General features: G+C 38.4%; 1 pseudogene; it reads right to left on the minus strand.

Annotated features, from left to right (window-relative positions):
- Window positions 1–24,892: 24,892 nt before the first annotated feature.
- Window positions 24,893–25,665, minus strand: LOC119530635 (annotated as a pseudogene).
- Between the last annotated feature and the right edge of the window lie 46,424 nt (window positions 25,666–72,089).

Raw genomic sequence — 72,089 nt, forward strand, 5'->3', positions numbered from 1 at the left:
TTAGTCCAAAGTCTCCATTGTGAAAGCCTCTGTTTTCAATATTAAAACTATGGGTCTATCTTTGTCTTGAAAAGGTGAGTGTGTTTAGGGGAGTGTGCTTTCAACAAAAGAGCTAGCACTTGACCCTGTGAAGTTTTCTAAATGAAAAATGCCAAGCACCTAGTACTGAGATCTAACTTCATGTGAGATCTCCCAGGAGATGCTTTGTCTCACCCCTCACTCTCAGCATGGCTACATTCCAGAACCTCTGTCAAAATACAGCTTATGGATGGCTTCTCTGGTTTGGTGAAGAGATAGAGATTCCAAGACTTCCTATCAAGACTTATTTTCCTTGCCCTCCAAGAACTTATTATATCAGTAGATTTTCATCACTGGAGTGACCTCAAACAGATTGAAAGACAGTTGTTAAAAAATACTTTCTTTCCTGGATCATGCACATGAGTCTAGAGAAAGTTCCCATTGGTATCTGAGATAAGAGAAAAAAACAGTAACAGTCCATTCTTTTAGTGGAGGCAGGGGACTAGTTAAAAATGTCCTCTGATTTTGCTAAGACTTTGCAAATAATCAAATTTGTTTTGATATTTCTTAAGGTGATGAAGATAATGGGAAGCTGCAGTCAGTAAAAGTAGAAATCAAATGTTTTTAAAAAGTAATTTCTTCTCCCTTTTCAGAGCATTGTACAGCTTTATATTCCCTTTGACTTTGAACACATACAGTTCTGAGAGAAGCAGTATTGAGGATAAAGAGCTCTGTCCACATCTGAAGGCTGAGTTGTTTGCGGCAATTAAATTGTTCAAGTGTGGGGTGTGCCGCTAGGCAGTAGCCTGGTTCCAATTAAGACTCCAGCACTTATTATTTTTTTGGATTCAGTTAAATCACTTAATTTCTCTATGGCACGGTTTCCTAGCCTCTAAGTCTCTTCAGCCTGTAAACTGAGAATAAGCTTGGCCTTAAACCACAAACAGACAGATACCCACAGTTTTATAAAGGACTGCTAATCCTTCTATATTGTATTATTTTTCCTCTTGCATCAGATTTTGACTCTAAGTGGCTAACCCCAAAAGCTCTACACAGTTGCTCAAAGAGAGTGCTTCTCCTACTGCCCCAATTATAACCTCATTCCCCTCTCTTTGAGAACCAGATGTCAACTTTCAGGAGAAAGGCCATCTCCCTCTTCAAAGTTTATCCCTTTGTCTATTTATTGTTTTGGCAAAGTCATTTCTTAGCAGCAGAAACACCCCCTATCTCTAGGTAAGGTGTATTTTTCCAATAAAATGTTTTTTTTTTGTTCAAAATCGTGTAGACAAATATTGTTCTATAATTTTGTGATTTGTCTCAGAAGCTATGGGATTTGTGTCAGATATTATGTTTAGAACATTTATAATTCTATAAAACATAGAGGTAAAATCTTTCCTTCACAAAAGAGGTGAAAATCTTGACCCATCGTAGGAGGTGAATGAGGAATGGAGGCTCTGTGTGTGTGTAAAATACCATATTCCACTAATATTTAATTTCAAACCAAGTAGGAGGCAGGTTCAATACAACCAAAATATAGTATGTTGAAAATGAATGGGAATTTTTATCAGGGTGTAAAGGCAGTCTTCTGCATACTTACGGCATATGACATCCAAGATGTTGCTATACAGGAGGGAAGATAATTTGCATGCTAAAACTCACCTGGTGCTAGACCAACTGGGAACAGTACTCTCTTTAAAAATATTAGTGTGCACACAATCCATGTCCACCATGGATGAGAAGATTAATTACCTTGAGTTTCAAAGAAGAAGCTTCTAAGAATGGTCAAAGCCACTTAGGTATATTCAAGAAATTGTGGCCATCAAAGATTTAATAGATGCTAAATATGCCCTACAAGTTAATTCAGAAGTTGAGGGAAACATGGCAACTGATAGAGATACAACACTGATGGGGGGATTCAATAATCAACTAGTTAAAACACGACTACATGTCTTGTTAATGTTAAAAACCACCACTATTCAATTTTTTTTAAATGCAATTTTAAATTTATGACATATATTCATACACTGTATAATCCAGCCAAGGAATACAATCAATGGCTCACAGTATCACCACATAGCTGTGCATTCATCACCATAATCAATTTTAGAACATTTTCATTATTCTAAAAAAAGAAAAAAAGAATAAAAATAAAAATGAACACCAAACCCTGCCGTACCCCTCCCCCCAGTACTAATTTTTTTTTGTCTTTATTTTATTACTCATCTGCCTATACATTGGATAAAGGGAGTATCAGTCACAAGGTTCTCACAATCAAACGGTCACTCCATAAAAGCCATATAGTTATACCATCACCATCAAGAATCAAGGCTACTGGATTACAGTTCAACGGTTTTAGGTATTTCCTTCTAGCTATTTTAATACACTAAAATCTAAAAAGGGATATCTGTATAATGCATAAGAATAACCTCCAGAATGACTTCTCAACTCCATATGAAATCTCTCAGTCACTGAAACTCTATTTTGTTTCATTTCTCTTCCCCCTTTTGGTCAAGAAGGCATTTTCAATCCCACAATGTCAGGGCCTGGCTCATCCCCAGGAGTCATGTCCCACGTTGCCAGGGAGATTTACCCTCCTGGGAGTCATGTCCTATATAGGGGAGAGGGTAGCAGTGCTCAGTTTTAGCACTTGCATTCTTAAAAGACAAAGTTAAATAAAATGTTCCCCAAACAGAACAAATTGCAACTGTTAACAGTCTGTCAACTTATATCCTATGTGCCGGTTTGAATGTATTGTGTCCCCCAAATACCATTGTCTTTGATGTAATCTTGTGTAGGCAGACCTATCATGTTGATTAGATTGTAATTTTTTGAGTGTTTCCATGGAATGTGCCCCACCCAACTGTGAGTGATAGCTCTGATGAGATAATTTCCATGGAGGTGTGGCCCCACCCATTCGGGGTGGGCCTTATTCAGTGGAGCCATATAAATGGGCAGAAAAACAGAAGGAACTCAGTGAAGCTGAGAGTGAACTTTTAAAGAGGAGCTACAGTCAAGAGGGATGCTTTGAGGAAGGCACAGGAGCTGCAGATGAGAGACAGTTTGAAGACGGCCATTGAAAGCAGACTCTTGCTCCAGAGAAGCTGAGAGAGGACAAATACCCCAAGAGCAACTAAGAGTGACATTTTTGAGGAACTGCAGCCTAGAGAGGAACGTCCTGGGAGAAAGCCATTTTGAAACCAGAGCTCTGGAGCAGACGCCAGCCATGTGCCTTCCCAGCTAACAGGTTTTCCGGACACCATTGGCCATCCTCCAGTGAAGGTACCCGATTGCTGATGTGTTACTTTGGACACTTTATGGCCTTAAGACTGTAACTGTGTAACCAAATAAATCCCCTTTTATAAAAGCCAATCCGTCTCTGGTGTTTTGCATTCTGGCAGCATTAGCAAATAGGACATCCCAGTAGAGAATAATTGGAAATAAATCCACCAAACAGCTTATAGTCTCACTTCAGTCAAAACAGCTACTTGGTTCTGGATATGCAAATGAACTGCTAACTCTGGGTCATGACCCACCCCTCAGAGCCAGGGTTCACTCCTCCTCTCATGCCTTCCAGGACAACCAATAGTTCACTCATGGAACAAGCTGGAATCCCAAGTCAGCACAAGACCCCATGGGGTTTTGAAGCCCACCAGATAAGACTTTTGAAAACTGCAATACACTAAAGACATAGATGATCCATCACAGGTGTGTCTGCCCCATGAGCAGGAGCCTCGTGGTGTGCTGAGGAGCTGGTGGGGACGGAGGTCATCCCCAGAACTGTGGCTTCTACCAGTGATACCGAAGTCCAGTTTATAATGGACAGAATGAGCTCCTTGTCCCACCCCTTGGGGACCAGAAGTACAGTTGTTTAACATTTGATGGATAAAATTCAAGTAAAATTGGTCCTAATCTTGTAATTTCAATTAGGGGGTAGTGATTTACACATCAGTTATTTCCAATCTGGCTACAAGGGTGGTGAATGAAATGAAGAATAGTTTCTAGCTTTCCCTTCGGAAATGTTACAGACCACACTGAGTTCGTCAGTCTAATAAAGTTAACAGAAACAGGAAGAAAAAAAACGGAGGTGAAATACCACATTTACAATCTGTAATTTATGCCCAGGTGATACCACCTTAAATTCACATTGAGCTGATGGATCGGTGTTTTGCCGCAGGATTGTTGTTGTGTCTTCAGCTTGGTTCCATAACGAAACTCTAAAATTCTATGCTCGGAAGATTTAATGAGGAATATTCTGCTTTTAGAGAACCACTGGGGGCAACTATAAAGGCATATCATGAGGAATGGTGCTTTAGTTCACTAAAGCTGATGAAATGCAATATACCAGAAACGGGTTGGCTCTTATGATGGGGATTTATTAACTTACTAGTTTACTGTTCTGAGGCCATGAAAATGTCCTAATGAAGGCATCAATTGACGATACTTTCTCCCCGAAGTCCATCTACCGGCCATCCTCAGCTCCTCTGTCACATGGCCAGGCACACTGTGACGTCTGCTGGGCTCTCCCTTCTCTCCCAGGTTTCGTTACTTCCAGCTTCTGGCGTCAGTGGCTTCCTCTCTGTTTCTGGGGTTTCTCTTTGTTTTCTGTGTGTCCTCTCTCAGCTTCTCTGGCTCTCCTCTCTGAGCTTCTGTGTCTTTTCTCTCTCAACTTCTCTCTGTGTGTTTCTCCAATTCCATCTCTTATAAAGGACTCCAGTAAGAAGATTAAGACCTACCTGGGGCAGGCCTCAATGGAAATAACCTAATCAAAAGCCCCACCCACGATAGATCTACACCCACAGGAATGGATTAGCTTTAAGAACATGATCTTTTCTGGGGTACATACAGCTTCAAACCATCACAAATGGGAAGTTTTACTGCTAGCGGTGACTATTACTCCAAAATTGTTTTCATGTTATTACATGGTGACAAAAATGCAAAGGGGCTTGGGGGTTATTACTTGCATATATGAATACTATCATGCTATTTAAGGCAAAGATAGATTGTGGCTGTATATGTTCTTTTCTTTCACTGAAAATTACCAGCTTGCAAAATGCCCCTGTTTCAAAAATACCTGTGATTCAGATAACTATTTGACTCAGGACAAGGAAGGAATCTGAAAATTAGAGAGCAAGGAAGAAAATGGTGTTACAATTGTCAAAGATGTCTCTTTTTGAAGACCCAAACGTGATGGTTTGTGGTGAGACATGTCGGGAATGAATCCCCAAAGATCGTAGGCATTTCTAGACACAGTGCAAAGCCACAGAGAAATAAACTGATTATGACTTTGAATGTATACAAGAAACTGGTTCTAGAGCACACAAATTACACTGATGCTAGATACTTAATCATATATGAACTTGCAATTAACTATAAGGGCCTGGAGCATATTTCCATTTATCCAGAATTTCAGAACTTCAGCTTTATAAAACTTTTTATAGTTCTCTATAATTTAAAGTTTTATAAGTTGGCTGTGAGACTGCTTTTTCATGTCTCAGGGACTGTTACATATAGATATCAAAACTTTAAATGTCTACTTTATTGATTCCTTAAATTTCCTTCAAATGAAAATAAGTACCAGAAATGTAAGGCATACATCCTATATTTAAACATATAACACAGGATTAATATTTTGGGACACCTTGCTGCTTCTGAACACAAAGTCCCTGACCCCTTGATGCCTGGGTAGAGGAAAAACTCAGCCAAAAGGTTTAAGGAGAACACACAGAATGACTTTCCTCTCCAGGGAGAGTTGTAGCATTACTCTAAGCAGGACCAGAATACTCTGCAGCAGGATTACACTTTGAAATCCTCAGAGGTAATGATGGTGATCTCAAAAGCTATTTTCAAAGTAGAGGAGGGTGACAGCTTCTAGTTCACAGATCAAACTTGAAGCATTCCTGCATCTTACACTGGCTTGCATCTGCTGGCTATATTTAGGTTCAAATTTTTATCAAAGGTCAGCTGGCACACTTAGCAGCCAGGGAATTCTTTCATCTCCAGACGCCTTATCCCACCCCTTTCTTCCAGTGGTTGAGATGTGCAGCTGACCATGAGCAGATATCTCTACAACACCTCTGCCAAGTGAGCAAAGGCTGCTGGCCCCTATTTTGGGATTTGCCCTACCATGATTTACAGTAACAAGACCACTTTCAAGTTTATTTTTATTTTTTCCATGGATGCCCCATGAGCTACTGTGAGAAGGAACAGAACCCTGTTTCAGAGACAACCTGTCAGTAGCTTTACAGTTAAACCAAGTTAGAATTATACTATCTCCAGAAGTATACGTTATCTAGAAGAGGAATGAACCAGGCAGCTACAGTTACACTTAGCTCCTGTCTTCCTATAGATCAAGGACCTACCAACATTTGACACTCTGGAGATGCCCTTTTTGGGCAACTGTGCTAGTACTACATCTGCGTGAGATTTCTCAGCCTGGAAAAAAAGTAATTCTTCTGTGATTTGACAAGCCTATATCTCTTAACCAGCATAAGCTCTCTCCTATGGACTATCGGGAGATGGTTTATGATACATTTGTATATATGTAAATGTGTCTCTGGCTGGAAAAAGGAAAGTCTTACCAACTAAGGGGGTGTTTTTTCCCGTTCTGCCATTCAGGTTTGACAGCAAGTTGAAGTCCTTCTTCAGTGAGTCCTGCTGAGAAACTACCAGTGGACTCCCAATGGCACATGCAAGAACATGGATCTAGCCTTGAAGCAACCCAGAGTTCTGGACAGAAAGTAAGGGAGTGCCAAGACATATTGTTGGGGATTGAATCATGCCCCTCACAAAAGGCATGTTCATATCCCAACCCCTGGTCCTGTGGTATGAACCCATTTGTAAATAGGACCTTTTAATATGTTTAATGCAATTTTATTGAAATACATTCTCATACCATATAATCATCCAAAGTGTACAGCAGTTGTTCACAGTATCATCATATAGTTGTACACTCATCACCACAATCAATTTTTGAACATTTTCATTACTCCAAAAAATAAAAACAAAAAGAATAAAAATAAAAGTGAGAAAAAACACCCAAAACATCCCATACCCCTCTTCCCCCTCATTATTCATTTACTTTTTGTCCCCATTTTTCTACTCATTTATCCATACACTGGGTAAAGGAAGTGCGAGCCATAAGGTTTTCGCAATCACACAGTCACACCATATAAGCTATATGGTTATACAATTGTCTTCCAGAATCAGGGATACTGGATTATAGTTCAACAGTTTCAGGTATTTCCTTCTAGCTATTCTAGTACACTAAAAACTAAAAAGGGATATCTATATAATGCATAAGAGTTACCTCCACAGTGACCTCTCAACTCCATTAGAAATCTCTCAGCCACTGAAACTTTATTTTGTTTCATTTCTCTTCCCCTTTTGATCCAAAAAGCTTTCTCAATCCTACAATGCTGGGTCTAGGCTCATCCCTTTGAGTCACATCCCACATTGCCAGGGAGATTTACATCCCTGTGGGTCATGTCCATGTAGAAGGAGAGCAGTAAATTCACCTGCAGAGTTGGCTTAGAGAGAGAGAGGCCACATCTGAGCAACAAAAGAGGTTCTCTGAGGGTGACTCTCAGGCACAATTATAAGTAGGCTTAGCCTCTCCTTTGCGGTAACAAGCTTCATAAGGGCAAGCCTCAAGATCAAGGGCTCAGCCTACTAAACTGGTACTTGTGAGAATATCAGGAATTCCTCTAGGGAAGTTTAATATTTCCACATTTTCCCACAGTCCCTCAAGGGGGCTCTGAAAATACTTTTTATTCTCTGTCCAAATTACTCTAGGATGTATTGGGGCTTCATGCTAACCTGTACAACCAACCAGATCTCACTCCCTATCCAAGGTTCCATGTAATTATGGTGTTTGAGTAAACTGACCATACAAATTAAATTATTAAGTGTTCTAAAGACAATATAGATTTTGCACCAAATAAACAACTCTTCCTTTGGTCCCACACAGAAGCCAAAATTTTAAAACACAGTTAATATCATCCTCTACCCTTGAGTCTGATCTACCCCATTATCAACCAAGTCTATTTCCTTCACATCTCCAAACAAAGTCTGATCTCTTTTTCAGCTTCTTTAACATTTGCTGTATGGGGTAATACTGACATTCATAGCTGCTGAACTCTGGCTTTGAGTCTCAGGTGTCACCCAGACACCTGAAGTTCCAGGGACTGACCAGATAATACATGAACAGCTCATCATCTCAGAATTTAGAAATAACTGTTACAACTCATGAATAGATGTGACTGATACAAGAGCTTACAATCTAGGAACCCTTACATAAGCCTTCCCCGATAACCCATGCTCCCAAATTCAATTCTCAGAGTTTGCACATTAATGTGCATCCATATTAGTGAGGTATTATAATGTTTGTCTTTTCATTTCTGGCTTATTTCACTCAACCTACTGGCCTCAGGGTCCATTCACCTAGTTGCATACCTCATAACTTCATTCCTTCTTCTTGCTGCTCAATATTCCACTGTATGTATACACCACATTTCACCATTCCATTTATCAGTCAATGTACCATTAGGCCACATCTATCCATTGCAAATTGTGAATACTGCCACCACAAACACCAGTGTGCAAATGTCCACTAGTGTCCCTGCTCTCAGTTCCTCCAAGTATACAACCCAATAACAGGGTTTCAGGAACATATGGCAACCCCATACTTAGCTTCCTGTGGAACCACCACACAGCCTTCCAGATGCGATGCACCATTCTATTTCCCCTATACCGTAGTGAATAGGTACATCCCTCTCTCACATTTTCTCTGGCACTTGTATCTCTTTGTTTATTTTTTTAAACGGTTTTACTCACACACCATACAATCCATTCTAAATAAACAACCAATGATTTCTGGTATAATCACATAGTTATGCATTTACCACCACAAACTATATGAGGACACTTCCATTTCTTCTGCAATAAAAGAGGAAGAGGAGAAAAAATGAAGAATAAAAAAAGAAGAAAAATAAAGTGAAATAAAATAAAATGGAAAGGTCATACAACAACAACAACAAAAACACCAAGAATCCCATACCACTCTCTTATATGCCCCTCTTATAGATACTCAGCTTTGGGAAATTGCCTTTGTTACAATTAATAGAAACATATTACAATGTTACTTCAACTACAGACACTAGTTTGCATTGATTATATTTTTTCCCCTATACCATCCAGCTTTCAACACCTTGCAATGTTGACTTTCATTTGTTCTCTCTCATGCAAAAACATTCTTATATTAGTACACTTAATCACCATCATTGACCACTCTAGGCTTCACTAAGGTATACAGTCCCAGTCTTTATCCACTATTTTTCTTTCTGGTATCATACATGCCCCTAGCCTTCCTCTTTCACCCATATAAACACTCATCTTTTTTCAGAGTATGCGGGACACTGATTACGTGCTTCGACTTGGCGGGCCTGGGCCAGGGGATCGGCCACCCCTGGGGAGGGTAGTGGGTACGGGTGAACAGCGCCCTTCACAGCCCCCCGGGCCTGGGAAAGTGAGGCCGGAGGCAGGCCCCATTTCCTCACCCAAAATACCACCGTTAGGGGAGGCTTGCCGGAGGGAACCGCCTTTTCCCCACCCCCTTATCTTGCCCGGACACTCCCCGTTGCCAGTGCAACTCCCATCACCACCGGTGCGCATACATTGTTGCCAGACACCGTTGCCAGAGCAACTCCCGCCCCTTTTCAAACAACCTCCGTGCTCTCTTAGAACCAATCCTAACCTCCGCACCCTCTCAGAACCAATCCTAGCCTTTATCCCCTCAGCATTGACTTGTAACAACCCCCGCCCTCTATGCCAGCCTATATAACCTGTGTTCACCCCTAATAAACTCTCTTGGCTTCTTCACCCTCAAAGAACTGTGTCCTGCCTGTTCCTTCTCGCCGCCCTCCACACCTTGCACGCCTCCGCCGGGGACCGGGCCCAGTCCCCCGCCTCGCCCTCGCCTCCGGGAAAGAGCCCCCGCCGCCGGTACCCTCCGAGCAACGCCGAGAGCCGAGGGTTCAGCAACCGGCCGCCCCCCCCCCCAGACAATTCAACTGCGACCGCAAGAGTACTTACAATATTGTGCTACCATCACACAGTATTGTGTTATCTATTTCTGGATCTAAACAATCAATCCTGTTGAACATTATGTACTCCTTCAGCATCAGATGCCTGATTTCTACCCTCTATCTCCTGGTAACCTATATTCTCAACTTAACTTTCAAGGTTCACTCATTAATGTTAGTTCAGATTAGTGAGTACACTAGTTTGGATGTATTATGTCCCCCAAAATGCCATGTTCTTTAATGCAATCTTGTAGGGGCAGATGCATTAGTGTTGATTAGGTGGGAACCTATCGAGTATTTCCATGGAGATGTGACTCAAGCAACTGTGGGCAGGACTTTTGGTTGAATAATTTCCATGGAGATGTTATCCCACCCATTCAAGGGGGGTCTTAATTAAATCACTGGAGCCATATAAATGAACTGACAAACACAAGGAACTCAGAGCAGCTTAGAGAGCATTTTGAAGATGGCTGTTGAAAGCTGATGCTGACATTTTGGAGAATGCCATTTTGTAACACAACCTGGCCAGCCACGTGCCTTCCCAGCTAACAAAGGTTTTCCAGATGCCAATCACCTTTCTCCAGTGAAGGTACCCTATTGCTGATTCCTTACCTTGGACACTTTATGATCTTAAGGTGGTAAATTTGTAACCAAATAAACCCCCTTATAAAAGCCAATCCATTTCTGGTATTTTGCATAATGGCAACATTAGCAAACCAAAAAAGTGAGATCATACGGTATTTGTCCTTTTGTTTCTGGCTAATTTCACTCAATATAATGTCTACTGTCTACCATTTTGTCTCCTGGATTTTATGTGTCATATTTTATTTTATTTTTATTTTTTTCTCTCTCTCTTTTTACCTGTACTGATAGTCTTCATTTCTATACTCTTCTCCAAACCTTTCTCTCCTGTCTTTTCCTATCTTCCCATAGTGCTTCCTTTAGTATTTCTTATAGAGCAAGTATCTTGTTTACAAACTCTCTCACTGTCTGTTTGTCTGAAAAAAACTCTCATTTTTGAAGGACAGTTTTGCAGATATAGAATTCTTAGTTGGCAGTTTTTCTCTTTCATTATCTTAAATATATCATACCACTGCCTTCTTGCCTCCATAGTTTCTACTAAGAAATCCACACATAGTCTTATTGAGCTTTCTTCCTATGTGATGGATCACTTATCTCTTACTGTCTTTAGAATTCTGTCTTTGACATTTGATAATCTGGGTATTAAGTGTCTTGGAGTAGGTCTATTTGGATCTATTCTGTTTGGGGTATGCTAAGCTTCTTGGATCCGCAATTTTATGTCTTTCATAAGAGATGGGAAATTTTCATTGATTATTGCCTCCATTCTCTTTCTGCCCCTTTTCCCTTCTCTTCTTCTGAGGCACCCATGACATATATATTCATGTGCTCCATGTTGTCACTCAATTCCCTGAGATACTGCTCATATTTTTCCATTCTTTTCCCTATCTGTTCTTTTGTGTGTAGGATTTCAGATGTTCTGTCCTTCAGTTCATGAATCCTCTCTTCTGCTTCTTCAAATCTGCTATTGTATGTCACTGTGTTTTCCATCTCTTTCATTGTGACTTTCATTCCCATAAGTTCTGCAGTTTGTTTTTTCAAGCTTACAAATTCTTCTTTATGGTCACCCAGTGTCTGCTTTATATCCTTCATCTCTTTTGCCACATTTTCCTTCAGCTCACTGATTTGGTTTAAAAGATTTGTTTGAACATCTTTAATGAGTTGTTTTAACTCCTGTATCTCATTTGAAGTGTAAGTTTGTCTCTTTGGCTGGGCCATGTCTTTGTATTTGCTAAAGTGACTCATAATTTTTTCTCATCTAGGCATCTGGTTTCCTTTATTAGCCCAGTAAGATTTTTCCAGATCAGACAGGCCCAAGTCTCAGAAAGAGGGAGTAGTAAGTATCAAGTTTCCTGAGTATGAGACCCAGAAGATTGTCAGACTTCCCTGTGAGGTCTCTAGACTCTGTGCTTTTCCTATCCTGCCAAGCAGGTAGTGGTTGTCAGCCCACAGTTCCCCACTGGTGTAAAGTGATGCAGTGCCTATATTTCTCAATGGAACCTCTCTGGGTGTGCTGGTTTGCATATATTATGTCCCCCAGAAAAAGCCATGTTCTTTGATGCAATCTTGTGGGGGCAGATGTACTAATGTTGATTAAATTGGAATCATTGGATTAAAGCATTTCCATAGAGATATGACCCACCCAACTGCTGTAGGTGATAAATCTTATTAGATAATTTCCATGGAGGTGTGGCCCCACCCATTCATCATGGACATTGGATAGTTTACTGGAGCCCTATGTAAGAGCTCAGACAGAAGGAGCTTGCTGCTGCAGCTGAAACAAATATTTTGAAGATGGCCATTGGAAGCTGATGCAGATATTTTGGAGAACCCCATTTTGAAATGCAACCTGGGAGCAAGCAGATGCCAGCCACGTGCCTTCCCAGCTAACAGAGGTTTTCCAGACACCATTGGCCATCCTCCAGTGAAGGTACCCAATTGTTGATGTGTTATCTTGGACACTTTATGGCCTTAAGACTGTAGCTTTGTAACCAAATAACCCCCCTTATAAAAGCCAATCCATTTCTGGTGTTTTGCAAAATGGTATCATTAGCAAACACTGGGCCAGGAGCTGAGGGTGTCAGAAGCCAAGCTTAAGTTGTTTCAGTATGTTTTTTCCCCAGGCCCTGGGGTCTGAATTCTTTGAGGGAGGGCTGCCATTTGAGCTGGGCCCTGCTCCCCTTTTTCTTAGGGGATATATGCCCTTTAGGGAATTATCTCCTACACTTGACTTCTTCCTTTGTCTCTTTGATTCTCTTAATTCCACCCTTGCCTGAGTCAGCACTGACAATTAAAAATGCCTGAAGTTTCTCTAATGAGCTACTTAGAATGAGAGAAAAAAAAAGAAAGAAGAAAGAAATTTCTTTTTCAGAGCCAGTCCCAGCCTCCCAGTTTCACTGTTCAACTGGAGTTGGTACCAGGTTCTATATGCCTCTTTTCTTGGGACATAGCCATTTTCCAGTATTCTGAGCTCAGCTGTCTTCAAATGCCTCTGTTTTTATTTATTTATTATTATTGCTGTTTTTCCTTCAGTCCCACCTCCTCTCTGCCAGGAGAGATCTCAGGGTTCCCTTCCTACTTGCTCTGGGTTTATCTGTGCTCACAGTTTGTTTTCAGCAGTCCAAACGTGCTAATTAGAACCAAAATTGGAGCTTGGTTGAGTTACTTTCCCTTGCTGCTAGTAGACTGCTTCTTTTTACCACAGGTGAGTCTTCCAACTCAGACTGCCATGCCAGTGGGGGAAGGGTGCCAGCTTTGCAGTTTGGAGAGATTTACTTACAGTTCTATGCTGTGATCTTAGCTGTTCCACCCACTTCAGACTGGTTTATGATGTGTGTCTGGTCACAGATGTCCCCAAACAGTTGTTTCAGGCTTTTTTTTAGAATTCAGTTTTATTGAGATATATTCACATAGCTTACAATCATCCATGGTGTACGATCAACTGTTCACAGTACCATCATATAGTTGTGCCTTCATCACCACAATCCATTTTTGAATGTTTTCTTTACATAAGAAAGAAGAAAAATAAGAATAAATGACAAAAGTAAAAAAGAGCACCCAAATCATCTCCCCATCCCAATCTTCATTTAGTCCCTGTCCCCATTTTTCTACTTATCCATCCATACACTGGGTAAAGTGAGAGTGATCTACAAGGTTTTCACCATCACACAGTCATCCCTTGTAATCTACATTGTTATACAATCATCTTCAAGAGTCAAGGCTACTGGATTGGAGTTTGTTTGATAGTTTCAGGTATTTACTTCTAGCTATTCCAATTCACTAAAACCTAGAAAGGGATATCTATATAGTGCATAAGGATGCCCACCAGAGTGACCTCTCGACTCCATTTGAAATCTCTCAGCCACTGAAGCTTTATTTCATTTCATTTTGCTTCCCCTTTTTGGTCAAGAAGATGTTCTCAATTCCATGATGCCGGGTCCAGGTTCATCCATCCCTGGGAGTCATATCCTTCATTGCCAGGGAGATTTACACCCCTGGGAGTCAGGTCTCACGTAGCTGGGAGGGCAGTGAATTTGCCTGGAGAGTTGGCCTAGCTAGAGAGAGAGGGCTACATCTGAGCAACAAAGAGGCACTTAGGGGAGACTCTTAGGCACATTTATAAGCAAATTTAACCTCTCCTTTTCAGCAATCCCTCACTTGCGTTGTTGTTGATGTTCTTGTAAACACTGAGGATTGATAGTTTGGTATGCTGAGCCCTCTGTTTTGGGGCTTGCCCTTGTGAGGCTTGTTTCACACTATTTACTAGTTGTTCCTGGCTCTTTACCATCTGCTCTAGAGGACTAACTAAATTCCACACCTCCCTACGTAGCCATCTTGCCTCACCTCTAATAGGAGCTTTGAAGATGTTATTAAGTGTTAAAGTGTGCCCAAACTGAAGGAGGGTGCACCTTAATCCAATTTGCCCAAAGCCCCTATAAGCAAAGGAAATTGGACATGGAAGAGAAAAACAAGCGGAACAGCTAGAAACCGGAAGTCAACAAAACCTGGAAGAGAAGAAGATGTTGCCATACACATTGCCATGTGAGGGAAAAGCCAAGGAACTCTAAAGATTGTTGGTCATCCAGAAGATACTGACCCTGGGAGGAAACAGCCTTCTAGGCTTTGAAACCATGAGTCAATAAATTCCCATTGTTTAAGCTAACCCAATGTATGGTATTAGTTTTAGCAGAAAGGAAACTAAGACATATTAATGGAATTTTATATAAATTTTTAAATCAGACTAGAACTCTAATGCACATCGCTTATGGGTCTCAGCTTGGTGTAAGACACCAAATCAGGATTCCCAGTATATTGGGTTCTGTCAACAGAGGAAGCACACAGAACATACCCGTTACCACCGCGTGTGTCCTGCCAGGAAGCAGATGGTCAGGTCAGTTTGGAGTTCACTATGTGGTCAGTTTGCACAGTTTAGCAACCTGATTAGAAACAGGCAGAGTGTGTTTTCCCACCCTCCTGTGAAGTTTGTGCTGTTACTTCATAGATAACAATATAGAAGGGGTGTCCTAGAGATACACTCACAAATGCCACAAACAGACCAGGACCTATGTCTATGAAAACAGCTTCACCACTGCCATGACCACCTAAAACTTTAAAGACACTTTAAAGATGTCTTCAACATGATACTGACACTGTGGTTTTTAGCAATAGAGGGTCTAATTTGCCTGTCCCAGCATTTTGTCATCCAGGCTGGGACAGTGAAGCATCAGCCTGCAGGACACCCATCACCACATCTGTATCTCTAAATATTTCCTTTGCTACTATATACTTATCCCTCTTTACAAATCTCTTCTTTCAGTTCCTACACATTGTTCTTTTACTATATACATATTTCCAAACTGCTAAAGAATGTGTGACTATGTCATCTATAGGATTTGGGGACCCATTCTGAATGGGAGATTATACAATTTTGGGAGATTATACAATAGTAAGGAAAATTGCAACTGTTAATAAAAAATGGATGTTGCATTAGTCAGGTATGCCAGTTTGGATATATTATGCCTGCCTACCCACCCAAAAGCCATGTATTTATCCAATCTTGTGGGGTATTTGTATTAGGTTGTTTCCATGGAGATGTGACTCACCCAACTGTAGGTGATATCTTGATTAGATTATTTCCAGGGAGGTGTGGCCCCACCCATTCAGGGTGGGTCTTGAGTAGTTTGCTGGAGTCATTTAAAAAAAGCCAACACAAACTGAGATGTGCCTGACTCTTGGAGATGTAGACAGAAGGATGTTTGGAGATGCTAAGCTAAGAAGAGAAAGCCATTTGGAAGACAGCCTGGGAGCAAAGGACCAGCAGATGCCAGCCACGTGCCTTCCCAGCTGACAGAGGTGTTCTGGATGCCATTGGCCTTTCTTCAGTGAAGGTATACTCTTATTGATGCCTTTGTTTGGACACTTTTATGGCCTTAGAACTGTAAATCTGTAACCAAATAAACCTCCTTTATAAAAGCCAATCCATTTCTGGTATTTTGCATAACAGTAGCATTAGCAAACCAGAACATCAGAGTTCTCTGATTAAACAGAACCAATAGGAGATATGTATGTAATATTATGGGACTTATTATAGGAATTGTCACCATGGGGATTGGCAAATCCCAATTGTGTAGGGTGGGCTGCAAGTTGGGAACTCCGATGAAGGTGATAATGAATTCCCCAGAAGATGTCTGACTGAAGTGGAGATAGAAATTCTACTTTCTGACTGCTGAAATCATCAGTTCTCCCTGTAAGGCCCCCAACTGACTAGATGAGGAGATTCCTCTTGTTGCTGAAGGCAATCTCCCTTTTTGAGTATAGATGTAACCAGCTATAGATGCAACTGATGGACTAAAAATTTAAATGTGCAAAATACCCACCAACCAGGTCAATGCTTCCTTGACTAAATTGGGCCCCAGAACTTAACCAATTTACACATGAAATAAACCAACCACAGGTATGAATTATCAAAATGTTCTATATATTGATTGTAGTAGTGGTTATACAATTGTATGAGTTTGTCAACACTCATACAACTATAAATCTAAATGCATTAATTATATTGTATGTAAATTATACTTCAATAATCCTGGCTTTAACAAACAAACAAACAAAAAGTGAAAATAGTTCCCAAATAGGGCTATTTCTTGAAAAAATGTTACGAGTAAATGGCCACATATATTATATTAAATATAGGTTGTTTTGTTTCATGCTGTAAGTTCTGGTATACCAAACAATTCTACAAAATTATGATGTAATCTGAACTTTATTATTCTGTCTTGTATTTACATTTAAATTTTTATAAACCCTTTTTGGCTCAGAAAGGATATAATGTTCTTCATAAATGTATCTAACTAATGTACCCTCCCTGCATATGCATAACAGTTCTCATTCTATACCCTTATTTATTTAACAATTTGAACATTTTAAATATTTGTTCTTCTACATAAAATTAATAGTTCTCACAATCCTCATTAATTTTTACCGCACTTTACTCTTGCCATCATAAACATGCATTTATGATACATATTAAGCTACAAGTTATCTCTTGGGTGTTTAATTGATGTTTGAAGATAAGAACAACCTGCTTGTAATATTGAGGTTAGACTATTTGATATGGTGGTAAATTTTGTGATTGGCAGATCATAGACGAACAGTCAACACAGGAGTTCAGGGATGCCAGAAGTGATGTTGAAGTGAAAATTCTACTAATTGCTTTTCCAAATCTGAGCCCAAGCTCAAGCCAAAAAGGCAGATTTCTGCTGAAATACTAAAGCCAAAGCTGAATTTTGATGCATTCCTAATTTATGCTAATAATATGCAATAACTGCTGATACACAGAGTGCATTGATTTTGGGAAGATTTAATGGATCTTCCTATTCTTCATTATGACCAGTATTGGCTCTGAGCAGAAGTGAGATGGGCAGCCATTTTTAGCAGCAATTACACTGGTCGTTATTGATCCATTAAGCCATCAAAACAGAACACCTCCCTGAATCACCACCATATGCCTCTGAAATGATGTAATAAACTTGGTCTTTGATGAAGCATTTTGCTCATCCACTCTATGGCATGGATCATCAGGCACTTCAATCTATTCCAGACCAAAAAAAAAAATAGCAAGCTGCTCAGGCACATTTCTTTGAATCTTTCTTTCAAATGTTTGCATGCATGCATGTATATACGCATCCATCTATGTGCTTTTAAAAAATAAAATAAAAGAGAGGGCATTTCACTTTGTTGAGATGTACATGGGCTCTGAAGAGAGTTTTTTTTCTAGTCCTGCAGCCAGATATTAGATATGATATCTTGGGACACATTGAAAATGCTCAGAAAGTTCTCCATCAGTATCTGCCGGCTATTCCACAGCCTGGTATTTCTAGAATTTAATCAGGGGACTCCAGGGGAGTGCCAGGGAACTGAGAGGGACTTACATAACTTGGCCAGGTGCCTGGCATTCTGTAAATACAATTTCTCTACATTAAACTCAAAGGATAATTCAAAATACCTTTTTCTTTTCTGATAACTGTGTTTTAGGAACCAGGAGTAGGTTTCACAGATTCTCCTGAGAGGGTTTCTAGATGGAGAAGTCTATAGAACACTACCTCACTTACTTCTAAACCCCAGCAAGGTTAGAAGACATTTTTAAATTCCCTAGCAAAAAGAGATTTTTAAAACTACTTCAGTAAAAAGCATGAAGCATTTCTTAACATTTTTTTTTTTTTACCTACTCAGTTCCTAATGAGAATGTCTTTGAGACAATCAGATAGCATTCAGATAATTAGTGCTATACAGGGCATTTTCTAAAAATTTGTCTTTCAATCAAACACAAGGTAGTTTTGTAGAGGCCTGAAGAATATGCTATTTTGCAAACTCTAATATTTTCTTCAAATCCCAATTGTCACCCTCAGGATACATTTTCCTCCCAAAAGATTATGGAATAAAACAGTACTTGGGAGAGAGGAGGGAGGATGTGGGGAGCTCAGCCGGTCACCTATAGAGCTTATGTTGGAAAAATCTCAGCCAAGAAGCGAAATCTCGTGAGCACGTGCATAGGGTTCTAGCTTAGGTCTTGGCTCTTTGGAGACAGCTTGTCCTGCCAAATACTTACGTGCCCCTTTATTCCAATACTAACATGTCCCTTTGTTAGAGGAAAACAAAGCATATTTAGTGCCTCCAATTTTAGCTCTTTGAAATTGGGATTCCAATGAAGTAGAACATAAGTATTTTTTAGAACAGTATTCTACGTTGAAAAAAACTCATTGTTTCCTAAACTTTTAGAGGAGAGATTTCAGAAAATGTAGGGAAGCCTCTTAAAAAAAAAGTTTGTGTATTTGTGTATTCTCATTGTTAGTTTGTTTTAATTGGAAACTGAGCTTGGAAGGTTTTAAATAACTTGTTTAACAAAATTTTGCTTCTTGTGCCTGTAGGCAGCTATTTTGGGGCTATTTTTATTCCCTATTTTATTTTGAAACTTTGTTTAGAAACTGAGGCTAGAAGACTTTAAGCAAAATCAAGTTTCTAAAAGAGTTTTCCTGTTTTTTTGTTTTGTTTCATTTTTTCTTTTTTCTATTTCAGGTGCAGAAATACAGTAGAAGATTTTTATAAAGAAAAATATTTTCAGTTTTGGACTTTTCTTTTTAATTGGATTCTGAGGCTGGGGGCTTTAAACACCATCCTTTAAAAGCAATGTCTTAATTTCACAGCAGAGCCTTCTGCTCTTTATATTCTTCTTTATATCAGAGGCTTTTGGTTTTCTCAGTTTTTGTCTGTTACTTTGTTTTACATTGAAAACCATAGCAAGGAAGCTTAAAACAATGTCCCATATTTGAAAACTTAAAAAAAAAATCATTTGAAAATGCTACAGCCAGGCTTCGGGCTGCATATTTCTGCTACTTTTATTTTACTTTAAAGAAAAACTTTCAATTGTATGATGTGTGTTTATACAATGTGGTATTTCAGTTATGGATAGTGATTAAATTCATTCATTATTTATTTTATTCAACACATACTGAGCTCCTTATTCCAGGCTTGGCCCTCCTCTAGGTTTGGGGGTGCAGCAGTGAACAAAAGAGACAAAGTTCCTGGCTTTGTGGGTGCTGGGTAGGATATTATTTCAGGGAGTAGGGGCAGAGTCTGTGGCTGGGCAGTGAAGCTGAGGGAGCAGGATTTGAGAGTCGGGTTGGAAGTTGAGAAGCAGCTGGGGATGGGGTGTTGTATACAGAAGTGGGGGAAGGGCTCTGGACAGAAGGAATGCGCTAGATATGGAAGACAGGAAGTGGGGGCAAGGATGGAGGCTGGGTTTGGGTAATTGCATTGAGAACTAATAGAATTAGGGTTTTATTAAATGGCCTCCAGTGGATGAGGAGGTAAAATGCACCCTATTTTGTTGGAGTTGGCTTAGTGCTGATTAGATCATCTGAAAAGGATCCCACTTATAAACACATAGAAATGACCTCCCAAAACACACACACACACACACACACACACACACAGAGGGCAGGGGAGGTAGACTCATTGATGTTTTCTTTATCTCATCTGACAAATATTTCCTGGCTCCTCATCTGTGCCAGGCACTTGTCTAGCCTTTGTGGTCCCACTGTGAACAAAAGAGACAAAATTCCTGGCTTCCTGGTGCTTAGATTCAAGTGGGTATGTGTCTAAAGAAATACTTTTAAAAAATACATAACTAAGGTAGAACCACATCTGGAAATGAAGACCAAGTTTTAAGCTAATACTGACGCTCTGCTGGGCTGTCAGTTTCAATAAGAGGGTGGGAGATGAGACCCTAGGCCCACGTGAGGAGGGAACTGTAAATGAGACCCCTCTGTAGACCATGACATTTAAGTTAGACCAGAAAAAATCCACCAGGGGCACAATGAGACAAGTGTATCTGCCTTAGAGTGGGGGTCTGGAGGGAAAATAAAGACTACCCTAACTACCTGAAGTTACAGGCCAGAACCTTACCTGAATTTGTGAAGTGAAATTGAAATCACCAATTGGTGTAGAGAAAACATTTTCAGAGCTCTTAGCAGAAGCAATGTATCACCGTGCTAAAATTATGCTCCCACACCCCACACCACAGACTACCACAGAAAATGCTGGTAAAGGTGAGCTCATTCTAAAAACAACTGCAACTTATAAGAGGAAACAATGAATGAGAGTCAGCAGGTTTACAGAACAGGTTTACAACTCTGAGAACTCAATTTAATAGAATATAAATCTGAAAAAGAATGTAAAGAAAGGCTGTGAAAAATAATGAAAGACATGAGAAAGGAATCAAAACCCATGAGAAAGAACAAGACCCTGTGATAAAAAGGCAGGCAGATTTGAAAATCAATCAAATAGAAATCCCCAAAATAAAAAAGGCAGACATTAAAGGTTAGAAAAAATAAAAGGGACTTTGGAAAGTTAGACTACATCTAATCAATGAAAGAATCTGTGACCTAGAAGATAAATATGAGTCAATTATCTATTATGTAGCAGAGAGTAAAGTAGATGGAAATATTAAGAGAATGAAAAATTATATGTATGCATAAAATGAGTCTTAGAGAGAAAGAATAGATTGAAATAGGGGAGAAGTAATATACAGAAAGATAATGTCTGGGGACTTTCCAGAATTTCAGATTCAAGAAACTAAGGAATCTCTGCTTAGACAGAGTGTTGAAACACAGCACGTCAAAGACAAAGAGATAATTTCAAAAGTGAAGAGGTATTATCTACAAAGGAATGAAAAATAGAAGAAAAGACTTTTCAACAGCAACAATGAAAGCCAGAAGACAAAGGATTTATATGCCCATTTTAACTCTCACTTAGGATTGAGGACAAAATAAAGATAAATCTCTAAACAAACAAAGATCAAGAGAAATTACAAGTCACAGAACTTCCCAGAAGGAATTACTGAAGTAGACAAGTCAGAAAGAATATTAAACACAGAAAAAAGAAAAGGGAGCAAGAAGCAAAACTCACCACAGAGACTAGAAAAGCATGTCAGTAAAACTAAACAAAGGGGAGAGGTGGGGTGAGTCGGAAAAAAAAAAAAAATTAACAAGCACTAATTGTATAAAATGACAATAATAGCAATAATGGCTAATTTGGGGCACACAAAAGTTGGAATAAAATAACCAACAGCAACATGTACCATAGGGGAGGAGCGACTGGAGTGAAAGTATTCTGAAGTCCTTGCTTCGTTTAGGAGGAGAGTGAAGACTAGCTATAGATTTTGTTTTGTAAAGTATGATGGTTACATTTTAAGGGTAACCATTAAAAGTATAGGAACTAAATTTATAATATCCAAATAACTAGAAATAAATTTAAAAAATTCAAAATTTGAAAACTCATTTGAAGTTAAGAGAGGAGAAAAAATGAAATGCAGCGAAAGTAAGGTAAATAGCTTTAATAAATAGGATGATGGAAATAAATCCACATATATCAGCAATTTTAAGAGCAAACAAATGGAATACACTGGTTAGAAGACACCAATTCTCAGATTGGATTAAAAAACTAACTAAATTAAATCCAGTTATGGGCAGTTTACAGGAAACACACCTGTGGTAGGTTTAATTATGTACCCCAACATAGACAGTTGTTCTTAATCTTAACCCACATTCCTGGAGATGTGAACCCATTGTAAATAGGATGTCTTGAAGATGTTGTTTATAGTTAAAGTGTGACCAACTGAGTGACGTTGGGTCTTAATCCACATTACTGGAGGCCTTATAAAGAGGACCAAGGAGTCACAGACGCTGGAAAGGAGAGGACATTGACATGTGGCATGAGGCAGAAATACAAACCAAGGAACCCTAAAGATTGCTGGCAGCCAGCACCAGAACTGTACAGATTTTTGAGAGAAAGCAAGCCTTGTGGATACCTTCATTTGGCACTTCTTCTAGCCTCAAAATCATGAACCAATCAATTCCCATTGTTAAATCCAACTTATTGTGTAGTATTTGTGATCATAGCTTTGACAAACACAACACTTAAAATATAAGTACATAGAAAAACGGAAAGTACTGGGAGAGAAAGGGAATACAACAGGCAGAAACTGTCCAAAAGAAATATCAGCCAAAGAGATTTTATGGCAGAAAGTATTTGCAGAAGTAAAGGCAGTCACCATGAAGAGTAAAAGGAATAATTCATCAGAAAGATGTAGTAATTCTAAACTTGTATGACCCTAACAATATAAAAAATATGGTCATAATTACAAGAAGAAATTATTAAAATCATGAATTTTTGGAGATTTTTAATACACCTCTATTTGCATATGTTAATTTGTAGATCAAGCAGAATAAAAAATTAGTAAGGATATGAATACATACATGAATATATAAAAAACACAAATTAGGCTTGATTTAGTGTATCTTTGTAAAGTTGAGCACTAGAGAAGGAATGTTCTTTTTAACTACACTTGAAACATTTATAAATACTGATGATATTCTAGGCCAAAAGGCAAATTTCAACAAATCCAAAGAAATAAATAACAAAGTACCATGTTGTCTAAATGCAAAGTTCTAAAATTAGAAATAACTAAACAAAATGATAACCCTCGAAAACCAGTACATTTGGAAAACATTAAGCATATGTTCAAATCCTTCACAAACCAAAGTAAATTTTATATGGAAAAATGAGAAAATATTTAGATTGTATTGGCAATAAAAATATTGCATATAAAAACTTGAATGATGCAGATAAAGCAGAACTTAGATGGCAATTAAGAAATTTAAATGCATGTTTTAGGTGGTTTCTGGCTAAAGATAGATACTCCCCTCTTCCCTTAAGACCCAAATTAAGTAATAGGTTTTAAAAAAAAAAAGATTCTTTGTGATAGAAAATTTCTAATACATATATATTTGTAAGAATAGTATAATGAACCTTCATGTACCTACCACACAGCTTCAATAGTTATCCACTCAAAGCCAGTCCTGTTCCATCTATATCCCCCCACTCCTCCCTCCCACATATAACTGGATTATTTTGAAACAAATTATTGACCTCATATTATTGCACCCATAGATATTTCATTGTTCATATCTAAAGATAAGCACTCTTCAAAAAAGTTATAACCACAATACCATTATCACGGCTAAAAAATTAATACAAATTTCTTAATATCACAAATATCCAAGCAATTGTCTTATAACTGATTAGGGTCCTCTAGCACCCCACTACGGGTGATTCTCTTGCCCCACCACTGTCATGGGTACCTTGCTCCACTCCATCTAATGCCGTGAGGACTGAATGGTTCAGGGGAGAAAAGAAAGGAAGAGAAACTTTCCTATTCTCTTTTTAATGCCCGTAAGTAAGAATATTCTTGTGACAAAGATAATAATACAAACACTGTAGAATTGTACCCTCCAATATTGCAGCCACCAGCTGTATTTGGTTATTTAAATTTAAATTAATTAAAATTAAATAAACTTTAAACTTCAGTTCCTTAGTCACATTTCAAGGGTTCAATAGCCTCATGTGGCTGGTGGTACTGTATTGGACAGGATATTTTACAGAATGCTTCGACTGTCACAGAAAATTCTGTAGCAAGCGCTATCCCGGAATAGCCTGTGTTTTGAGTTTCGTCCCCTATTTGTAACTTAAATGATCTCATGGAAATGGAATGGTGTTAGCCTTGCTTTAACATGGTCTTCAGTGAGAATTTATCTAATCCATATATATACAAATGAAAAAACCATTGTCTCATGGAAAACGTGCAATGCAAAGTTCCCAGCTTCCCCTAACATGAAGAGAAAATGATAAAAAATAAAAAAATTAATAAAGTGACTAAATCCAGAGGTAAGCGGGAAAAAGGACTATGGAATAAATGCAAAAATTGAAAAAGGAAGCAATGACAAAGTCAAGAAACAAACAACAAATAGAACACTAAAAGCTGGTTCTTTAAAAAGGTTAATAAAATATACAACCTTTTAGCAAGATTAATTTAAAAGGGAGAGAAAGAGCAGGCATAGATAAAGAATATTTAGAATGAAAAGGGGGATGTAATTATCATTACAGTACCAAGTTTTTAAAAATCATAAGAAAATGCTATGAACAACTTCGTGGGAAATAAATTTGAAAACGTAAACAAAATGGATTGTGTCCTGGAAAAGTATGACTTACAAAGCTGAGGAGAAAAAAATAGAAAGCATCAGCTCAGACAGTTTAAGAGGTGAGAGGTCTATTTAAAACTTTTTTTATAAATAGAAACTGGTGTTTATTTTCCATCAGCCTTATTTCCAGTTTCTGTTTGAAAGCCTGTGGAAGAGGAGCTTAAGACCACCGGTGGTTGTTCCTGCCCTTTCAGTGATTGCTGCAAACCAATCTTCAGTGGCAGGCCAAGCACTTCAGTCTTCAGTCGGGAACTGCTGAATGGACACAGAGGGCCCCTGCTTGCCTCCACATCAGTCCATTCACCCTCAAATTCCTCCTTGGTCACCACCTTTTCAGCAGCAGCCTGCTCTACCTCTTGAAGCTCTTCAGGGCTTCTGTAGAAGTAGAGATCAGGCATGACTCCCGTGGGTGTTCACCAGAGATGGTGCCACGCCTGTGCAGAACTCCTCAGGCCAGCACCCACCCCATCAGACCCACTGGTCTTGGTGTTGCCTGGGATGGCAGTGTCCACACAGTGCAGAGGAGAATCTGTGTTATAGAGGGCAGTGATTGGCTGGTTAACATGTTTGCTTGGATCTGGTTAGTGAAGGTTCCCAGAGTGAAGCACCGGTGGCATCAGCAAACTTCAGCAGAGCCCACCGGCCAGTATTCCTGGGGGAAAAAGACACTGACGTTAGCTGGGTTTTCCATGGCAACAATGGTATGAGCCACCAGCAGAAGCTTCTCCCAGGCTCCTCTTCAGATTTACGATGTAGATGCCGTCGTTTTTCCTTTGGTAGATGTACTATTCCATTTGGAAGTCAAAGTTGGTGCCACCTGAGTGGGTTCCTGCTGCAGGAAATTTGAAGACAGTCTTCTCCCTCATTTGCAGGACACCAAAGCATCTGGACATTGTGAAGTTTCCCCTTTAAGTTATGATGAGAACCCAAGACAACACCACATGGAGCCCTCTCTGGGTGGCACAGAAATCTATTTAAAACTTTTAAGGAAAAAAAATCCCAATATTTTACAAACCATTGTACTGAACAGAAAAAGTGCACCTCTCTGCTCATTTTATGAGACTAAAATAATCTTGATACCAAACTGGGCAAGAACATTACAAGAAAGGAAAATTATTGGACAATCTCACTTTAGAATAGAGACACAAATAAAATATTAGTAACCCAAATCCAGCATGGTATTTTGAAAAAACCATCAGGACCAAGTAGAAGTTTTCTCAGGAAAGCAAGGACAACATGTCTTTAGAAAATATACTAATAAAATTCATTATGGTAATGACTTTGGAGAAAATAGATTCAGGAAAATCATTTTGCTCAACTCCAGCATCATTCGTGATAAAGCCCTTAGCAACACAAGAATAAAGGAAACTGCCTTAGCATATTAAATCATATCTACCAAAAAACTACAGCAAACACCCAACTTTTTGGTGAAATTTAAAAAAAAATTCCGTCTTAATTTAGGAATAAGATGTCCCCATCTCCACTTTTAGTAAACACGTTACTCTAGTTAGTTGCACGTTAAGGCAGGAAAAATTAAATAAAGTAAAAGGGATAAGATTGAGGAAAAAAAGAGAGAAAACTACTATTATTAAACAGATATATTTGGTTACTTATCCAGTTGACTATCCTGAGAATTTCTTAGAGTATATGAGTTCACCAAGGATGATGGAAATGGGATAAATACACAAAAAGCAATAGCATTCTAAAACACCAGCAGCATGTTACAAAATGTAATTTTAAAAAAGATACAATTTATAATTGGAACAAAACTAAAAGACATGTAAGAATAACCTAATGAAATATGTGCAGAATTTCTTCAAAGAAAATGATAAGCATTTATTAAATGCCATAAAATGAACCTGAATGAATCAATTGAAGACTGAATATCATATAGACCACAATTCTCCATACATTAAGCCAACAACTCCCTATAAATTCAATGAGATCCCTATCAAAATCTGAACAGGGTTATTTTGCTTATTTGTTTGCTAGTATTTGGCAAGAAGACCCAAAAATTCACACGGAAGAGTAAAGGGCTAAAAACAAGCAAGGCAAATTTGAAAAAAAAAAAAAAAAGGAAAATTCACATTTTGAGAGATCTAGATTTAACTTTAAAGACTTAGTTTATTAAAACCATGTGATAGTGTCACAGGACTAAACATGTAGACCATGCAGACCAATGAAACAGAAAAGAGAGCAGAGAAACAGATCTATACCACCCCTTCTGTAACTGACAGAAGGGATGCTATATAAATGAGTTGGGAAGGGATGCAGTGCTGAATAAATGGTGCTAGCCATATGGAGAAAACAGAATTATTTCATTATTGTATACCAGCCACAAAAACAAAATCAAGATAGATGAAAAACTTGTAAATGAAAAGCGAAACTGTGAAACTTTAAGAAAACATAGGAGAACATCTTACGACATCAGTCTATGGAAGGGTTTCTTAAGACACCTAAAGCCCAAATCATTAAAGCGAAGATTTAAATTCAAATGCTATAATCAAAAGAAAGCTAACCCATACACTTGGAGAAGATATGTGCCAACCTAATAACATTGGATTATACAGGTTGCAAATCACCTTCTTACTTAGCTTGTTAAAATACCAGGTTTTCAATGAAGTCTTAACCGAACATCCAATTTAAAATCGCAACCTTCTCACCTTGACTTTCCCTATTACCCTTCTTTGCCTTATTTTTCTCTGTAGAAATTACAACTTTCCAATATACTATACAGCTGACTTCATTTTATTTATACTTTGTTTCTCCCTACTGTAACATGAGCTCCATGATAGACCAGCACTGTTCTTACAATGAGAAGTAGATAAACATCACAGCTCTGCTGCTTTCTTGATATAGCCCGGAGTAAAGAGCTCACCTGCCCTGGGAATCTTTTCTCACCTTTCAAATGGGGGTGATAATCCTTCCTCTCCATCACTGTTTCTCAAACTTTCGAACTTAGTCATCCTCTACTGCTTCATCATTTTTGCTGATACTCCCATTTAGCTTATGCTGCTTTGAGCAATCAATGAACAACCTAAAATCCTCTTTCAGCCCTCCTGTGATGAGTGCATCACACTTTGGAAAGCAGTGCTCTGTACAGCACTTTGTGGATGAAATGAGTCTCCATATGTGAAAACACCCAACTGTGTTTGGCACATATCGCACATTCAGCAAATGCAGTAAATGTGTTGGATCTTAATCTGCGTGTTTCATGTAGTAAATTACTTCTCACCATTTAAAAATATTTAATCCAGTCCTTCCAATTCACATTTAAAAAATCTGTGATTCTGTTAATCCAGGAAACAAAACTTCAATGCCTTTGACTTTTTTTTCTTTCTTTTCTCTGCACTTAGAGACAGAAAACATTTCTCCCACTGTCTTATACATAGCATTAACTTTTATAATGATAAATCTGTTATTCAGTTATAAACCTATTAACGTAACTTGAGAGGTTCTAAATTACAATTGTTAATGAACAATCATTCTCAGGTATTCCAGAAGGGAGAGTATCTAAGCTAAGCTCTGCACCCCTCCCCCCCCACTACCTCCCTTGCTTGACCCTATTTCATAGTGCTGTGGATCTTTCTTATGGAATAAAAACTATGAGTGAGCTGAGAAATGAGGTCACATGTGATGATTCCAGCTATAAGTTGAAGAACCGTCTTCTCATGAGCACAGATTATAAAAATCAAGTGGTTACACTGAGGCCATTTCAGCCACACCCATTTAAATAAATGCAATGGGTCCTCACAGCATGACATGACGCCTAGTTTATAGGACAGCTGGTCTGAGCTATTTGTTGTATAATGAGATCCTTTTGCTCATGAAACTTCCTTGGATGGGCTCTAAGCTGGAGCCCCGTTGGACTAACATTTTCACTCTGCTTCCAGGGTGTTTTTGGTGAGGCAATCATGATTCGGGATAACTAAAATCCCAAATACAGCCTGCATTTTAAAGACTGGCAAGGAATCGAATCTAAAACAGACTATTTCTCAGTCAGTGAGATCCCTCCTTACAGGTTTGTCTGGGGAGGGAGCTGAGTATACAAACCAGCATGAATCTGGAGAACAATGATTGACTGAGTCATCCAGGTTATCCTCATTCATCAACAAAAATGAATAAATGAAGAGTTTGAGCCTCCTACTAGGACAGCTTGATCAAAAAAATATATATATTGAGTGTACTGTGTACAAGACATTAGACTAGGTGTTTTGTAACACAGAAGAATTAGCCATGGCCCCTGTATCACTGTATGGATGTGTGCCACAGATAATTAGATATCAATATCAACACTTTGAGAGAGATCACAGAATACCTATGTTAACAATCGACTCCTGAATAAATGGTTGTGACAATGGCTTGATCTTACTAGTCACTGTTTGAGGGCTTACTTCATACTAGGCACCATGTGGAGTGCTTTTCAAATGCAACTCAGGTGCGCCCAAGTCTTTCACCTTTCTGTGGGTCTGCTTCTTTGCATGTTAAGATAAAATACCTTGATCTCCTTCCCTAATAATATGAAAGTCCAACACATTCCACAATCTTGGGGGAGGAGGGGTTCGGAGTATGTGCACATGGTTTCAAGTTTTCTATTCTGGGGGACAACCATTCATTCACTCAGATGAGGGGGTTAGAGTAGGTGAGTGATACATTCACCTAACTCTCTGACTCCAGATTCCTTCTCTCTATTGATTCTCAGTCACCTTTTCCCTGGATATCCCTTTATACGCTGTTCCTCTCTTTGCCCTTGTTATCCAATTCCTGAAATGCTTCGTCTTCATCTCCCAAAACATCATTCACACACATCTGCCGTAGCAACAAACTTTTCTCAAAGTTAAGAGAAAAGTGAAAAGGGAATTAAGTACAGAGCAGAATACAAAACTACTTAAAGTTTAATATTCTACATCTAAAAGTTTCTCTTCTTTCCAAAGACTCTTCCACTGCTTGCCCCTTCTCTCTAGATTTCAGGCTTCTCAACTTTATGCCCTCTTTCCTGGGCTGACTGTAGAGATCTGGATTCCAAATACTTTATTAAGAAGAGAAAATCAGTTCTCTTTGAATTTAATTCTTTTCCATCATCTAGATTTGTTGGAGATGGAGCAAAAAAAGTAGCTTTTCCTTTCAGACCTCAAAATACATCAAGATATTTGTTTAAACAAAAGGAAATTCTCTCCTTAAGAATTATTTATCATGGCACCATGTGACTGTGAAAACCTGGTGACTGACACTCCTTTTATCCAGTGTATGGGCAGATGAATAATAAAATACAGACAAAAAATATATAAATAATAGCAGGCGGGAGAAGGGGTATGGGATGTTTTGGGTGTTCTTTATTATCTGTATTTTTATTTTTTTCTTTATTTTGGAGTAATGAAAATGTTCTAAAATTGACTATGGCAATGAATGCACAACTATATGATGATACCAGAGCTATTGATAGTATACTTTGGATGTATTATATGCTATGTGAAAAAAGCTCATAAAATTGCATTTTTAAAAATCAGTTGACTATTAAAAAAAAAAAGAAGTATTTTTCTGTCTTAACCAATGGCTCAAACAGAAGCAATCTTTAGAAGAAAAGAAAGTTCTTCCTCCCCTGTTCTACATATGTGTGTGTGTGTATGTATATATATATATATATCTGTATATATATATACTTCTGAGAACAACTGATGATTATGCCTATTTTACAGTTGAAGAACCTGGGGCTTAAGGAGATAAACATACCTAATTTAAGTGATAAAACTGGGATCCAGAACTGTATCTACCCATTCTAAAGCCTTATCCACCTGACCACCCTATTTATACAGCTCTGGTACATAAATCAAGAACTACAGGAGTTCAAGAAGAACTCGGCTATACCGGTAGGAAAAAGAGGAGAGGAAACTTCCACTGGAAATGAAGACACATAAGTGAAAACTAGTCCAGATATGCCGTGATAAGGATTTCAAATAAGAGGGTGGAAATGAGTCAAAAAACTTTGGCTATTTGGTAGGCAGCAAAGAACAAACCAAAAATGACTTCAAGAACAAACCAAAAGTGGTTTCAAGTTTTCTACTCTGGGTGACAGCCATCATTTATTCCTTCAACTAATAGTTATTAATATGCCAGGCACTTTATGTGTCAGGCATTGTGTCAAGTGCTGGGAATATTATCAGGAATAGGAAAGTCAGGATGAGGAGGTGTCCACAGACAGACATGAAAAGGTTGCAATGAGGAGACACTCCCCAGTGTAATGTCTAGCAGGAAGCAGAAAATACCAAACTCATTTGCCTAAAAGACAGAGGCAATCAAAGAACACCAGGTGGCAGCACATTCTCAGAAAATAAAGTGAAGCAGGCCCAGCTGATATCTCCATTAAGTCCTTTATTTTGCATCTAAAACAGATTAAACCCAAATACCAGATGAGTACTTTTACAAATGTATAAGTAATGTTAACTCATTAAATGCTTGTTTAAACATTAAATGCTTGTTCACACATTCATAAACAACCTTTCCATAGTTTCTTTGTTTTACTAGAAAGATATGTGTATTAATATTGCATAGCTTTTACAGATGATAAGTTATCAGAAAGTTTTGCTGAAACATGCACATGATTAGGTCAACAGTATTACAACCAGACACATATTTCCAATATTGTTAACTGATACATCACCATATTCACAAATTATAAGCTGACAGTTGTCTACATTGGCAGGTATGAAAATGCTGTAACTGGGAGAAACTTGAGGTTATATTACTGCTAAATGAGGTGACTGCTTTGTTACATAATTACCATGTTATATTCCTATGTGTTTTCATGTAGATATGTTTCTATATTTAGCCTAATCCTTCTACCCATGCTGTCTATCCAAGCCCACCCCAGCTTCCCTGGAACCAAGGTCACTTAACTCCCTTGCTCTCAGGCTCTTTCCTCTCTCTTTCAATTAGTTTTATACCTTCATACTTCATGCACACACAAGTCTCCTCACAATTCAGCAGTGCTCTATTGTTAGGGAAGGAGCAGTATAAGAGCTCAACACAAAAGAGCCCTGCAGAGCAGAGACAGTGTCCTCATTCCTCCTAGCTTTAGAAAGATGCAATCAGTGATTAATGCCAGACTCGCACAGTGTTATAGTGGTTTTATTGTATAGAGTTATTCTTAATCATGTAGTCAATGACAAATAGTTAATTCAAAACTGTGAATTTAGCTCTTCTTAATGAATCTATTTGTTTCCCTTATATAATTCTAATTACTGAAATTCCTTGATTATTGATCCATGGGACAGCCAGCAAAGTACACAAACCAACCAACCAAAAGAACTAGAAGAAGCTTTATGTTGTGAACAATCCACCCATCAAAACAAGTGTCTATTTCTGAGATTTGGTTGAATGCAAGAAGGCAGAATAAGAAGAGATATCTATAGCACAGGGGGAAAATGGCTCAAAAAGAGGGAGGGTTTCAGAGAAAAATAATCCAGAGAAAAACATCAAACCCCCAAAACAGAGACATTCTACAATTCTCAATATCATGGAAGACAAAGAAAGTCTGAAGAGCTGTTCCAGATTAAAGGAGACTAAAGAGACAGAACAACTAAATGTGATGTATGATTCTGGATTGAATCCAGGAAAGGAAAAAAATTGTTATATAGTAAATTAATGGGATAATTTGCAAAAATTAAATATGGACTATATAGTAGATAAAAGTACTGTATTTATGCTACATTTCCTGATTCTGGTCATTGTATTCTGGCTATGTAAAAAAATGTCCTTGTTCTTGGAAGACAGAGGCTAAAATAAGGGCAAAAGGGCAAGATCGCTGCAATTTATCACTAAATGGTTCAGAGAAAGGTGAAAAGACAAATATGGTAAAATTTGGCAAATGTTGATTCTAGGTGGAAGATAAAGGTGTATGGAAGTTCTTTGTACTATTTGTGCAAATTTTTCATACAATTGCAATAATTTTGCATGTAAAAGTAATAATAGTAATGACAATTGTTATTATTCAGAGAAACTTGATCCAAAGCGTCACACTGGTCTACTTCAAATTAGTCTAATGCTGTTGGACACCCTTGTCTAATCATCTATGGTAGCTATAGAAATAAATACACAAGGCTTGAGTGTTGAGTTCATATTAAAGATCTTTATTTTAATTTATTTACATATTTTTGTCTAATATTTTATTTATTTATTTTTAACAGAAAAGTTGTCTGTGCAGTACAAAGAGCTTTTCTCTGAATCATTTGAAAGTCAATGACCTGCTACTCCCTATACTTTAACAAGGGCAACACAACCACAAAGATCAGGAAATTAGCACTGATACACTACCACCATGTAATTCTCAGACCCCTCTGAAGCCTTACTAATTGTCCCAATAATGTCCTTTACAGTAAATGGATCCAGTTCAGCATTACATGTCCCATTTAGTTGTCGGTCTCTTCATTCCCCTTCAATCTGGAACTCCTCCTCAGACTTTCTTGGCTTCCATGACCTTGCGACTTTTGAAGATTACAAGTCAGTTATTGTCTTAGTTTGCCAGGCTGCTATGACAAATACCACAAACTGGTTTTGGCTTAACCAACAACAATTTACTGGTTTGCAGTTTTGAGGCTAGAAATCCAAAATCAAGATGTTGGCAAGACTTGCTTTCTCCGAGAGTCTGTGGCATTTTGGTGCTGGCACTCCTTGGAGTTCCTTGGCCTATGTCTCTGCCTCTCACACATGGTAATGTCCCCTCCTTTCTGGCTTCCGTGACTTCCAGTTTCTTCTCTTCAGGAGGCCTCCAGTGATATGGGTTAAGACCCACCCTGATTCAGTTGGCCGCACCTTTACTAAAAATAACACCTTCAAAGGGTCCTGTCTACAATGGGTTCATACCCACAGAGATGTGGAGTAAGATTAAGAACATGTGTTTGTTGCGGTATGTAACTCAATCTACCAGTTATTTTGAAGAATATCCTCAATTTAGGATGATCTGATAGTCCCTCCCAATTAGATTGAGGTTATATATCTTTGGCAAGAACATCACAGGCATGTTCTAACAGCTAACATGATTTAGATTCATCCCATTACTACTTTGATCATTTGATTAAAGTGGTTTCTGGCAGTCTTCTCTGCTGGAAAGTTATTCTTTTTCACTTTGTAATTAGTACAAATCTAGTGCAGAGGTACTTTGAAACTGCATAAATATCCCATTCCTCCTCAAACTTTCAACTGAGTTACTGATTTATTTATATGATTCAGGGCCAATGGTTTCCTATTTTATTCAATAGGATATATTCTGTTACTATTTTTATTTATTTTGAAGCCCAAATTGTTCCAGATTTGGCCAGCGGGGGGCCCTTCAACTGGCTCCTGTGTCCTTTTGACATATCCCCATCATTCGTGTGCACTTTCTTACTTTCTGACACTCAAGAAAGATGTTTCTCCCTTATCTGGTACTTTCCCTACCTCAGCCCCGGAATAAGCCAATTCTCTGAGAATTTCTTTTTGAGGATAATGGCACTGAGAAACCCAGATCTGGGTGCTAGGTCTTTTGCTCACTGCTATTGTTGCCAAAGCCCAGATGGCACCCGAGGTGAGCTCCGGTGCAGGTTCATTTTTCTTGTCTCAAGAAAGAATTCAGGGACAAGAAGAATAGTAGCAGGCAGTACAGTTTTATTTGAAAAGCTGGCACACAAGGGGAAATAGGAAAGGTTGGTAAGAATGAATACACACTGGAGAGGTCAGCGCAGGTGGGCCCCAAGAGAGGGGCCACACTGGGTTGAACTACGTCCAGGTTTTATGTTAGGCTGTTGCTATGCTTCAGACTACCGCTGGGGGTGAAAATTCCCATTCTCCCCCCACCCTGGCTTAACCCCTCCTTTTCCTGCAGCTGGCTATCGCAGATGATTCTGAGAATTGGGGTCTGGTTTTCCTTCCACCCAGCCCCTTCTGCCTCCCTCTGCCTGTCTATCTACCTGTCAGCTGGTTCTGAGAATTAGGGTTTGGTTTTCCTTTTGCTCAGCCACTCCTTCCTGCTCTCCATCTGGCTATCTCGACTATGGCTTGATGCTGACCCTCCACATGAGCTGACTGATGCCCCTGGCCTGCCCAGAGTGCCCTATTCTAGCCTGCCTCATGATCGGAGCATCACTTTTTCCAGACTCTCTGTATACACGTTGCAATCTATTTCTTTTTCTTTGTCCATTTATGTTTATTGAAAACCCTATGCTCACCCCCAAAATTCCAATTCCAAGCCAATACCACAGGGCTCCAATAGTTTTCTCCCTCTCTCCAATAGTGAAAAATCTGCCTCCCATTACCCTTACTATGTTTACCTGTTTGATCAGTTCTCCAGTATGTAAGCAATCGCCAGTTGGTGCCACATGGATGTTTTCCTCACTGCACTTGGGACCCAACACCCCTGGTTTGGCTGCCGCCTCTGCTGGCCTCCATGGACCTCCTCCTCAGGTTCTAGGTCTTCAAATCCTGTCTTCCCACCCCATCCTGCGTGCTGGACCACCCTCCTGGGCAGACACCCTCCCCACCTAGCATGGACTCTGACACCTCACACCAGGCCACCCCTCTCTGAGTATGTCCTGCTCACTCTTCTCAGGCTCTAAGTCCCCAATCAGGACATACCATGCGTGGGTGACCTCCTTGATTCAGGTGGTTAAACCTTAACTAAAAATAACATCTTCATCTTACTTAACCTGTTTAAGGGTGGGAGCTCCCTCTTCTTCCAGGAGAGTCATTCATTTGTGATCATTTTTAATAAAATCAAGCAAGAATAATAAGGAAATAAAATTTATAGGGAGTGAATTTCTGAAACTGAAAAATGGCAAGTTATTTATAATCTTAAATGAAGTAGACTTGAAATGAATTAGTTATCATTTAATATTCTGAACTCAAAATATATGACATTCCCCCGAGCACTGGATACTTGGTAGACAGAATGGGACTCTGAGATCAGAACCTGAGCTCCTTCTCTCATGATAGCTCCACCATAAGATTATGGAACAATTTACAGGCTGCCCAGATGATGTCAAGAATTCAGAGAATGTTCCTCAAAGCCTGTTCCTTTTAAATGAAATGATCTGTTGATTCTGTTTTCGTTATTAAACAAGCAATCAGATGTACCAGAATCTTCTCTTCTCAAAGGATGGCACATTGCTTGAGCAGCTCCCTGCCCAGTATTTGCTTGAACTGTTGGGAATCCAAGGACACCCTGGCATGGTGGGGATGGCAGCCTCGTTTATCTCAGCACTGTCCCCTGACTTTCAACATTCCAAAGGTGATTTAGGTAGTATGAATGAGGCCAGAAATCATTTACATGGTTTCTGTCTAGCCTTGCTCTTGGCTCTTGATCTATATCTAAGTTTCTAGCTTTTCAACAGGAGACAGCCCGGTAGGCAGGGAAATAAAATGGGCTTTGGAGCCAGCCAGTACCATTTGAAATCTGTTTAGTAAAATTTAGTTCCCTCATCAATAGAATAGCATCAAAAGTTAAATTTATTTTGCTTGTTTTCATAAGGATTTGGGGTAACATAAATGTAGTGGGAGAGATTATTTGACAGTTATCTACACGCTTTTTTTTCTTCTGACTTTCTAAACACGTGGCCTTTATCCTGGTACACTAAGGCACCCATCTGCCTGAAGGAGGGAGATTAAAGTTTCAGTAAAAGAACACAAGACAAAATTAACAACAACAATAAAATGAAAGATAATGTTCTGTTTCTGACATTTAAACTAGGATATTAAAGCAAAACAAAAGGCTTTCAAGCTAGGCTTTTGCTACAAGAAAGGCTAATCTAAATTCATTTATTTTCTTCTGAGGCTAAAAAACAGTTTTACATAAGAGACAAACAAACCCAAAGAGGAGGAGGAAAACCCACCCTTTTGCACACCTGACACAATTATGTAAAGAGCATTGGGAGTGAGAGAGAGAGACAGGAGGGTGAGATGGTCAGATAGATGTGCCCTGGTTTTCCCCTCTGAAATCTGTTACATAAATTGAGATTATGGACTCCTTTCTTGTTGCTTTATTGGGGAGGAGGTTACCTTATAAGCAGCCACTTACCAACTTGGGGAACAGTTCATCCAAGCAAACCTGGTGGTGCAGTGTGATCGGATAGAGAAATACCTCAAAGTTGAGCTTCCCAGGCTACCCACCATTCTGTGAGGTAAGGGCACCATGTTGAGAGCCAGCAGGCCTGCTACGGGGGCTGCAAGGGTAAGACACACTGACCCACAGCACAGGCTCAGGTGGACTATCTGGCCAGGGCATCAAGCAGAGAATAAAACAGAGACTCAGTAGTCAGCAGGCAGTGGAAATGAGGAGCTAGCTTGGAGGAGTTGACTGGTGCTGCCAAGAAGAGTTGCCCAAGGTAAAGGAATGGCCCAAATGGCAGATGTGGATGCAGTTGACCAAGTGATATTGCCCTAGAGATCAGCAGCTGTTGCCACATCACACTCTAAATCCAACATGTAACCACACCCCCACCTCACAAACCCAGGAGGTTGTGTGGCTACTCCTTACCACATTCTATACCACTTACACCATCCTTGGGAGAAGGCAGAGAGAGAAGAAGGTGATCTGAGAGACAGAGTATTTTTATCCAAATGAGAATCTTTTTTAACTCAAAAGTGATTTTATTTTTTAGGTGGGATTAAGTTTAAACTACATTAGAGATTTAATTGTTCTGTTTTATACCCCACAGAGAGAGAAAAGGCGAAAGTCTATGAAAAGGTCTTATTCTTGGTAACAGACTAAAGCTGCTACAATGCATACCTAACTTGTTCACGTAATTCTCTCAACCCAACACGGTCCCAGTGACTTCCACCAAAATAAGCAGCCAAGAAACTGAAAATAGGGCCCAAACACAGCCAAGTCATGTTCCAAGAGTGTTTATTAACATCCCATCTGTCACTGGCTCCTTTTGCCAACAGTGAGAATGTGACACTCCATGGCCAAGGATGAGAGATAGAGGAGAGCCAGTCAGTGCCATTTCCTTCCTTGTTGATCATACCCAATAAATAAGCCTCTTTTCCATTTTTAAAGGCATAATGGTGAGAGTCTTGAATTTGAACTATGGAAGTTGACCACAGGCTAATCTAAGAAGACTTCCTGAGACTCTGGCCATGGTTGGCCAACAATTGCAGCCATTTCATTTCCATGGCTTCCAGGGGACAACAGGGACAAGCCTGTATGTGAGTAGAAACTTACTTTTTAAAATTAGAGCAGTTGTAGGTTTATAGAAAAGTGATGCAAAAAAAGAGTTCCCGTATAGCCTCTCCCACCAACAAAGTTTTCCCAGTTATTAATATTTTGTGCTAGTGTGGTATCTTTGTTATAATTGATAAAACAACATTATCAAGTATTAACTAGTTCATAGTTGACATTAACTCTTTGTGTGTATAATTCTATGGTGTTTTGTTTGTTTTTATCCTGGTAACATATTCACTAACTAAAATTTCCCATTTTAACCACTTTCAAATATACAATTCAGTGTTGTTAATTACATTCACAGTGTTGTGCTACAATCACCAGAGACTGACTTTTTTTTTAATTTTTAATTCAATTTTGTTGAGATATATTCACATACCACATAATCATCCAAAGTGTACAATCAATTGTTCACAGTACCATCATATAGTTGTGCATTCATCATCCCATTCTATTTTTTGAACATTTTCCTTGTACCAGGAAAAGTGAAAATAAGAATGAAAAAATAAAAGTAAAAAAGAACATCCAAATCACTCCCCCCATCCCACCCTATTTTTCATTTAGTTTTTTGCCCCCATTTTTCTACTCATCCATATATACACTGGGTAAAGGGAGTGTGATCCACAAGGCTTTCACAATCATACTGTCACCACTTGTAAGCTACACTGCAATACAATCATCTTCAAGAGTCAAGTCTACTGGGTTGGAGTTTGATAGTTTCAGGTATTACTTCTAGCTGTTCCAAAGCATTAAAACGTAAAAATGTTTATCTATATAGTGCATAAGAATGTCCACCAGAGTGACCTCTCAGTTCCATTTGGAATCTCTCAGCAGCTGAAACTTTGTTTTGTTTCATTCTGCATCCCCCTTTTGGTCAAGATGTTCTCATAACCATGATGTTGGGTCCAGAATCATCCCCGTGAGTCATATCCTGCGTTGCCAGGGAGATTTACACCCCTGGGGGTCAGGTCCCACATAGGGGGAGGGCAGTGAGTTCACCTGTCGAGGTGGCTTAGCTAGAGAGAGGGCCACATTTGAGCAACAAAGAGGCACTCAGGGGGAGACTCTTAGGCACCAGAGACTTACTTTTAAGAAAGAGTCTTATGCTCAATTCTTAGGACTTGAATCAAGGGAAAAACAAAAACACAAATAGAATCACAAAGCAGAACATGAGAAGAAAGTGCCCAGAATTAAATGCTTACTTTGTACCACCTGGAACTGTATCATAAAATATCACTGATTCGGCTGGTGAAGCTACCCTGCCAAAACAATGCCTGTAAAAGTGCTTGGAACATAATTTGTGTTTAATTTTAAATGAAACTGATTAGAAGTATATGAGGTATATTTGTTTTATTTACCAATAAGGCCAAGTTGCTCACTAGTGTGAGCTGTGAATTTGCCCAAGCTCTGCAGGTGTTGAAGTCTATATAAAGACAGCCCTAATTCTGAAGGGAAAATAGGAAATTTCATCCTAGCAGCTTCCCTCTTGGTTAATTAGATGGCATTAGGAAGAAAAAGGTTGGCCATGTTATCTTGAAGAAAGTATTATTAGAGATGGCTTTATATCCTAAAACACTTAATACCCTGTCTCTAACATGCCATCTGGAGCAGCTACTTGGGAAAAAATTCACGGCAAATTAATAGAAATATAATAAATTCTGCCTCACTGAATTCATTAACAAAGATAAAGCTCTGTTGATGAAAAATAACAGCTTAAGAGGTATTTGTGGATCATGACTTACCAGGCAACAAATACAGATGAAGAATCACGATACCTGTATCTGTCATTAGATCCACCATAATAGCTTCACTATTAGAAGTCAAGTAACTTCTCAAAAGACCCATTTTCCCTTTTGTAAGATAGAGACAACAACTTAAAAAAAAAAAAAAAAAAAAACAGCTAAAAAGTCTTCTGAGATGAAGTGAAAACTAGCTATGAACGTCTAAGTCTCATATAGTAGGTTTTTATTTTCTGACCTAAACAAGGATGGGGTATTCTAATGATTAATCATTTTTGTTTATAAAGTCCCAGATAAATAAACTTTTATCATAATAACCTTGTTTCAGAAATCTTCTCATGCTTTCTATCAGTTAGATTTGGATGAAAAGAAAGATTTAAATGCTTAAGAAGTCTTTCTCAAAAATAAATAAACAATGGTGAAAACACCTGCTCTTTCCTTACTTCTTGCCAGAGGCTACAAAGGCCTGGTGGAAAATGAGAGAAGAAGCAGTGGTTCCACAAAGATCATTTCAACTGTATCTAGGTCCACTATGAAGTCAACACCAGCAGAATCATTTTGGACCAGGAAGGACAGCAATATTAGTAACTTTATGGTGAATGCTCTCCATTTTTCCTTTAAAAATGTCTTGTTTTATTTTATAATGAGGGAGGGAGGTTGGGAGATGGAAATTTCTTATGACCTGATTCATTTCTGATTTTGCTAACAGAAATGCTCACCATTTTCTCTTGGAGGAAAAGCATTTCTCCATGCTGAAGCTTGGAACTTGCTTAGAAAATAGGAACAGTTCTAGCTTCAGATTCATATTTGGGATATATAAAGCTTTGGTGCCGTATTTGGTTATTTTTTGAAAGTGAGTTCTGTTTTGAGCAAATAAGTTTTGCAATGTTTCCTTGTTAAGAATGCAATAGTAATATACCAAAGCATCTTAAAAATCAATGATCTTGTGACAGCAAACTGGAAAAAAGTGATCTAGATAAAGCACAAGAAATAAAGATAATTGTAAATCCAATCTATTTTGGTAAGGGCAAATTGTATGTTAAATAAAGAGTAGCTATGACTTAGGTGGTTAATAAGTGGTTCACATTCTTTCCAAAATAAAACTTAATGAAGGAAATGTGTTTCATCCCAAAATTTTTTTAATTTAAAATTTATCAGAAACTATTATCTGAACCCATAAGGAATGCCTATGAAACTAGGCTGTGAATATTCTTGCCTTTTCTGGGTCATAATTAGGAAAAAAAAAAAAATCATATCTTACTGATCCCTGGAATAGCCGTAATTAAGCAGCTCCAAGCTGGATTCCCCTGGTGCTAGTGCCCAGAGCATACCTGTCAGATTCCTTGACATCAGACACATATCAGTGCCCACACCCCTCCACTCTCACCTCTGGGGCAGCTCATCCACTGACCCCTGGAGGACAAATGTTATTCCAAGCCACAAGGCACTCCATGGTGACACAGAAAAACAGCCCCTTTGAGGGCATGGGATACCATTTAGAGTATAATGTACTTTGATATCTTGAAAGATTAAATGCTCCTTCATCAGTGTCTGGCTTCAAAGTCCTAAGCTGTTCAAGGGCTTCCATGATCTAGTCTTAACATTCCTTTCCAGCTTGTCTCTAACAACTCCCTCTCACATTATCCCACACTTTTGTAAAGCTGGAAGACTAGGGGTGGTTTTGGTTTTTTTTTTTTTTTTCTTCCTTAATACTCTCACATACTTTTTTTGTTTCATTGCAAAAAGCCCTTCTCTGATTCTGAATATTTAAATCCCACCCTGTCTTCTTCCAAGTCCCATTTAAATGGCATTACCTCTGTGGAGCCTTTCCTGAATCTCCATCAACCCCTGGCTGGATGTAATCTCTCCTCCAACTCTGCATTCTGATAACATTTAGCTAGTACTTCTCTTATACAGAGATTTATCATTTTCTAGTACAACTCCAAAACTCATTAGCCTTCTTAGCCACTGCCCTATTACTACCTCATGAACTCAGAAAAGGCAACGGAGGAAACTCACATTTACTGAACATCTAAAAAATATGGGGCACCGGCTCAGAAACCTTCAAGCATATTATCTCCTTTATCTGTGAGTTAGGTGATATTATCTACACTTTGCTGTTGATAAAACCAAAGTTCACCACTATTTGGGGTTGGTAGGCATTTTAACTTTTGTCAATTTGATGGGTGTGAAATGGTAAATTGTACCACTCACCTCTGGAAAAGGTACACTGACAAAAGGGAAAATGGTATTGCATTATATTCATGTGTATCTCTTCTAATTCTAGTAAGGCTGAGCATCATGGCTGCTTCTCTGAATTGCCTGTTCATATCTTTTGCCTGTTTTCCCATATGTTATTACTTTTCTTGCTAACTTGTAAGACATGCTTATACACTCTGGCTATCAGTCTTGCACCACCAGTTGATTGAAATAAGACACTTACAGTTTATATAACTGCATGTATATAAAAAGTATAAAACTGCTATTTATGTCAATTTTTAAAACACAAAAATACACTAAATATTGTGCATTGATAATATGTAGTCAAACCTTTGTAGGACATATGCATGCTAGTTACATAGACATTACAAAATTTCTCTCCAAAATGGCTGTGCCAATGTTCATGCCTATTTCCAGGACATGAAACTTCCTATTTCTCCAACATTTAGGGTTCTCAAACATTTTGATTTATGTCAGCTTGATGGTCATGTATTAACTTGAACTTCCCTTAATTCCAGGAAGGCTGAGCATCATTTTATATGGTTATCTCTGGAGAAAGAGATAGAGGAATGAGGTTGGGGCTGATTAATTTTCTATTTCTGCATAACAAACTTAGCAGCTTAATACAAGACTCATGTATTATCTGACAGTTTCTGTAAGTCAAAAATCCAGATGTGACTTACCTGGTTTCTCTGATCAGTTTCTCATATGGTTGACATCAAAGTGTCAGCCAGCTTGCATTCTCATCTGGAGGCTCAATTAGGGAAGGATCAACTTCCAAGCTCCCTCAGGTTGTTGGTAGAACTCATTTCCTTGCAGTTGTAGAATTAATGAGAGCTTGCTTTTTCAAAGCCAGCAATGGAGAGAGGGAAATAAATTCTGCTGCTACCTCTGACCCCCAGACCTCCAGACCTTCTTTGAAAGGACCTGCCTGATTAGGTAAGGCCTATCTCCCCACCCCCCAGATTATCTTGCTTCTGATAAACTTAAGGTCAACTGATTAGGAACTTTAATTAAATCTGCAAAATCCTTGCCAGGAATGAGCCTGTCCCTGGCAGCAAGGGATTGAAAATGCCTACTTGACCAAAAGGGGGAAAAAAAAGGTAAAAAACTGGTCACAGTGGCTGAGAGATCCCAAATAGAGTTAAGATGCTATCCTGGAGGTTCCTCTTATGCAAGATCCAGCCAGACATCCCAAATGGCCACAGCATGCCATGCCCTTACCAAAAGTAGTTCCCAAATACCTAAGTCCCTACCTGAGATTCTATAAAAGATGCACTCACTAAGTTTTATCTTTTAGAAACTTAAATAGCGGATCTGTAGCCTATAGCATCCTTTGGGATTTGCTCTATAGCTGCTTATTGAATTGTGCCTTGAAGGTCTTCACCTTTCTGTATATACTTTGTATTGCATAATAAGGAAAGAACTGAAATTGTGGAACTGTAACCCATAACAATTTTTGAAATTACCTATATGACTGCTTGTTGGGCTGTACATCAAGAGATGACACCTTTCTGCATGTATGTTATAGTTTACAATAATGGAAATGACTGATGTTGTGGAATGTAACCCATGACATACTTCGAAATTTGCTCTCTAACTACTTGTGAAATCATACTTTGAAAGTTATCACTGTTATGTATATATGTCAAAGTTTACAATAAAAAATTAAAAAGAAAAAAACTAATGGGCCCATGGAGTCGATGTCTGCCCTCCATGCCTGATTAACAAAATGCATTTGTTATGTTTTCATTTGATGAAACAGGAGATGCACTCTCTGGCTCCCAACAGCTGATGTTAGTGAATAGACAGCAGTTGGCTTATTCTCTAAGTTGCTATCTAAGAACCCCAGCAAATTAAAAAAGCAAAAAACAAAAAAACAGTCCCCAGGATCATTAAACACACTTTTTGTTATATTCGTTCAAAAAGAAAATTAACTGCCAGTCAGTAACTTTTCAAACAGTCCTAGGTGACAGAAATTGATGTTATCAGGAAGCATCTAGTCAAACTTGGCCTAAGTTTATGGCTCAAACTTTTAAAATGCATTTATTTTACTAAGAACTAGCAGGCATAACAAGTTTCAACAAGATCTGAACAGACTGAAGGTCTGAATTACATAAATGTAACTTGATGCCAAGACAAGAAAATTGTAGAATGGTTTAAGCAACTCAAAGAAGAGAGGGTCTGGATAAATTTGAAACAGGATAGGAGAAACCAGTCCTTTTCTAGAAAAGTAGGGAATGGTGAGGTTATCAATAACTGATTCAACATTTTTAAGCTCTCTCTTCTTTGACCCATTTATTTTTAAATCGGTTTGACATTTTATTCACATATAATTTAGATGGGTTTGTTTGTTTTACTGGTTCAGTAAGATCCAATGAAAATGGACACAGAAAAATCAGAAGGCCCTCCCAGAGTGCTTATCTCAACCTTCTTTCAATCTCTATGGAGATTCAGGAGACCAAAGTTCTCCGTCTCCAGGCATGAATGGAGCCCAGAGCAAATGACATCATGCAAGCCTCTCTGTCCCTCTACATTACTTTCTGTATGAGATAGGTTTAATTTGAACAAGGACTGTTTGGGCAGGGAAAAGAAAACAAGGGGAAACAGAGCATCCTGGTGGCAGAGAAAGGACTGTGGAAAGGAAGTTTCAGTCCACCCTGCTCAAGCTCAGTGCTGGTTAAAGAGTTTATACACTGAATGTGTGTCTATGATTCTCAGATGCTTTGGCCATCCATGGCAGAGGTACTTGCTCTTCTCCTGCTGGCAGCTTCACTGAATCATTGCCCTAACACTACTGTATTAATTATCTATTGCTGTGTAACAAATTGCCTCAAAATTTAGCAGTCTAAAACCACAAACCTTTATTATCCACAGTTTCTAAGGGGCAGAAATCCAGGGGTGGCTCAGCGGGGTGGCTGTGGCCAACGGTCCCTGATGAGGCTTTTCTGTGGCTGGAGTATCTGCTTCCAAGATGGCGCCCTCATATGGCGGTAGCCAGGAGGCCTCAGTTATTTGCTGATGCTTGTCAGGAAGCCTCAGTTCTTCTCCATACAAGCCTCTCTATAGACCCCTTTAGTGTCTTGACAAGGTAGCTGGCTTTCCCCAGAAGGCAGAATTACAATGTCTTTTATACCCCAGCCCCAGAAGTAGCATGCTATCACTTCTGCAGTATCTTTTGGTCACACAGACTAATCCTGATATAATGTAGGAGGGTGTTCTGGTTTGCTAAAGCTGCCAGCACAATGTACCAAAAATGGGTTGGCTTTTACAATGGGGATTTATTAGCTTACAAATTTACAGTTCTGAGGCCATGAAAATGTTTAACTCAAGGCATGAACAGGGTGATACCTGGACTTTGAAGAAAGGCATTGGCATCCAGGACACCTGTCCCATGGGAAGCCACGTGGCTGGCATCTGTTGGTTCTTCGCCCCCAGGTTTCATTGTTTTCAGCTTCTGATTCCAGTGGCCTCCTCTCTGAGCTTCTGTGAGTCCTCTCTTAGCTTCTCCAGGGCTTTCTCTATGAACTTCTCTTAAATTCATCTCTTTGCTTCTGTATGTGTTTTATTCTTGTAAACTCCAGCAAGAGGATCAAGACATACCCTGAATGGGGAGCGGGGGTCACATCTTAATTGAAATAACCTAACCAAAAGGCCCCACCCACAATAGGTCTACACCCTTAGGACTGGATTAAAAGAACATGGCCTTTTCTGGGGAACACCCAGCTTCAAACCACCACAGAGGGGATTGCTCCAGGTGTGAACACCAGAAGGCAGGGATCCTTGGAGGCTGTCTTACAGGCAGGCACCACAATTACCCCAAACAATGGACTACTGATACTTTTGATATTGCTTCAATATTTCTCTCTCTCTGTTTCAAGTGGCTTCTTTTTCCTAGTACAGTAAAGTTTTTACTATCCTTTGCAGTGAAAAAAGATCTCAAAATGTATAATTGTTAGTGCCAGATGTTATGTGTTGCCTCTCTAGAAGTATGTTTATTTTAAAGGGGTTTCTTTTTGGGGGTGATGGAAATGTTCTGGAATTAACTACTGATAGTGATTGCACAACATTGCATATACTAAAAACTGATGAAATGTACACTTTAAAAAACTTAAAATAGTGACTTTTCTCAATAAAAATGAAAAATAAAAAAGAGGGAACAGAATAGTATTGAGGCATATTTTTTTTCTTCAAGAAAGACTTATGGTTGTTTTTAGCTCTTTATTTCCTGCTTGATCTCTCAGCTCAGATCGTTAAGCATAACTGATCCGGAACCATCAGGCTCTGGGAAAATTAATTTACAAAGCTAAAACTCATGGTATCTATGGGAAGTAATTACAAGCACCAGTGCAGTGTAATGGCAGTTTTTTCAGAGTACCATTGACATACTTTCCTGTGATCTGATTCATATGACCCTTTCAGCTTATTTTATTCTGGCCCAACCAATGTTGACAAATAATGACAACAGATTTGTGTTCACTCCAAGCAATTCCCCAAGATCACTTTTGTCCAGACTTTTGTTTTTGTTGTTGCATGGTTTGTGATATCACTTGGCAATTGATTTCTATTATGTTGCATTTTATTGTCAGTTATTTAGAGAATCTCCTTTTGTTTTATTGTATATAATACCATTTGTGGCTATAAGACCCGTCTGCCAAAATTCCTAGAGCAGTTTTATTGTGATGCATGCACCATCCTTATCAGAATCAGGAAAAACGAGTCAATATCAACCAACACTGAATGTCCATTGCAGATTGCGCAACTCATACACTATTTCTTTTAATGTTAACCAACTCTCCTGAAGAGTGTCAGTCTTTGCATAGAGCCTCAGACTGGTTACATGACTCCCAGCCAGTTAAAAATACACTGCCAAAAATAAGATGCTCAAACACAGGAAATCTATCCCCTTTTGAAGCAATTCAATAAACAGTAATCAGATTGAATGGAAATGAATGTAACTGAACTCATCTGACTGGATATATACGAAGACTGTATGTCAGCTGGAACCTTCCAAGAAGCCACTGTAGGATATGCTGAAATAGCACAATTATTCAGGGGAAGGAAGAAATAAACACTTAGAAATGCCGAAACCACATTTTGAAATCATTTGGCTTAGTAAGAGGAGTTCTTGGAAACAGCAAGTATAGATAGGCTAGTTTGAAATGCAGCTAACAGGAAAGCACCCATTACAGTGAATCAATTTAAAAAGAAGACTGATTAAATATAGAATTACCATATGACCTGGCAATGTCACTCTTAGGTACACACCCAAAAGAACTGAAAACAGGGACTAGAACAGATATTAGTACACCAATGTTTATAGAAGCATTATTCACAATGGCCAAAAGATGGAAACAACCCAAATATCTATCAACAGAATGAATGGCTAAAAGAAATGTGGTACATACACATAATGGAATATTACTCAGTTATAAGAAGGAATGAAATTCTGAGACATGCTGCAACATGGATGAACTCTGAAAACATTATGCTGCATGAAATAAACAAGAACAAAAGGATACATAGTATATGATTTCACTAAAACAAAATATCTAGAAATAGCAAATTCATAGAGACAGAAAGTAGATTAGAGGTTACCAGCAGCTGGGGGAAGAAGAGAAGGAGGAGTTATTGCTTGGTGGGTATAGAGTGTTTGTAAATTTGGGAAATTTTTAAATTGAAAACATTAAATCTACTGAATTACACATTTTAAAAAGGTACTGATATTTCATAGTTAATAGTGAAATAAAAAGGTATTGCTTAAAACTGAATCTTGAAAAATATCCAAAGGTATAGTAAATATAAGGTTATTTTATCTTGAATTTAACAAAATTTTGGTTTTAATTGCATCCACGCGTTAATTCTCTGAACGAACAAAGAATACATGAAGTGTTTGCTAGAGTTTTTTGAGACATTGTTTTTCTGACAAAATGGTAGGATGGCTCCAGGATAAGCCTGCACTGGGGTCATGTGAGCCAGAGGGAGCCAGTGAAAGGGGGATGGGAGTGGGGAGAGGAAGTGAGGGGCAGGAGATTGCAGATCCTTGTGGCTGGAGCCTGGAGCCTGAGTCCTTTGCCTCACTTCACCAAGGCTGTGTGCCCTGCGTGGGTCAGTCAGGAGTCGGTGTAGCAGGTGTGAACTCAGCTACTCAGCAGGACAACATGAGAGGAGGTGGGGGTGGGGAAAGGAGGAGGAAAAAGAAGAAAACTGCAAATGGTAGTTACTAACAGTTTGGGCAAGTACTTTGGACCAAGAGGGCTCTGGCTGACACTCGGTCTGCCCTATGAAAGAGCAAACAGGAAGGCATGCAAGGAAGTTTTGTGGCTCCTCTGTCCAGCAACTTGCCACTGGTGAGTGGACAGAAGGAAGCTGATATGGTTAGTTATCAGCTTACCCTTTAGCTGTTAAAGAGGTCTTGGATAGATTCCCTCCCTACGGTCTTTTTCATAGGGCTCATGGGTGGCCATGCCTATCCACGGAAAAGGTGACAGACAACCTCCCCAAACCACCTGTGGCACTGCTATCACACCGTGAGCTCTTGGACCCAAACAACCACCTGCTAAGCCCAGTAACCTCCCCAACCATTCCTGAGTTTTGTACACTCTTCCATCTCTGGGACAGGATTAGGCATTGTTTGGGGGCTTCCCAGAAAGATCTTCCTCAGCTTTGCTCTGTGGCCCTTTTCTTCCATCCACTGCTTTTAAATCTGGAGAGAATTCTCCAGCCCTTGAGAGGACATCTTCTACAAGCCCTCTAACTGTACTCTCCAATACTTAAAACAGAAAAGTGTATTCATGGGTGCAGTTTCTAAGACAATCCACATGTGCTGCCTTTATACTATTTATTCATTTTACTGCTTATCACAGTTACTGTTACACTATTAACCAATTAGATGATTTTATTTCAACATTCTGACAACCCCCAATCATGCTGCTCAGTGTTACCTGCATCAGCCCTACCTGGGGCCATCCAATATAGGAAACAAAAAGTCACTTAGTTGACCATGTATCAAAGAATGCTCTGTGAAATTAGTGTCCATGGCTGGCTAGTAGATCCATGTAGTATATTAGAAAACAATATTTTGGGTGTATTCAACCAATGTGTTTTTCTATCACTTGAAATGACTAGTTCTCAGGTCATTCCATGGTTCCCGAATCTAGTGCCACCACTGGCTAATTCAGACCACAGAATTTCTTCTATGGTATTGAGGTGTTACCCTTCCAACGTGAAGACTAAATTCCTTGAAAGAAAATGTGGAAATGAGCAAGGGGAATTACCTTCAATGAGGACTGTGAAGGGAAAGCCAACTCCGTCTGAATAAGATGGACCATGGAAGGGAAGCAGGAGTCATCCTCCTTGTCCTTGCCTTTCCTCTCCTGGCCAAAGCCCTATAGGGAAGAGATGGGATAGATGTGATGAAAAAAAGCCATAATCTGAGGAACCTTTGTGACCTATATCATTTTGGAACTCTGGGAGAAGAGAAAACAGTGTAATATGGCCCCATAACATTGTCAGTTTGCTTTCCTAGGCCAGTATCTGCTACAGAGCTCTCAGGGACATCCCGTGTCCAGTGCCACTGGAGATGGCAGCCTCACGGGCAGCATCTAGACTCGGCAGTGACAGGAGTGGAATCATCATCAGACCCATATTCCAAGGTGTGATTTAGGCCCTTGTTTATGGCTAAGTGGACTCTAAGTCTAGTTTTCCAGCTTATCTAGAGGATCTAGGACTACCCACAATCCTTTCAACATATTTCTTTCTTGTTTAAACAATTGGGAGTTGGTATCCCTTGTGGCAACTATGAACCACGATTAAATATTAGCTAATAAATATGATTAAATAAATACATAAGATAAAAAATAGATTAAATAAGTAGATAAGACAAGGCAGGGAATTCTGTGAGGAACAGAACCTAATGTGAAACTGGTTGATTGGAGGAGTTAGAGCTCCATGATTTTAGGAGAGATGACCTTTGCTCTGCAATTGTAAAACAGTCAAACAATCACTCATTGGACAAACAGGGTGTAGTACTAAAAGAACTGGCAGGAACAATTCAGGATGATTTTAAGTATGATCTGGTTTTGTGGTTTTCAAAATGTCCTACAAGGAAGAGATAAGTTTAGGCTGAAGCAGAGAGGGAGGCTGGAGACAGGAGAACATAAAATTGGAGTAAAAGACAAGCCTAATCTGCCATGCACTGTCCAAATACCCCTATTAACCATTCCATTACCAAGAAAAGAGGGGGGAAAAAAAGGTATGGGGAAATGCTCACTTTTGGCTGGTGCTTTTCCCCACAAGGAGAATAATTTCAAATATTATGAAGGCAGAGGCCATTAACTGGAGACCAAGGGAATAGATGAGATACAAAGGACCATGGGTATGAGATGTGAATTCTCAGACGCAAAGGCTGTGTAGACACATCCTCAGGCTCTAGTCATTTGCTCATGAAATGGATAAGAAACAAATTGAACTTACTCCTACAACATTTTTAAGGGAACTATGCTGTTGAAAAAAAAAGCCCAATATTTCCAACAATTGTCAGAGATTGTTTAACTTCTCTGGCAATCTCCACACCACTAAATTTATGTTTATGATGCTTGATCACAAGAAGCTGTAGCTGTATCTGGGCTCAATAAAACTTCACAGCAATACAGCAGAACTGGAATTGGAACTGGTTGCTTTATGTGAAAAAAACCACCGGGCTGTTTTCCTTTGAGAAATCAATAACTATAATTCACATAGGAATAACCATCTTTGGAAGTGCAGACAGAAGAAGCAGAATGTGTTTAGATGTTAAGTAGCCAAAGGAATACTCTATCTATAGCATAAGCATGTGTCTACCGTACAGCTACCTTCACCACTTTGTTTTTGTACAGCTGGACATCCATGTCTGAAAGATCACATATTCATTGAAGATAAGTCCTAGTCTGAGCTCCTGTATAAACCAGTCATGGTGGGCCCATTCCCTTTATGAGTGATTGATTTAGGCAAGGACCTGGGATAGAATTCTGGCTAACAAGGCAGGATGGGGAAGTCTTGGAGAGGAGCAGAGGCTTTTACGCTGAGCAATGCACAAGAAAGGAACAATGCTTCTTCCTTTGGTTATTGTTGTTTCTGGATGTGCCATCTGGAATTGCAGTTATCTTCTATCAACCTGAAGATAAAATCAAAATACAAGGAGGGCAGAATTAGACAGAATTGGATCCAGAGACACTGTTCATAACATGAATACTCCATTAAACAGATTCTTAAGTAAGACAACAAAGTTCTTTAGTATTTAAACTAGCTGGTTTGGAGTTTTCTGTTACTTGCAGTCAAAACCATTTTAATGCTTCAGTACACAAACCTATTTGGTTATCAAAATCAGGAAGAGATTTTCATGTTACATAACACTCCCTTCCCTCTGTCCTCTCCCTTAAGTTGATAAATGACTTATTCTAAATTTTCATGAAAATACAAAAGATAAGAATAATCAAGATGATCTTGGGAATGGACAAAGTTGGAGAACTTAAACAACCTGATATCAAGAATAATTTTTAACACTGTGTTATTGGAATATGGATAGACAAATAAACCAATGGAACAGAATAGAGTCCATAAAGAGATACAAACATATACAGTTGTTTTATTTGGTATTTTTGTTTATGTTACATGATATGAAAATAAAACAACAAAGATTATTTTGGAACTTCACTCACCTTGTCAATTACGTAAGCAATTTCTTTGCTGAATTGGATAATTTCTTTGTTGAAATACTCATGGATATTTTCTCAATGTTTTATGCCATTCACAACATAATGGCTACACATACAACACACTACATTAACATTTTCTGCACTTCTTTCTCAAAGTCTTGATAGTCAACACAACAATAAATCAAGCCCTGATTTGTAGCGTTTGCTAATTTCCTGGTGTAAATACTCCCACCACATCCCATGTCACGCTACCACCATGATGTTACTGATCAGAGTTGGGAAGATACACAAAGTAGCACACCATTATATTTCCACTCTACAGTTCCCATAGATGTAAATAACCTCAAGAGCACAGATATAGTAAGATGTAGTAAAATAATTAGGGATTGAAGAGGTTTGAATATTTATTACCTTTTTCTAAAAAAAATAACTTGTTTAATTGTAAATTTATATAATTTCATTTTTAATTTCTGTATTCACAACTGGCTTGCAAATTTCTGGATTGAACAATGGGTTCATATAAGCTGGTATAAGCTGGCTCCAGCTTGCCATTTATAACACTTCTAGATTTATACCTACAGAAATATGTACAAATACTCTCTAAAAGACACACACAATAATTCTCATTATATCATTACTCAAAATAGTGAAACACTGGAAACAATTCCAATGTCCATCAATGATAGAGTGGATAGAAAAATTATTCCATTTTCATACCACAGAGTAAATGACCACAATAAAAATAAACAAATTACTATTTCAGCAACTTCATGGATAAATCTCACAAACAGAAGGTTGGGCCAGGTACAAAACAGTATCTACTGCATGATTCCATTTACTTAAGTTTGGGAAAAAAGACAAAATTAATCTCAGGTGATAAATATCAAAATAGTGGTTACCTATGGAGTGAAGTGGGGCTGGGGATTACTGGGAGGCAGTCTTAGACTTCCGGTGGCTGGAAAAATTCTATTTCTTGCTCTAGTTGTGCTCCCTCAAGTGGTTTTACTTCATAAAATGTCACTGCACTGTATACTTTTCTGTACACATTTTATACTTCATAAGAAAGTCTACATATAAAAAAATTTTTTTCTCACTGCACATGTCCTCCAGTAGAGAATGCCATGCGTTATTCCCTCCTTTATAGGAAATGAGCTGATTTTAAGGCGAGTTGTTGGGAAAAGTGAAGCTGAGAGAACGCTTATTGTTGAGTCTGGATGAAAGATTACACATATCCTGTTCTGTACCTGGGGACATCTTTCCCAGGGGGTAAATCATGCTTTGATAAATGAGCCTATTCTACTTAAAGAAAAAAAATTATGACAAGAACATGTTAAATTAAAATTTAGGAAAGGCGGCAATAGAAACCACCAAAGGGTTAGGGATGTAGTTTCTGTTCACGATCTCAGTGATGAGTCTTCCATTGGCATTTTTCAGTCTTTTACCCTGAGTTAAGTTACAGAGAACTGTTATTAAAGCAACATGGACATTTTTCTAGTACTCAGTGTTTCATATTCAGCTTGTGAATTGGCGGCCCTGACAGTGATTCTTCTCATCACCTGACATCTTTCAGGAGAGAGTGCAAGGGCAGCAAGAACAAGAAATTCTTATTCTCCTCTGATAGAGAGCTGAATAGGGTAGAGGTGAAAATGACTCTATAAGGTTTGAAATGATAGGTCAAATTTCAATTACCCATATTAGCCATGTTTTTCCTTAAAGACAGTGTAACAATACTTCCATCATCAATTCATCAATAACAAACAATTAGCAAAATCATCAATAACAACATTTCTCTCATCATTGAAAGTCTTCAGAGCATTTTCCTATATCTTTTATCACAATCCTGAAAGGGAAATTAAGTCATGTATTATTATCCTTATTTATGTATATGGAAATGTACACTAGAGATTTTCCCACAGGCCGCACAAGCCTTCTGACTCCTAACTCAGAGCTCTGCCCACCATGACATCACGCTGCCCAACAGATAATTAAGGACTGCCTGTATAAGCACTTAAATTTCAGCTAAAGACAAGAAGCAAGGAGACCAATTATTTGGCTTACATAAATAAGCAAGCATTTCTTGACATTTCTGAGGGCATTGTCATAGGTACAGAAAAGTGTCCCTCACGAAGACATGTCCATGTGTTTGTAATTCTTTGCATCTCACCATCAAAGAAAGTCACCATGTGAGATAAAACCTCAGTTCCTCCACAGGTGGTCTAACATTTTGTACATACTTCTAGCTTTTATCGGACACATGAGAGATGGGCCAGTATCAATGTAGAAATAACAATATTACTGGAATTAATGCTTACTAAGTAACAAACTGCAGACAGGAAGCAACTTGAAAATAAGATCAGAAAGAAAAATCCTTCCTACACTAATGCTACAAAAATAAACTACATAGTTTGCCCTAAGAGATGGCCAACAAATGTGTTGCTGATGAGACCAGGACAATGTTTTCAAATTGTGCTGCACAGAAAACTGGCTCTATGAAATTAGCTTCAATGTAGTTATTTTAGGTTATTTGGTTTTTCCTATACCTTTGTTTGATTATGGTTTGTTAATTTTCTTGGGGTATGGTAGGAACATGTTGGAAGCAATGTAGTTATTTTAGATTATTTTTTTTCTTAATCCTTTGTTTTGTTTGAAATGTGTTTTTTTGTTGTTTGTTTTAATTTCTCAATAAATAAAGTTAAAGAAAAATTTTTAAAAAATTTACAAATGAGGTACATTTGTGGATATATCAAATTTTATACAGAGAAAACATAACTTCTCAAGCACACATATAACATAAAAATTGATCAAACAGCTCCCCCTCCAAAAATAAACAAATGCATCAGTACCATAAAGTATAAATATTACAATACCCTCTGATCACAGTGCAGAAAAACAAAATTAACAAAATCAAAATACAAAAGTCCTGCCCATCTGGAAATTTAAAATCCACCTATTAAGAAACTCTTGAGTGAAAGAGAAATAAAAACTGAAATTATGGAATTTCTAAAAACAAACAAACAAACAAACAAAAAACTGGCACAATGAACTACTTCTTGGAAAGGATGTTTAGTGTTCCAATAAGTTTAGGAAACATAAACTTGCTCTGGGAGAGTCACTATGCATACTTGCACATTAAATTTTCTGAGAAATATGTAGTTAAAAACATACATAAAAATGTGTTAACTAATAATGTATTTCCCCAAATTATTTGGTTGTGAAACCCCTTTTTCTTACAATAACCATTACTATCTAGGAATATACTTTGAGAAATGGGCTATGATGTTCCTAAATCTCCCTGAGTAAGCCAAAGTTACTTGATACAAGATAAAGTATGAACAACTGACTTGCTATGTATAAGGTTGATTTAACAGCTGCTGCTCCAGGGAACAGGCAGCACACAGAGACTCACTGAATAACTTAGGATAAGGTGTAGATTCAGGGTTGTGGGGTCTATGCAATTTGCGGGAATTCTTTAAGGAAAAGAATACAAAATAATCATGAAAACCCAATGCTAAGATTCTTCAGTATGCCTTGGAAGGTCCCAGGCAAGTGATGGGTTCTGAAGAATAAGCTTCATTAGCTTCATGAAAAACCCACTTCTGCTTAAAATATGGTTGGCTACATGAAATGAGATAGAAACTCAATTAACAGTGGCTTAAACAAGATAGAAATGTATTTCTCTCACACATAAAGTCCAGAGACAGACAATCCAGGGATGGTGCTGTGGTTGTATTCCACAAGCGTCCTTCTATTTTGTTACCCTGTCATTCGTAGGATGTAGCCTTTGACATCACATCCACGGTCCAGCAGCAGGACGGAGGAGGGGCAGAAGAATGGGTGCTCCCAGGGATTCAGAGCTGTGCCCTGAAAGATGCACCTAGAGCCTCTTCGTACATCCCGTTGGCCAGAATCCACGGCCTCTCCTAGCTGCTGGGGAATCTGAGAAACCGTCTCTACACCATGTGGTCATGTACCACAGCTTCATGTCAAGGGTTTTATTACTGAAGAAGAAAAAAGTCATTATTGGGGCAGCTAGCATTTTCTGAGACTTCCTTTTTTCTTAACTTTTAAACGTATAAATGCAGAGCTTTATCATCAAGCATTAATATCCTGTGCACCAAGGTGCTGATGTTACCAAAACCACCAGAAGAGGCTTAATGACATGTGTTTTTAGAAAATTACAGATTTTTTTTAGAAAAAAGTAAAATAGAAAAGATTCATTGACTATGGTGGTTCCCAAATTCTTTGTAAGGATATGATACTTTTCATTTCCCTTGCAGGCCCAGAAGGCATGACTGAGTGTGAGGTAAAGGACAGACAACTGCCAACTTCCGTCCCTTCCCCACCCCCACCCTTGGAATCCGGAGAACTCGGGGACTGGGGGTGGTGTGAGGTGGGGCTAACTCCAGTTAGCTTAAAGAGCCCTAAGGCTTTTACTTTTTCTGGGAAAGAGAGTAGGAACTGAAACACTTTATTGGAGGGAGGTTTCAGAAAGTATGTACTTGGATTCTTTGGAAGAGTCGAGTATGGATCAAGAAATTTGAGAAATTTGAGTAGGCACATTTCTGACTCTATGAGCTATATATTCCTATTAACAGCCTGATCTTTCTGCTGTCAACACTTCAGCCAGCAGCTGAAGATTCCCTGAAACTTCTCCGGGTGTTTGGCAGGCTTGCCGAGGGCCAACTGTCTGCCCCTCTGGCCTGTTGGGTTTGGAATCTCTCTTTTAGAAGTGTGCTCCTGGAACAAAGGAGGCCCTGTTTGTAACCTCCACATTCCAAAAGAATCTCTGCCTTTAAAAGACTAAAAGACGGTGTTGAGTTAATGTGATGCAAACTTCCTATATAGGATACTCAGTTTTTCTTTTTTTTCCCCCAAACTGAATTTAAGAGACATGTGGTTGAAACTAATACACACTTACAAAAGGCATTGATCTGCACACTGCACAAGGATATTTAGGGGCCATTCCAAACTGAGATGGGATGTGGCAAAAGCCTTCCCTGGTGAAGCAGAAAGGCACAGGATAGGACCTATAAAGAACCATTATTAACCTCCATTATGAACATTTCAACAAACTCCATTAACTTGTTGAATCCATTAAACTATCTTATGAGTAGTTTCTATACTAGAAAAACAAAAACAAAAACAAAACAACAGATTAAATCCAAAGAAAATAATTCTTAACCAGGTGGAGAAAAAAAATTTGGCAAGGTCTGAACTTCTGGCAAAGGTTAATCAAGACTTAAGATAAATGATTAACAGATTTCAATACTTTATTAAAGTGAAGCACGTTTTTAAAAATAAATTTGATATATACAAACTTATAAAGTTAGGTAGTCTGATATTTTTGAAGCATTTAATGTATGTAGTGTTCACCAATTCTGATTGATTGGTTCATATGGGTCCACTGGTAGGTAAATATCAATTAATGATCTGTATAATCTGAACTGATAAAGAAAGTCATCTATTCTGGCACATTTAAGTTAATTCCATGGATCAGACATACATTGAACATGTGCTTTCTAGAAGACCCCAGGGTGGGTAGTGACAGAACACAAAATGGGCCATTATTGTTGCTGCCTCAGCAAGAGAACAATCCAGTGAGGGGAGATAATTCAAGCCCAACAAATCAATATAATTCATGATGTTTTGTAATCAATGCTAAAATGTGGCTGCAAGCAATAACAGTAGGCCTCTCTTTTTGGTGACCTACTGTGTGTCAGGTATTATATAATTTACATGATACCTAGTAACATGATGTGACAACTGTTGGTGGGTATTATAAGCATCCCTATATATGAGGAAACTGAGTAACAGAAAAGAATAAGTAACTTGCCCAAGGTCAAAGCTGACACTCTGTGGAGCCTGGTGTCAGAATCAGGTTTTTCACTCTTGCTCTTTGTGCTATGAGACAAGCTTTGGGCACACAAATGCAGGCTTGAGTATTTCCAGTTGGGGCAATTACAGACTTTTACAGAAGAGAGCTGGGTGTGTACTGGGTCTTGAAGAATAGGTAACTTTTTGACAGAATGATGGGAAGGAATAAAGTAATCAAAGAAATGGAGACTGAAAAGTACAATATATATTTAAGGAAGTGAAAAGAAGTAGAATTAGGCAACAGCATGATGAGAATAGAGGGAGGTAAGACTGGGGAGGTTGAAGCCACGTGGGAGTCAGGTGTTGTCTAGTGGTGATAATTCATGTAGTCTTAGGATTGTGAGTAAGCCCAAGGCAAAATCACACCTCTATAGATGAGTTTCCTCAATAAAATACAGATTAACTAGAATCCTTAACTCACTTCCAATTCTGTACCTTTGCTGGGAGCCTTACACCCCTCTTCTCATTTCCCATCTCTGTTCATGAGGAAAGCAAATATTTCCATCCTTCTGCCCACCCCCAATTCTCCACTAAATCCTCCCTAAAGGAGGAAAAGTGGCTTCCTGGTTGGTAAGAACATGAGACTCTCTCCAGATCTTGTTTTATCAAAGGCCAGAATTCCTATGGGTTAAAGGACAAGCCCATCTGCAGTCACTCTGCAGACACTACTGTGTCCATGTAGCAGGCTCTGCTTCCAACCACAGACCTTGGTGGAGGCCTGCTTCCTTGTGGTAAGACTTTCTTATATCCTTCTTTTCCTTTTTTAAATTTTGTGTTTATTAGAGAAGTTGTAGGTTTACAGAAATATGCAGAAAATACAGTTCCCATATACCCCCCTGTATTAGTAACGGTTCTCAAGTAAAACAGAACCAACATGATATACATATTATTATGAGATTTATTATAGGTATTGGGTCACGACCACAGGGATTAGAAAATCCAAATTCTGTATGGCAGTCTACAAGTTGGGAACTCTTATGAAGATTTCAATGAATTTCCCAGGGGAAGCTAGCTGGCTGAAGTAGAGACGGAAATTTTTCTTTCTGACTGCTGAAATCATCAGTTCTCCCAGTTATCCCTTTAAGGCCTTCAACTGATTGGATGAGACTTCTCTTATTGCTTCAGGCAATTTCCTTCGCTAATTGTAGACGTAATCAGCCAAAGATGCAATTAAATGACTAATGATTTAAATCCACCAAATACTTTCACAGTAACAATCAGGCCAGTGCTTGCTTCACTAAACAGCTAAACATCATAAACTAGACAAGTTGACACATGAACTTAGCCATCACAACCCCCTCGCAAAGTTTTCCTTATTATTAACAAATTGCATTAGTGTGGTACTTTGTTACAACTGATGAAAAATTATTATTAGTTATACTACTAACTATAGTCCATAATTTACATTAGTGTTCGCCATTCGTGTTGTATAGTCCTATGGTTTTTAAAAATTTTATTCTACTAACATATATACAACACAGGATTTCCCCTTTAAACCACATTTAGATATATAATTCAGTGGTTTTAATTATGTTCACATTGTTGAACTGCCATCACTATCACCCATTACCAAACGTTTGCATCACCCCAAACAGAAACCCTGTACTGATCCAGCACTAACTCCCCATTTACTACCCTCTCCCCAGAGAGAGGTATTCTAGTTTCTGACTCCATGAATTTGTTTATTCTAATTGTTCCACATCAGTGAGATCATACAATATCTGCCCTTTTGAGTCTAGCTTATTTCACTCAACATAATGTCTTCAGAGTTCATCTATGTTGCTACATGTGTCAGAAATTTATTCCTTTATACAGCTGAAAAATACTCCATTGTATGTATATACCACATTTTGTTTATCCACTCATCGATTGATGCACTTGGATTACTTCCATCTTTTGACAATTGTGATTAATGCCATTATGAACACTGGTGTGCAAATGTCTTTTAGAGTTTGCACTTTCAGTTCTTTGGGATATATACTTAGAAATTGGATTGCTGGATCATCTGATAACTGAGAAACTGCCAAACTGTCCTCCACAGTGGCTGCACCATTTTACATTGCCACTAGCAATGAATGAGTGTTCCTATTTCTCCACATCCTCTCCAACACTTGTTATTTTCCTTTTTTTTAATAGCAGCCGATCTAGGGAGTGAAATGGTACCTCATTGTGGTTTTGATTTGCATTTCCCTAATAGCTAATAATAATGAGCATCTTTTCATGTGCTTTCTTTCTTCAGAGAGATGCCTGTTCAAGTCTTTTGCCTATTTTTTTAAATTGGATTGTCTGTCTTTTGGTTGTTAGGTTGAAGAATTTCTTTATATATTCTGGATATTAAACCTTTATCATACATGTGGCTTCTAAATATTTTCTCCCATTGTGTAAGCTGTCATCTTACTTTCATGATAAAGTCTTTTGAGACTCAAAAGTTTTTAATTTTGATAAGGCCCCATTTATCTATTTTTACTTTTGTTGTTTGTATTTTTGGAAAAAAGTCTAAGAAGCCATTAACTAACACAAGGTCCTGAAGATGCTTCCCTATGTTTTCTTCTAGGAGTTTGATACTTCTAGCTCATATATTTAGGGCTTTGATCCATTTTGAGTTGATTTTTGTATATGGTGTGAAGTAGGGGTCCTCCTTTTTTTTTTTTTTTTTTGCAAATGAAGATTCAGTTTTCCTAGCAAAATTTGTTGAAGAAACTGTTTTCGGCTTAGTTCTCAATATGGAGCAATACATGGCTTTCGCAGAGTCCCAAGTGACTGTTTTATAAAAAGTCATTTTTCAGACAAGGAAAACCACATAGAAGGCAATGAAAGCTGTATTCAGCTTAGATTTAAAATGGAGAAACATACAATTGAGTGGTCTTTGGCCCTTTGTCAAAAATCAGCTGGCCATAAATGTGAGGATTAATTTCTGAGCTCTCAATTCAATTCCACTGGTCCATATGTCTGTCCTTGTGCCAGTACCATGCTGTTTTGTTTACTGTGGCTTTGTAATAAGTTTTAAGATTGGGAAGTGTGAGTCCTCCAATTTCATTCTTCATTTTCAAGACGGCTTTAGCTATTCAAGGCCCCTTATTCTTCCATATAAATTGGATGATTGGCTTTTCCATTTCTGCAAAGAAGGTTGTTGGAATTTTGATTGGGATTGCACTGAATCTGTAAATAAATCTGGGTAATATTGACATCTTAACAATATTTAGTCTTCCAATCCATGAACACAGAATGTCCTTCCATTTATTTAGATCTTTGATTTCTTTTAGCAATGTTTTGTAGTTTTCTGTGTACAAGTCCTTTACATCCTTGGTTAGACAATTCCTAGATATTGGTTCTTTTAGTTGCTATTGTGAATGGGATCCTTTCTTGATTTCCTCTTGCAATTGTTCACTGCTTGTGTATAGTAACACTACCAATTTGGGGGTGTTGATCTTCTATCCTGCCACTTTGCTGAATTCATTTATTAGCTCTAGGAGCTTTGTGGTGAATTTTGCAGGATTTTCTGGATATAGAATCACATCATCTACAAATGGGGAAAGTTTTACTTCTTCTTTTCCAACTTGGATGTCTTTTATTTCTTTACTTTGCCTAGTTGTTTTGTCAGGCATTTACAGTACAATGTTGAATAACCGTGGTGACAGAGGGGATCATTGTCTTTTTCCTGATCTTAGAGGAAAAGCTTTCAGTCTTTCATCATGAAGTAGGATGTTAGCTATGGGCTTTTGCTATATGCCCTTTATCATGTTGAGGAAGTTTCCTTCTATTCCTAGTGTTCTAAGTCTTTTTATCATGAAGCAGTGCTAGATTTTGTCAAATGCCTTTTCTGCATCAATTGAGATGATCATGTGCTTTTTTCCCCTTCATTCTGTTAATATGGTGTATTACATTAATTTATTTTCTTATGTTGAATCAATCTTGCATACCAGGGATAAATTCCACTTGCCCACAGTATGATTCTTTTAATACCTGTTGGATTTGGTTTGCTAATATTTTGTTGAGGATTTTTGCAACTATATTCATAAGAGATATTGATCTGTAGTTTTCTTTTCTTGTGGTATCTTTATCTGGCCTTTGTATGAGGGTGATATTGGTTCACAGAATGAATTAGGGAGTGCTTCCTCCTCTTTAATTTTTTGGAAGAGGTTGAGCAGAATTGTAGCTAAGCCTTCTAGAAATATTTGATAGAATTCTCCTGTGAAGTCATCTGGTCCTATGCTTTTCTTTGTTGGGAGGTTTCTGATTACTGATTCAATCGCTTTAGTAATAATTAGTTGGCTGTCTCTTTTGTTGCTCATATGTGGCCCCTCTCTCTATAAGCCCACTCTGCAGGTAAACTCACTGCCCTCCCCATTATGTGGGACATGACTCCCAGGGGTGTAAATCTCCCTGGCAACATTGGACATGACTCCCGGGTATGAGACTGGACCTAGCATCATGGGATTGGGAAAGTCTTCTTGACCCAAAGGGGGAAGAGAAATGAAACAAAATAAAGTTTCAGTGGCTGAGAGATTTCAAATGGAGTCGAGAGGTCTTCCCAGAGGTTATTCTTATGCATTATATAGATATCCCTTTTTAGTTTTTAATGTATTGAAATAGTTAGAAGGAAACACCTGAAACTGTTGAACTGCAACTCAGTAGCCTCGATTCTTGAAGACAATTGTATAACAATGTAGTTTACATGATGTGACTGTGTGATTATGAAAACCTTGTGGCTCACACTCCCTCTATTCAGTGCATGGACAGATGAGTAGAATACTGGGAACAAAAATTAAATGAATAATGGGGGGAATAGGGGGAAATAGGATGTTTTGGGTATTCTTCTTTACTTGTACTTTTATTCTTATTTTTATTTTTTGGAGTAATGAAAATGTTCAAAAATTGATATTGGTGATAATGCACAACTATATGATGGTACTGTGAACAACTGATAGTACACTGTGGATGACTGTAGGGTATGTGAATTTATCTCAACAAAACTGAACTGAAAAAAAACTTTATATAAAACCATGGTAAAAAAAAATAATTGGTTGAGATCTATTTCTTCTTGAATCAATGTAGATAGCTTGTGTGTTTCTAAGAATTTGTCCATTTTATCTAGATTAATTTCATGGCATACAGTTGTTCATAGTATCCTCTTATAGTCCTTTTTATTTCAACAGAGTTGGTAGTAATGTCCACCTTTTCATTTCTGATTTTCATTATCTGTATCTTCTCTCTTATTTTCTTTGTCAGCTTGGCTAAAGGTTCATCAATTTTATTGATCTTTTCAAGGAACCAACTATTGATTTTGTTGATTCTATTGTTTTTATGTTTTCTATTTCATTTATCTCCACTCCAATTTTTGTTATTTTCTTCCTTCTGCTTGCTTTGGGTTTAGTTTGTCCTTATTTTTCTAGTTCTTCCAGTTTTGAGGTTAGGTCTCTGATTTGAAGTCTTTCTTCTTTTTTTAATGTAAACATTAAAGCTATAAGTTTCCACCTCAGCACTGCCTTCACAGCATCTTGTGGTTTGGTATGTCATATTTTCATTTTCATTCACTTCAAAGTGTTTCCTAATTTCACTTCTGATTTCCTCTTTAATCCATTTGATGTTTAAGAGTATGTTATTTAATTTCCACATATTTATGAATTTTTGCTTTCTCCCTGTTATGGATTTCTAGTTTCATTCCACTGTGGTCACTGAATATACATCGTATGATTTCAATATTTTTTAATCTATTGAGACATATGGTCTATCCTGGAGAATGATCCAATTGCACTTGAGAAGAACGTATTCTGCTTTTGTTGGGTGAATTGCTCTATACATGTCTGCTAGGCCTATTGGTTTAGAGTATTGTTCATGTTTTCTACTTCCTTAATGATCTTCTGACTAGATGTTCTATCCATTATTGAGAGTGGTGTGTTAAAGTCCAACTATTAATGTAGAACTGTCTATTTCTCCTTTCAAATCTGCAGTATTTGCTTCCTATATTTTGGCGCTTTGCTGTTAGGTGCATATATTTATAATTGTTACATCTTCCTGTTGAATTGTCCTCTTTATCAGTATATAATGACATCTTTTTCCATCTTAACTGTTTTTGACAAAAAGTCAATTCCATCCAATATTAGTACAGCCACCCCAAACTGTACTTTGAATTTAAGGTTAGTCTCTTGAAGACAGCATATAGTTGCATCATGCCTTTTTATCCATTGTGCCAATCTCTGTCTTTTGACTGAGGAATTTAATCTATTTACATTTAAAGTTACTACTGATAACACAGGACTTTCTTCTGCCATTTTGCTAGTTAGCCTTTGTAAGTCTTATACCTATTTTTGTCCTTCACTTCCATTAGTGCCTACTTGTATATCTGTTTGCTTTGTTGTGTTGTGCCATATCGAGTGCCTTCTCATTTCTATCCAGATATATTTATTTTCTTTGTGATTACCATGGGGTTAAGTTTTAACATCCTAAATATGCAACAATCATATTTAGTTTGATACCAAAGTAGCTTCAATAGCATACACATTTACTTTTCCTATACCCTCTGTACCCCCACCATTTTTGCTTTTGTTACCACTTACATCTTTTTACATTGTATGCCCCAAAACATAGACTTATCATTACTTTTGATGCATTTGCATTTAGCACCTCAAGGAAGTTAAGAAGTGGAGTTACATGCCAAACACACAATGATAGTACTGACATTTACAATTACCCAACTGGTTACCTTTACTAAAGATCTTTATTTCTTTATGCTATTTTGAACCATGTCTAGTGTCTTTTCCTTTTAATCTGAAGAACCCCCTTAGCATTGTCTATAGGACAGGTCTTGTGGTGATGAACAACCCCAACTTTTGTTTATCTGAGAATATCTTAATCTCTCCCTCATTTTTGAAAGAAAGTCTCACTGGATATAAAATTCTTGGCTGGTGGTTTTCTTTCAGCACTTTAAGTACTTCAATTCATGGTCTACTTGCCTCCACACTTTATAATGAGAAATTGGGACTAAGTCTAATTGGGACTCCCTTCCACAGAACACATCACTTTTCTCTTGCAGCTGATCAATATATGATGTGGTATATTTTTCTTCATGTTTATCCTGTTTGGTGTTCTCTGGACTTCTTGGGTGTGCATATTCAAATCTTTTGGTAGTTTGTGAAGTTCATTATTTCCTGGAATATTCCTTCTGCCCCGTTCTCTCTTCTCCTTCTGGGACTCCCATAACAAATATATCGGTGTGCTTTTTGGTGTCCCAGAGTTGTCTTAGGCTATTTTCACTTTCAATATTTCTTTTTGGTTGCTGCTCCCCAGTCTGACTCAATTCAAGTGTCTTGTCTTCAAATTCACTGATTCTTTCTTCTCTCTGCACAAACATTCTTTTGAAACCTTCCTGGAATTTTTCATTTCAGTTATTGTGGTCTTCAACTCCAGTAGTTCCTGCTTGGTCCCTTTTCAAAATTTATGAATCTTTACTAGAGATTGTGCTTTTGTTATTTTCCTGATATCCTTTAGTTCTTTCTCTTGTATTTTCCTTCATCCCCTTGAGAATTATTAAGATCATTTTTTTAAAAGCTTTTTTTCAATACATCCACATTCTTGTCTCCTTCATTAATGTTTTCTGGATTGTTTCCTTCTTTCTTTGGATGGGCCATCATTTCCTGTTTCTTTGTTTGTCTTGTACTCTTGTTGTACACTGTATATTGTAACATTTTAAATGGGATTTATTCTCTGAGATGTCTGTTTCGGAACTTTGAGAGCAGCTGGTGATAAAACAGAGACTCTCCTGTGCTTCAACCCTCCTATCAGGAAGGTCTGCCCAAGGTGAATGCAGTGTGCAGGGTTTTTCCTGTCTTTCTGGGCCTGTCTTGTCCTGGGCTTTGGCTTGTTGGTTGTTTCGGAGTTCCCCTGTTTACAGGAGTTTGGATATCCCCTCTGTTTCCCAAAGACAGACCTCCCTCTCCCAGGTATTTGAAGCTGGCATGCCTTTGCCCCAACTGCCCACCTCTATAGATTTTTACACCCCTTTCATTGTCTCGAGGGTTAAGCTGGAGAGGAGTTTCCCAAGTCAGTCTTTCCAAGCCAAATCAGGGCCAGGGACCTATGAAGGGGAACATAGTCTGGCTGCAAAGTGCCTGTGGGTGGGGATCAGTAAGGGCATCAAGATCTTCCTTAACAGCTCCCCAAAGCTGAACTTTCCTTGCCTGCCCAGCAAACATAGCCCTTCAACTACTGTCTCCCACGGCCCTGAGAAAGCACAGCATTTCTAAGTCCCCAGTTCCACTGCCACAGTCCCTGTCTGGGCAAGGTTGAACAATGGCTGCTGCCATCTTTGTCCTGGCAGGTGGAAACAATGGCTGATACAGCCTTTGTCCGTGATGTGTTGAAACAATAGTTGCCCTCAGAGCCAGGTGCCCAGCTATCTGAAGTCACTAATCAAAAGCTATGATCAGTGATCAGCCATGCCTACCCCTTTTCTTTGGGTATAGGATTTTTATGCCCCTTTCTATCACCAGCAAGCTAGGCTCGACCCCTCAGCAGCCTGCTGCTACAGTGTGGGATGGTACGCTGGTAGCCACCACATGGAGAGAGCAATTTACCATTCTTTGCCAAAATTTATTGCTTCTTCCTCCTCCTCTTCCCTGGATTCTGTACAGTGTTCTTCTGATATCCAGAGTTTCAAAACAGCTATTTCAGACAGTTCCTGCCTGTTTAATAGTTGTTTTGGTGGAATGACTGAATCCTAGAGTTCCCTACTCCATCATCTTTTCACAATCCCCTCTCATGGTTTTTTCATTTCTGCAAGGATATCTGTTGGAAATTGGACTGTGATTGCATTGAATCTGTAAATCATTTTGGGTATAATTGTGTACAATATTTAGTTGTCCAATCCATGAACCTGAAATGTCCTTCCATTTATTTAAGTCTTTGATTTCTTTCAGAAATGCTTTGTCATTTTCCATGTATAAGTTCATTCTATCTTTTCATATTTATAGATATCTGATTCTTTTAGTTGCTTTTGTAAACAGAATTTTTTCTTGATTTCTTCTTCAGACTGTTCATTACTAATGTATAGAAACACTATTGATTTTTTTTTATGTGCACATATAATTTAATATTCAGAAGTACACATATTGTATATAAAATATATGTTTAGTTTACAAATATCTTTAGGTTAACTTCTTCACAATCCCAAATGGAATATGAGTGAATATAATGACTAACAACAGTTTGCCCAGCAAATCAGTCTGTAAAATATTCTCTCCCTCTTATTAAATGATATCCAAATTGTCAATGCACAGTTATTTTTAATTGCCTTGTCATTTCCCAAGCTATGAAATATTAAGGAGATATAAGAATCTTCAATCATCATGATCCATAATTTTAAGTAAAAATTTCTGCCAGTTCATATGCTTCCAAAATCCACTTTTTATTTCTCAATATCATTTAATATTATCTGGAAATTTCTTGTATTTTTGATTTGATTATATTATGTATTTCTCCCTTTTACACTAAATGTCCATGAGATAAAGAGTCAATCATGTGATTTTCACTGCTGTATCCCAGGATCTATAACAGCACCTGAGTTCAAGAAAAATTTTCTGTAACAATGAATTGACCCCCAGATCATTATAACATTCCTGGTATTAAAAGCATCTTGCAAAGGAAAGAATATACTGAGGCTCAGAAAACTCACTTCACCTCTGAAATAAAGCAGGATGCCTGCTCGTATTTCTCTCCTCTACCACCTATACTGTTGGCCAGTTCACATGGCCCTGGCCCAGCCATCAATTAATAACTGTTGAAGGAATTAAAGATTCCTAAACTCCATTTGTATATGAGGTCTCTTTAAGCTGTGGAGAACAAAGCAATCACTAGAGAACTTTCGATATCCTGGTGGACCTCACCACAAAACCTCTGTTGCAGTTGATCTAATTTGTTGTGTCCCTTGGGATGTTCCTGGGATCCTAAGGGACACACATCTCTCATAGTGTGGATCTGTAATGACTCCAGGTTCCACATGCCTGTGTATTCCACTGGGAATCTTTCTTTCCTGAATCTCTGGTAATCCTCTGTCTACATCCCAAATATCATAGTGATGTCCATCCCTGAAGACAAGAGGGTCTCCTTTGCTAGCTGCATAGCTCAGAGTTTCTTCTCTGCTTGGCTGCCCAATACTGAGTGTTTCTGTTTGGCTACCATAGCTTGTGACCATTGTGTTGCCATTTCCAACCCAAAGATTTATGCTCAAGCCATATCAAGGAAATTGTGCATCTGTATTTTATATATTCCTATACTGAAGGCTTCATCAGCTCAATAACAGACCAGCAATATATTTTTATTAAATCTTTTTGTTCAATATCATTGATGACTTTTTGCTGTGATGTCCCCCTGCTGGTGAAGTTAGCACATGATGTGAAAGGTAGCTAGTGGCTGGGCTGTTCTTCCTGCTGGCCTCTAATGTCATTACCCCCACTGTGCTCATACTGGCCTCCTACCTCTCCATAATTGCCACCATCTAGAGGACAGTCTCTAAGCATTCAACAGCTCCTCCCCCCGTTTGATTTCTGTCACCTTTTCCTATGGTTCTATTCTCTACTTTTCTCTCACACTACTGTATTATTATATTCATATATATCTGATTATTATTGCAATGCTGTGAATAGTCACAGAGCTAACAAATGTAAAATGTGTTGCAGAATGTATATGTTTATAAGGATGAGACCTTAAGCAGACAGATTGAAACCTGTTGCTAAAAATTTCTACTGCTGTGACCCTGGAAAACTTTTTAAAATTTCCCTAAGTCTCAGTTTTCTCATCTATTTATGGGGATAGTAATAATTTTCTCATATTAGTGTAGTAAAATTTAAAGCAAATATTGTATATAATGTGCTTAGTTCCTTTTTTGACATTTAAACTTATGCAACATGTGTAGTTAATGTTATTACACAGTACTAAGGCAGTGGTATTGCTTTTTTATACAAAACAGTGCAATGAGCTAACTTTGTACCCAAACTGCTCCTCTGTCCCCTTGTTATGTACTCTCTTCTCCATTCCAGTCTCCCTACTCTTTACCCCATCACCACTGTCCTTCACTCAGAGTCTTTTCATTGACCACATTGTCCATCATGGAGCCCAGAGTTCTGCTCCTTCCCTTTCATTCCGTCTGCCCTTAAGTTCTCTGCTCTGAGCTCCATTACTTTAGAAAGGATAATTAACTTTGATTGGCTTCCAGGTCCTTTTTTTTTTTTTTTTTTTTTTTTTCTGTTTCACTGTTTTACATTTTTTTTTAATCTTCATTTTATTGAGATATATTCACATACCACGCAGTCATACAAAACAAATCGTACTTTCGATTGTTTACAGTACCATTACATAGTTGTACATTCATCACCCAAATCAATCCCTGACACCTTCATTAGCACACACACAAAAATAACAAGAATAATAATTAGAGTGAAAAAGAGCAATTGAAGTAAAAAAGAACACTGGGTACCTTTGTCTGTTTGTTTCCTTCCCCTATTTTTCTACTCATCCATCCATAAACTAGACAAAGTGGAGTGTGGTCCTTATGGCTTTCCCAATCCCATTGTCACCCCTCATAAGCTACATTTTTATACAACTGTCTTCGAGATTCATGGGTTCTGGGTTGTAGTTTGATAGTTTCAGGTATCCACCACCAGCTACCCCAATTCTTTAGAACCTAAAAAGGGTTGTCTAAAGTGTGTGTAAGAGTGCCCACCAGAGTGACCTCTCGGCTCCTTTTGGAATCTCTCTGCCACTGAAGCTTATATCATTTCCTTTCACATCCCCCTTTTGGTCAAGAAGATGTTCTCCGTCCCATGATGCCAGGTCTACATTCCTCCCCGGGAGTCGTATTCCACATTGCCAGGGAGATTCACTCCCCTGGGTGTCTGATCCCACGTAGGGGGGAGGGGCAGTGATTTCACCTTTCAGGTTGGCTTAGCTAGAGAGACAGGGCCACATCTGAGCAACAAAGAGGCATTCGTGAGGAGGCTCTTAGGCACAACCAGAGGGAGGCCTAGCCTCTCCTTTTCAGCAACCGTCTTCCCAAGGGTAAAACCTGTGGTAGAGGGCTCAACCCATCAAACCACCAGTCCCCTATGTCTGTGGTCATGTTAGCAACCATGGAGGTGGGGTAGGCGAATACCCCTGCATTCTCCACAGGCTCCTCAAGGGGGCACTACATCTTTTTTTTTCCTTGTTTTTCTTCTCTTTTTTTTTTTTTTTAACTTTCCCTTCTTTTTTAAATCAACTGCATGAAAAAAAAAGTTAAAAAGAAAACAAACATACAATAAGAGAACATTTCAAAGAGACCATAACAAGGGAGTAAGAAAAAGACAACTAACCTAAGATAACTGCTTAACTTCCATCATGTTCCTACTTTACCCCAAGAAAGTTACCTAATATAGCAACATTTCTGTGAACTTGCTCCTACTATATCCATCAGAAATTAACAGACCATAGTCATTCCTGGGCATCCCCAGAACGTTAAATAGCTTATCTGTTCTTCTTGGATTATTGTTCCCCCTTCCTTAATTGCTCTCTATTGCTAGTTCCCCTACATTCTACATTATAAACCATTTGTTTTACATTTTTCAAAGTTCACATTAGTGGTAGCATATAATATTTCTCTTTTTGTGCCTGGCTTATTTCGCTCACAATTATGTCTTCAAGGTTCATCCATGTTGTCATGTTTCACGAGATCATTCCTTCTTACTGCCGCGTAGTATTCCATCGTGTGTATATACCACATTTTATTTATCCACTCATCTGCTGAAGGACATTTGGGTTGTTTCCATCTCTTGGCAATTGTGAATAATGCTGCTATGAACATTGGCGTGCAGATATCTGTTCGTGTCACTGCTTTCCGATCTTTCGGGTATATACCGAGAAGTGCAATCGCTGGATCAAATGGTAACTCTATATCTAGTTTTCTAAGGAACTGCCAGACTGACTTCCAGAGTGGCTGAACCATTATACAGTCCCACCAACAATGAATGAGAGTTCCAATTTCTCCACATCCCCTCCAGCATTTGTAGTTTCCTGTTTGTTTAATGGCAGCCATTCTAACCGGTGTTAGATGGTATCTCATTGTGGTCTTAATTTGCATCTCTCTAATAGCTAGTGAAGCTGAACATTTTTTCATGTGTTTCTTGGCCACTTGTATTTCCTCTTCAGAGAACTGTCTTTTCATATCTTTTGCCCATTTTATAATTGGCCCGACTGTACTATTGTCATTGAGTTGTAGGATTTCTTTATATATGCAAGATATCAGTCTTTTGTCAGATACATGGTTTCCAAAAATTTTTTCCCATTGAGTTGGCTGCCTCTTTACCTTTTTGAGAAATTCCTTTGAGGTGCAGAAACTTTTAAGCTTGAGGAGTTCCCATTTATCTATTTTCTCTTTTGTTGCTTGTGCTTTGGGTGTAAAGTCTAGGAAGTGGCCGCCTAATACAAGGTCTTGAAGATGTTTTCCTACATTATCTTCTAGGAGTTTTATGGTACTTTCTTTTATATTGAGATCTTTGGTCCATTTTGAGTTAATTTTTGTGTAGGGGGTGAGGTAGGGGTCCTCTTTCATTTTTTTGAATATGGATATCCAACTCTCCCAGCCCCATTTGTTGAAAAGACCATTATGACCCAGTTCAGTGACTTTGGGGGCCTTATCAAAGATCAGTCGGCCATAGATCTGAGGGTCTATTTCCGAATTCTCAATTCGATTCCATTGATCTATATGTCTATCTTTGTGCCAGTACCATGCTGTTTTGGCAACTGTGGCTTTATAATAAGCTTCAAAGTCAGGGAGTGTAAGTCCTCCCACTTCGTTTTTCTTTTTTAGAGTGTCTTTAGCAATTCGAGGCATCTTCCCTTTCCAAATAAATTTGATAACTAGCTTTTCCAAGTCTGCAAAGTAGGTTGTTGGAATTTTGATTGGGATTGCATTGAATCTGTAGATGAGTTTGGGTAGAATTGACATCTTAATGACATTTAGTCTTCCTATCCGTGAACATGGAATATTTCTCCATCTTTTAAGGTCCCCTTCTATTTCTTTTAGTAGAGTTATGTAGTTTTCTTTGTATAGGTCTTTTACATCTTTGGTTTAGTTTATTCCTAGGTACTTGATTTTTTCAGTTGCTATTGAAAATGGTATCTTTTTCTTGAGTGTCTCTTCAGTTTATTCATTTCTAGCATATAGAAACATTACTGACTTATGTGCATTAACCTTGTATCCCGCTACTTTGCTAAATTTGTTTATTAGCTCTAGTAGCTGTATCGTCGATTTCTCAGGGTTTTCTAGATACAAGATCATATCATCTGCAAACAATGACAGTTTTACTTCTTCTTTTCCAATTTGGATGCCTTTTATTTCTTTGTCTTGCCGGATTGCCCTGGCTAGCACTTCCAGCACAATGTTGAATAACAGTGGTGACAGCGGGCATCCTTGTCTTGTTCCTGATCTTAGAGGGAGGGCTTTCAGTCTCTCACCATTGAGTACTATGCTGGCTGTGGGTTTTTCATATATGCTCTTTATCATGTTGAGGAAGTTTCCTTCAATTCCTACCTTTTGAAGTGTTTTTATCAAAAACAGATGTTGGATTTTG

Source organism: Choloepus didactylus, chromosome 3, assembly GCF_015220235.1.
Source record: "Choloepus didactylus isolate mChoDid1 chromosome 3, mChoDid1.pri, whole genome shotgun sequence".
In the NCBI taxonomy this organism is placed as follows: domain Eukaryota; kingdom Metazoa; phylum Chordata; class Mammalia; order Pilosa; family Megalonychidae; genus Choloepus; species Choloepus didactylus.